Below are 70,751 nucleotides of genomic sequence, written 5' to 3'. Positions count from 1 at the left end.
CAAAACCTTGGTTTGGCCACAGCTGGAATACTGTGTGCAGTTCTGGTCACCGCAACATAAGAAGGATGTGATTGCACTGGAAGGGATGCAGAGGAGAGTCATCAGGATATTACATGAGATGGAGCATTTTAGCTACAGTGGGAGAATGGGTAATCTTGGGTTGTTTTCCTTCGAGAAGGCTAAGGGGGAGCTGATTGAAGTTTATCAGATTGAGTGGCCTGGATGGGGAAAGGAAATACCTGTTCCCTTTAGCTGAAGAGTCAGTAATGATGGGCATAATTTTCAAGTGCAGGGCAGGAAGTTCAGAGGGAATCTGATGAAATTTTTTTTTCACCCAGAGGGTGGTGGGAATCTGGAATGCAGTGCCTGGGAGGGTAGTTGAAGCAGAACACCTCACAACGTTTAAAGATCAGTTGGATGAGCACTTGAAATATCGTAACAGTCAAGGCTTTGGGCCAAATGCTGGAAAGTGGGATTAATCTTGGTACAGACTTGATGGGTCAAGTCTGTGACTCTGAGAGCCTGGGTGAGGACAATCTTTTGTTTTATGTTTTGGAAAATTATAGCTTATGAGCAATGTGTTAGTTTCAAAGAAATACTGAAATTTAATGTAGCTTCCTTCAGGAGCTGATGATACCCAAAACACTTTATAGTCAATGATTAAAACATTTCCAGATTGGTCATTCTTTTAATGTAGAAAACATGGCAGCCAGTTTGAGAATTTCAGAATCTGTATTTAACTAATGACGTTGAGTGAAAATCTGTTTTGTGCCATATTGGTTATTCGTAATTCAAAGGTTGATGATAGAACAGGTATCGTCCACAATTTTATCCATTCTGCCATCAAGTAAATTATGCTGGTTATAGAATAGATTCCCTTGTGAATAAGAGATTTATTATATACACTTTAGGTCTCTTGGGTCTTTGGTTTAATATTTCATTTCAAGGATGTACAGCTCCACCTTTTATTTAGTACAATACAAGAATTACTTACTTCAAGATTTTATTAATTTCCTTGACAAGATTCTTGTAAATACTGTTTGTGAGAAACTAACACGAATGGGAACATCAAAAACATAAGAAATGCTAAGCAGCCTCTTGAGCTTTTCTACTATCGTTTAAATAATGGTTGGTCTATTCTTCAGCTGCATTTCAGACCTGTGCCCCATATCTCTTCATGGTCTTAAATCTCTCTACTTCAGCCTTTAAAAATTTTACTTCACCCAGTATTTACAACCTTACTGTGTACTGATTTTCCTCTAATGTTAAGATTTGATCCCCTTATTAAATGGTGTGGAGAAAGATGGAGGAAATGAGATGAGTAGAAAGCTATGATCAAATGGTAGTCTTGTCTACTAAAACCTTTGTTCCTAAGTTTCACTGGTACTTGTTTTGAAGTATGAATTTTACGTAGCTGATGTTTTGTATGTTCTGCCAGTGAGAATGATGGTATGAACAAAGCTGAGGTGAAGAAGGCAGCTTTGGAAGAAAAGCGAAAGAAGCAACACGAGCAGAAGAAAGTGAAGGAGGAGGAAGAGAAGAAAGAGGATAAAAAGAGTGACAAACCAAAAAAAGAACTTGTTAAAAAGGAAGGAAAGAAGGACCTTGCAGAACCCAAGAGGAGGAGAAGCACCAAGACCAAGTCAACTTCAGAGTCTGAAGAGGAGGAACCAGAAGATGGAGTAAGCACTGTTTGACATCTAAAAGTACAGCCAACAGCATAGGATTTCATTTTCTTGAACCTGGTTTATGTTTGGCCGATTTCCCTCAGGTTAAACTGATGGGGTCTCTATTTACCGAATATTTCTTGTGGTCTGCTGGAGTATGTTTGAAAATCAAAGAACTATTACAGACTTCCAGTAGCTTGATTTGCCAACGTCTCTGTTCTCGATGAGTAGAGAAACCGATTTGGAATGGATCAATTATGCACAATTTGGAAGTTGTTTCTTTTGAAATGATTTGAGAATGGTGGATTTGTTAACGCACATTAATTCCTCTGCTAACTGGTGGGACAGTTTAGTTTAGCTTGCAGGAGGTTTTTTGCCAGGAATTAAATTTGAAAACAGTAGCTGGGATTCTTCTCCCAAAACAAACAAATGTACGAAACTGATCCGGGTTTTCTACTGTGGCCCTGGAACAGTTGCTACTGTTGCATATAGATACAATTATTATGGATTGTTACATTTGTGAAGGACTACCAAACGCATGTTGTAAAATGCCATGTTCTCTGTTTCCCCTGTAAAGCCTGTTGATATTGTTCTTGATGTCCCACTTACTGCCCCAAGAAAGCAATTGTCACCACGAAGCTTTCAGCCTGAAAGGGAGACCAAAATCATGCTAATCATTCATTTGTCTGCCAGCTTTATTGTAGAATCAGGATCTGGTCTTGCTTTTGAACATGACAGTTTATCTTTGTGGTTGTGCAGTTAACCAAGAGAAATTCCTGCTTTGTGAGACAACAGAATCCTGCTGTCGCTCACTCATTTTTTTTTTCAGATTAGCACCACAAGCCTAAGCCAACGTTATTAAACTTCTACATGCATTCCTCTAATACACCTTTACATTGTACTTCTTTATTTTTGCTCGTACATAACATTTTTTTTTTCACTGTCTATGTTCAAAGGAAGAGAAAAGCAAGAAAACGAAGTGGGATGCTGCTAATAGACGGAATCTAATGAAAAAGCAAAATGAAAGGGAGCAGGAAGAAAAACTGTGCAAAGTGGAGGAGAGCAAAAAAGATGAGCAGTAAGTACTGGTTTCTGATATTACATTCTCATGTATTGAACATAATGGATGTCGATTATTAAAATAATTTGGATCTATAATGTTGGTATTTACAAACCTAATGATAGGAGGCATACATAGCAGTAACCCATGATTTATCTTAGATTCCAGTCAAACCCACATTCAGGTTTTTTAAATCCTTTGTGAAATATTTATAATTCATCAATGTTGTGAAGTACATTCTGAAATAATATGTTTACATAAAACCTTTTGATGTCCCAGTTTCATGGAAGGAATCCCTTTTGACAGAAAGTTCTAAACTTGGGTGTGATGGTTGTTTTTCCTCTAGTCAGGCATAAATATAGTTCATCTGATAAATTCAATTAATCCTTCCACCCAGGCAAACCAAAGAGGACAAAGAAGGAAAGAAAGAAGAAAAACTCAACTTCAAGAAAATAGAGAAAAAGAGAGGTGTGGATCTGTCTGTTTAGATTCGTTACAGTATTATCAGAAAGGCTGACTGAAATTTTTTTCATAAAATACCTTTGCCTTGGTTCATAGAAATGTCAATGGAATTGAGACTTCAGAAGTTGCACAGTGAAATTAAATTATCCCTGAAGATCGACAAGCCTGTGAGTACTCGGTAGTTGAATACAAAATTGAGTCTGTTCCTAATTTGTATCACATGAGATGCAGGGACCTATTGTAAGTTCAGTTTCTGATTAATAGAACTGTGACGATTGCTATTTTTATATGTTTATATATATTTTAATATTTGACAATAGTTTCAAGTAAACACTTCAAAATTGTTCTGTAATCTCCCAGGATTGTTGCCTTTTATCTTGTAATTTTGTGAACGTACAAACCTATGTACAAAATTGGAACAAGAGTGGCCGCTGTGGCATTCAAGTAAGACCATAGCTGATCTGACTGATCCATATTCCTCAACGTTTCACTCCCTTTCTTATCAAGAATCTATCTACCTTTGCCTCAAATATATTCAAGGGTTCCACTGCCCTTTGAGGAAGAAGATTCAAAGACACCTTTGTCAGACAAAAGTTTTCTTTTATCACAGATTTAAATAGATGATCTCTTATTTTAAAATAGCAATGCTTAGTTCTAGGGCTCGCCAGAAGAGAATTTCCTTTCCATATGAAACCTATCAAGACCCCTTAAGAGCTTGTATGTTTCAATCAAATTGCATCTTGCCCTTCTCCACTCTAGTGGATAAATGTTTAGCTTGTCCAATCTTTCCTCACAAGACAACCTGCCCATTCCAGATATTGGCCTGGTAAACCTTCCCTAACTGCTTCCAATTCATTTACAACTTCCCCAGAGGAAACCAGAACTATGCATACTACTCCAGACGTCGATGCTGTGCACAACTGAAATAAACCTCAGGAGAGGTCCTTTGCAGGTCTGGGAGTGGGAGGCTCTGAGCTGGGGTAGGCTTGATTGTAGTGCCAGGAGATGCCCTTTCTGAAGAAGGGTCTAGGCCCGAAACGTCAGCCTTCCTGCTGCTCTGATGCTGCTTGGCCTGCTGTGTTCATCCAGCTGTACACCTTGTTATCTCAGATTCTCCAGCATCTGCAGTTCCTATTATCTCTGAAATAAACCTCACTACTTTTGTATTTAACTTGCTTTGTGATAAATTATAAACATTCAATTAGCTTTCCTAATTACTTTCTGTACTTGCACACGAGCTTTTTACAATTCAAACACTAGGACACCCAGATCCTGTACATTTCAGAATTCTACAATCTCTCACCATTTAGACAATGCTTTTTACATTCTTCCTGCCAAAATCGGAATCATTTTTTCCCACATTATCCTCCATTTGCCAGATCTTTGCCCACTCTTTTAACTGAGAAATTCACAATGTTTTCAAGATGGCATCTTAGAATAGCATGTTCTGGAGTTGACCAGAGCGTGGGCTGTATTAGATGTGATATAGTGCAATAAGCTGGTATTAATTAATCTCATAGTGAAGGGCCCCTTGGGTAGCAGCGACCATACTGTGACTGAATTTTCTGTTCAGTATGAGGGAGAGAAGAGCGGGTTTGAGACTATTTTTAAAACATTAAATGAAGGAAGTTATATGGCATGAAAGCAGAGCTGGCTGAAGTGAAGTGACTAATTAGGTTAAAGCACAGGTCAATAACAATGCAGTGGCAGCTATTTAATGGGATATTTCAGAATATACAGAACATGAATAAGAAAATGCCAAGGGATGTTGTTAACTAGAATGGTTAGATATTAATCAAATTAAAAGAAAAGGCATAGAATTATGCCAAAATTGGTAACAGGTCAGAAATTTGGACAGGATATTAAAAACAAAGCACAATAACTAAAATTTAATAAGGAAGGAAAAATAGGTTGCAAGAGAAAGCTGGTCAGAAACATAAAGTTATAATAAGAATTTCTATAAATATTTAAAGAGAGTTAACCAAGTGAGCATAGCAAATGAGACTTAATGAAGAGTTGAAGAATTAATACTGAAAAATAATGGCAGATGAATTGAACAGCTATTTTGCATTAGTCATCACTATGAAGGATATAAGTAGCATCTCAGGAACAATGATAAAGCAAGAAATGGAAAGGAGGGAGGAACTTTGGGATGGGGGTAGGGAAATCACAATTGCCAGAGAAGTGGTACTGAGTAAATTGTTTGAGCTGTGGACAGACAAGTGTCTGAGCCCTGATGGATATTTTCTCACAGTCTTAAAGGGCAGTAAGCTACTTGGTGCATTGGTTTAAATTTTCCAAAACTCCCTTGCCTCGGGGATGGTCCAATTCGACCGGAAAATACTGAAAATAACTCTTTTATTCAAAAAGGGAAGGAGAAAGAAAGCAAGAACCAAAAGCCAGTTAGCGTAACATCTGTTGTAGGAAAAATGTTAATTGCTATTGATTTTATAGCAAGGCATTTGGATAAGTTCAAGAATATCAGGCAAAGTCAACATTCTTTTGTGAAAAGGAAATCCTGCTTGACCAAACTATTGAAGGTCTTTGAAGAAGTTATAGGAAGGATTATTGAACTGGAGAGGGTTCAGAAAAGATTTACCAGGATGTTGCCAGGAATGGAAGTTTGAGATAGAAAAATAAACTGGAAAGATTGGGAGTTTTTTCACTGGAAGGTAGGAGATTGAAGGGTGACCTTATTGAGATTTATAAAATAATGAGGGACATAGATAAGGTGAATGACAGGGATCTTTTCCCTAGGATGGGGGAATTCAAGACTAGGAGGAATATTTTTAAGGTGAGAGGAGAAGGATTTAAAAAGGACATGAGGGGCAACTTCTTTTAAACACAGTGGTTTGTGTGTGGAATGAACTGCCAGAGAAACTGGTGGATGCAGGTACAGCTACAGTGTTTAAAAGACATTTGGATAAGTTCATGAAAGGGAAAGGTTTGGAGCAATATGGGCCACGCACAGGCAGGTGAGACTAGTCTAGTTTGGGAACATGGTCAGCTTGGACTGGTTGAACTTGATCTATGACTCTAAATAATATGTACTGTGAACAGAGGAGAACCACTGGCTGTATTATACTTAAATTTCAAGAAGGCAGAGTGATGAGGTGCTACATCAAAGGTTATTTTGGAAAATAAATGTTCATGGTTCAGGGATTAGCATATGTCATAGATAGGAGATTGACTAATGGGAGGCAGAGTGTAGGTGTAAATGGATCTTTTTCAATGCAATGATCTATGGAATTGCGTTGAGACTCCCCAAAGTTATAGAACTTGTCATGAATATCCATTGCTAACAGATGTCCCTATTAGATCATGAATGTGAAAATAAAAATGCTGGAGAAGGTCATCAGGTTTGGTAGTATCTGGGAAGAGAACAGGTTAATAGTCATTTTGGAGTCATATGGTTTCCCTCTGCACAAATGCTACCAAACCTGACCAGCTTCTCAAGCACTTCGTTTTTATTTCAGATATCCAGCAACTGCAGTATGTTGCTTTTATATACATCAATAAGGATAATTGCTGATTGCAAGACTAACAACCTATTGCAGCATGTTGTCCTTTCAATTCTGTCTTGCCATAGCTCCTTTTCAGTAAATTACCTATACATTTATGTTTATATTGGTGCATGATTTCCATTGATGCAATAAAGAAAAAAAAATCTATTTACTTAAGCACCTTTCACAATCTCAGAACGTTCCAAAGTGCTTTATTGTCTCTGGAGTGCTTTGAACTTCAGTCACGAGTGCAGTGTAGGTAACTTGTTTCAGTTTGATGTTTTGGTACGTTTGGATGTTTACTTTGCTCAAGGGGAAGGCAATTCTAATGTTGCTGGAAAAACTCCAGCAAAAAATCAAGTATTGTTTGCAGGAGCTGTCTACAACTCTAAAGTAGCTGAGTCACATTTCAGATTGCAGTGGAAGGTGGAAGAAACAGTTTAAACCCCAATGGGCAAGATGCCTAACACCACCTGTTCTTTCTTCTTTTCCTTGGTCACACTGGCACACGGAATACCAGCACAAAATGTCCAATATCGCCAGTCCATTGGTCACGGCTGATGCCTTAGCATCACTAGAGACTTAGTATCCGAGATCAATAAAATCCTGTCACCTTGTTCTCTGAAGCCACTTGTTTCAAAATATCTGGAGGACTTCTCACATTGATAAAGTTCAGAATTTCTCAAAATAGGACTTTGATGCCATTGAGAGAATATAAGGCTAGATCAGTGCTTCAGGCAGCCTTTAGTTGCTGCATTGTCAGGGATCACATTGTTTAGGTAGTACCATTACTAGATTTGCTAAAACTAAAACACTTCCAACTTGATGGTATCCATTTGGCATGTTGGATAATTAACTATGCGTTGAGTGACATTGTAGATAAGTGAGGGGAGATCATCTATTCAGAATCCATGCCATACGTCTCTTGATGACTGTTACTTAACTAGTCTCAAGTGGACTCCTTACTTTGGCACCTGGAAAGTCTAGAATTAACATAATTCCTTTAGGCACTTTTTGTTATCCTGGGCCCAAGCATCATTGAAAAATTACATTTATGTAACCTTCATAGTGCACCATTTGGAAAGAGGTGGGCAGGTGACCAAAATCTTTATTTCAAAAAGATTTTAAGGAGTGAAAAATAAAAGTAAAGAAGTTTTAGGGAGGAACTCTGGAATAATGTGTGCCTTTTTTCAGTTTTTCCTGTGGAGAATTGCCTGCATTGTTAGTGAAAATTACGAATGATTTAGTTTGGAAACTAAATGTAAAACTGCATAAAACAGAGAATGGGGATGAATTGCAGTGTGGTTCAAGTGCTATAAATTGAACATAAATCGTTAAACCTAAAGATGCCAAATTTAAACCTAACCATAAATCTAACTTTTTCTTTAAATGAAAGGATTAAAGATGCTGCATTTAGGAATTTTGTACTGTAGTAACTGCAAATACAAAACTGATGTGATGCCTCACCATAACTTCTGTTCCTTTTTAGGATGTGAAAAAATGTATTGAGACCTTGGATGAACTTGCGGCACTCCAGGTTACTCCACAGCATCTGCAGAAACATAGTGAACTGATTGCAACACTTAAGAAGGTTAGATGCGTTTGGAATTTAAGAGGTGATGTTCCTCATTCACCTTATTGTATGCCCTTTTTCCAACTGCCCCCTCCCCCCCACAACCTTTCTTTTGAAATTGCTGTGAAGCTTGGCCTAGAAGTCAGTTGGATTAGTTGAATGTGGAATCTTTATTTAACATCTGCATGTAAGCTTTTCAGTAGTGATCACTGGGTAACAAGTGAGAGAAGGAATTTGGGGCAAAATTATTGGATTGATCTGGGACATCCTTGGAGCGAATCATCAGAGGCAAATCTTTTGAAGCATTTAGAATAAGTGACTAATGGAATAGGTAGGGAATGTAGAGGATGCTGATTTGAACTGGAGACGAAATTCAATCAGGTGCCTCGTTCCTGTGTTAGAAAAGTGCAGGATTATGCTACAAGAGGAAAATGTCACCGGTTGGTTGGCTTAGTAGAAAAGAATTGTGATGAAATGTGAGGTTTGGTCTAGGGAAAGTCAGAAGGTGGGTGTCAAGTAACTTCTTGCTTCACTTGCTGAGGAATGCAATGAAGATCAGCAAATATACAGAGACCTTACAGGAAGATCATAGATCATAGAATCCCTACAGTGTGGAAACAGGCCCTTTGGCCCAACAAGATGAACAAGGGTGATTTTAGGGATGAGAAATTCATGGACAGTAGGAGCGATTTTTACCTGGACCACTTGGAAACTTTCAAAAAAAAAAGAAAATTGAAGAGTTTTGATAGATTGCTCATCAAGAAAGTTTGTAACAAATGATCAGTTTAAACTGGTCATTGAGCACTTAAGGGAAGATTGGATGAACACCTAGAAGCAGTGAAGGCTGCAGGGTTATTGAGAAAGAGCTGAGCAGTAAGGATTAGTTTAGTTCAGTTGGTTATAAAGATAAGAGGCAATCAAGAATAGCTGAGGGAACTGATCGCAAACAAGGGATTGGTGAATGGGGGAGTTTAGTGAAGGGTTGGAAGGAAATACTTGTTTGTTTTGCCTTGTTACCCTGTAGAAATTGGACCTTGCTTTACCACAGGGAAAGGAGTTATCGAGGTTTACTTCATCATTAAGGTTTAAAATAATAATCAAATTGGTGGTAAAATTAATGCACTATATAAAAAGCAATGTAATTGAATAATGTAGTGAAATAAAACTCATTAAGGATGGCAAGATAGGTGATGTGCCAAGACTGCAGCGTGTGGAAGCTTCTGGATGCCTCTGTGATCTATGATGAAGATGTGTGCAATAAATGTTTGTGTCTTGAGCTGCTTTGGCTCAGGTTTATTGAGCTGGAGGCTGAAGTGCAGACTCCACCACACGTCCATGAAGGGGAAAGTTAAACCTGGATGCTTTGTATCAGGAGACAGTCACACCACTTAAAATAGTGTCTTCTGGTTTGGTCAGGTACAGGAGTGTGCGCCTGAGTGAGGCAGGTAGGGGAATCCAGAGAGGAGTGTCAGCCATTGCACGTGTCTAATACATTTGAGGTTATCTCAACCTGTTTGAATGAGAGTATGGTCTACTGGGTGGATGAACAAACTGACCATGTACCGTTGTACAGTGAGCCAATCAGGTGGAGGGAACAACAAGGAATCTAGTGATAGTAAGGGAAAGTATAAAGAGAGGAACTCGCTGCATTCTGTGCAGCAAAAAGCATGAGTTCAGACAACTGTGCTGCCAGCACGTTGCCATGCTTTAGGACATATGCTTTAGGACATCTGCTCAGGGCTAGAGAGGAACTTGTAGTTTAGCAGGGAGCACAGACATCCAGTTATCACGGCCCGCGAATGGCAGAGATCAAGGAAGGAGGGTGATGTGTTAGGCACCAAATTGAAAAGCAACACCTCCAAAGTTATAATCTTTAGATTATTACCTGAACCAAGCACAAATTGGCATAGGATACATAAAATTAGAAACATGAACATGTGGCTGAAAGACTAGTGTTGAAAATGTGGGTTCTGGTTCATTGGCCACTGGTACCTGTAGAGGATAAAGTGGGGTCTGTACCTTTGGGACGATGCACCTGAAGCATTCTTTTATCTGCTCTTGAAGTTACGCTCGTTGAAACTGTTGATATACATGATTTTGGACTTTGATTTTGCTCTTCAGCCTTTCAGATGGAAGATTTCAAATGGTTGGACAAATGTAGGCTTTACATAACCATGAAGTAGCTGACTTTAAGCTTAAGGGGCACTCTGCTTAAAAGTGGTAGGATTAAGGCTCTTTCTGTAGGATTTGCAGAAATAAAATTGAGGTGTTTTGTGTGGTTTTATTTGCGACAAAGACTTGGGAATTGTCTATTCTTTTCCTTGTAGCTGAGGCACAAGCTTCCATGCTTTACAAAGAGTTTCTTGGGCTGTGATATATATCCTCAACTATGTCTGTATTCTGTGCAAATAAAAAAAGTCTAATCACTACCGTTACTCTTTATTTTACTTCAAATGATGGATTTTGTTTTTATTGGTTTTGTCTTGTGACAGATGCGAAATTACAAAGCTTGTCAAGACATCATGTTCAAGGCAGATATGATCTACAACAAATTCAAATCCATGTTCTTGGTTGGTGAAGGTGATTCTGTGATTGCACAAGTACTAAATAAATCTCTTGCTGACCAGCGGCAACATGAGGAAGCAGTTAAGGCACGAGAGCAAGAGAAGAAAAATGATCAAGTGGAAACTAACAAGAAAGCTGACAATACAGAGGAACAACTGACTGGTAAAGTCCATATTAACCTTTCCCACTCCTTGCCTACCTGTGAACTAACTGTACAAATGGTGTTCAGTTCTCTACTATCTAAAGCAGTAGGGTAAATTAGCTAAAGTCTCCTATCCTTTCTGGAGTATGGAAGAATTTATTATATCGAGTGCTGTCTGTCTAGAGCAAGACATATAGCTCTGACTGAAAACTTCTTGTTGCCCTAAGATCTCACTAATCTCAGCTCTTCGTGATTGATGTTGATAGTTGTAAGTCTGTTATGGTTTTCTTTTTGTCTCCAGTTTCTCTCTCTGCCAATTCGTATCGGTTTGTTTGCCTGACACACTATTAAGGAGATCCAGTGGGCTAGCTTCAGTCTCTCTTCTACCTTTTCAACCCCTTCAATTCGTGTAGCCTAATCAGAATTGTTGGTTTATGTCTCCAATTGCTGACAGTCCTCCCAACCCATATAAGTTGCTGAGGATGTGCTTCCAAGCATTCTGCTTCATGTTGAGTAGCAGGCTTTGCCCACTTTTTTCCCATTGTGTTCATTTACTACATGTTATTACAGGAAGATTTATCATAGAAGCATTGAATCCCTACGGTGAACTTAGAGGCCATTTGGCCCATTGAGTCTGCACCAATCGTCCGAAAAGCATCCCTTCCAGACCCCCCCCATCCCTATAACCCTGCATTTACCATGGTAAATCCACCTAACCGGAATATTTTTGTAGTTGGGTAGGTAGAGGAGACAGGAGGAAGAAAGGTAGTGTTTTGAGGTCAAAGCTTATGTCAAGCCAGCACAGTCTTTTCCAACTCTTGATGTTGGATATATAATTATGTTTGTTCAAAAGCAGCCAGCAGAGGAGGTTCTTCTGGAGGGTTGGCAACTGAATTCGCACACAGATCCAGAAGTTTGCAGTTTATCCATGTAGCTCTCTATTTTGAAATCTAAATCCTAAAATACATTACACAGCTTTCGGCACAAAAGTGCCAGCAGCTGAACTCGAGCAGGTGATGAGTCAAGGCTCTTATCCTTGGTGAGTATCCAGTAATTGAAAGTAGAACATGTGAACACTAAGTATGGAAACCATCTCAATTCTAGAGCCAAATTCTAAAAGACAGTTGCCACTTGTTGCCTTTGTTCATATGTAGCATATGACAGAGTAAGTACCTCCAGGAGAGGATAGAAAATTTGGGAGAGCCTTTTATGGTTTATTGCCGTATAAAATTTTGAGTCAGCTTTTCAATGTTTGCTTCAGTGTTTTGATCCCTGGAACTGCGAGCTGTGGTGTCATTTGTGCCACATAGTCGGCTCTTGTTAAGGAATTTGTGCAGCTTCTGTAATATAGCTAACGAGCCTTATCCCTGTTTGTTGTCAGCTGCTAAAACTTTGAATGGAGAAGTTGTACCACAGGATGCAGAGAATGACCACACCTTGAAACGAGCAGAAAACAAACCCAGTGATGAGAAGAAGAATAAATCTGATGCTGTGCAGCCACCACAGAACAGGTCAGTGTAATGAAGTTTAAAGCTTGGTGGGGATTAAAATTCATTGAGGACCGGGGTCTGAATGTGGTTAATTTGTTTTAGTTAGTTACTTTACCACCCTTGTAGAATGGTCCATGCTTCTGTACCTTCTGTGGTTGCCTCTGGACTGTCATTTGGCACGTGGGCTGGATTGTATTCTGAAATCTAAAAGATGTGACTAATTGGTTAAGCTGTTATGAAGAGATTCTGTTCAGAAGAGACTTTGGAACCTTGCACTCAGGAGGATGTGGCATGTTCGTGCTGAGGTAGTGTTAGGTACAGCTAAGATTCCTGGTGCTCCTTCTTTCTGTACTAACATAATCACCTCCACTACAGAGATTAGATATACAAAAGGATTTACTTTCATGGTAAAGTCCTTCATTAACACACATCTCACATTAGCTGGCTCAAAGGCATATTATTTCTAAAGAGGCTTGCTACAAAATGGCAGTGTATCTCCTAGTTCTGCCTCTCATATTCCAGTCTACAGCTGAGCCTACAAAGGAGCTGAGCACTACTCACCCATATATTTAACTATAGATTAACTGCCCAATCTGTATTGTTAACAACTTTTATTTAGGGGCTTTAGCATAATAAATTGTTTGGAATAAGGTGACTCAGCACAGTAGAGAGCAGGGATGGATTAGTCCTGGCTGTTTTTGTTCAGTGCCGTATTAATTGATGTTTCCACTAGCTCAGAATAGAACAGAAATTTATTGTCACGTGTACTTTTAAATGAAAAACAGTGAGAAGTTTTAGAAGTTGCCCCACCATGGTGCCCACATCAATGACAGAAGTCATACATAACTATTGGCTGGGAGGAAAGTAACAGTCATTCCTTTTGAGATTAAAATGATGATTTTAATCAAATAAAATGTCACCAAGTAACTTAATATTTTCTCTTTCTCTTCAGTGAACTGCATCAGTCTGATGCCTCGCAGTTGGCAAAACAACCGTCAGCCAATTCCGAGGCTGAGCAGATGGAGACCGGACCAGGAGCTGAAAGCTGAGTAGCTCCAACTTGCATACTGCCACCAAATTTAAAATGTAGTGCCTAGCACAAGGTGTTGTTAGTTGGGGGAGGGAGGGGGGAGAGAGGGTAGGGGGTGGGGTAGTGCTTTTGTTTCCTTTTTTTTGTAACTTCTGATCTGTAGACAACTTGCTATTTAATACTGGATATCCACAAGGAAACCCCCATAAAAACAACATAGCAACAAATAAGCATATGGCAGTCTTTTACCACATAGAACTGATGAAGCCTAGGTGTACATTTTTTATTTGGATCCTTTTCCTGCCTTTGTTGAAAAATGTTTTATACAATTGGAGGGTGGTGGGTTTTCCTTGTTTTTTGGATGTGTATAGTAAATCAGTGATGTTTTTATGTTGATATGGTGTATTTTTTTTGTGTATTAACCTGTTGAGGCCAAATCTGCTTTAACGCCAAATAATCGAAAGTAGTCTTTGTTCCTGCCTGTTGAATTGCAGGTTGTATCGTAAAGAAACTTCTGTGCATTTTTTAAAAATCTTTTTTTAAACATTTTGCTTTGGTCTAGTAAATCAAGTTTGTTGCAGAAGTATAGTTGAGCTTTCTTATAATAGCCTATAATGGTTCTATGTGAAGGTGTTGTAGAATGGTTATTGTATACCAATTACTTTTCTTTAAAAAATACTAGTGTCTTTGTACTGCCAAATGCTTCCACTTCAGATGAGCCATAGAAGCGCTTCTGATGTGTTGCATTTTGTTTTGTCCATTGGGGAAGGATTTAGGCCTTAAACTTTGCTGTAGACTTGCACCAAAATAAATGTTTGGTTCGTTAATACTAATTAACTCGTCTCTTTGAACTATCTATAGGTGTTAGATGACTGGTATGAATGTACAGGCTATATCGCATATTTTGTTAACGCAAATTGGCTGTAGCATGAATGATGAATCGATAATGTGAACTTTCTGCTGTAAGGTTTAGTGATTTCCCTATAGCGCGAGGTCACACAAAAATGCAACTATCACATTATAGGAGACTACCTGTACCTTTAAAAATTTAAGACCAATACAAAAGTACTGTTGTTGTTTTAATGCACATGTTGTGTGAAAATTCTCCTTCATGTTTACCTAGCTTTCACTAAATGCAGCCATACTATTTGCCTTAACTACTTTGTGACAGTGACTCCAGGGTTCGTTCATCTTCTAGTGCCATTTGTAACAATGGTCCGTTACAGGCTGGACAGGATTTATAGTTACAAGATTTATCGATATGTTGGAAATAAAGTGGAGCCTCTGCCATCACTTTCCAGAGCTTCAGGCTACACTGTTATAACAGCAGCTTCGACTCTGGGGTTGCAGGGTATGCTGGTGTGGATCAGATTCTTGCCAACAGCATGAGATTAGATCTCCATTCTGGCTAAAATGGAGGTCACTGCTGTGGGCTGGACCTACCTTTGGGCAGAAATCTCTTAAAGGTTTTGAGAAGATTTGTAGTTCGGATTGTGGCTGAAGCTTCACTGGAGGTGCACTGATGACGTTATATAGCAGGGTGACGAAACATCTGCACCCAAACCCACCAGCTCGGCGAGCAAGTCTACAACCTCAGGAAACTCTTCAAGCTCAACACAGAGATGAATGGTCCTTTTTTTCAGAGGAGGGGAAGTGTCAGTGTTGTTCCCAGGGGATAAATAGTTGGAGTACTGTATGAATGCAGGGCATGATATCAGAAAATTTGTTTCCTACACTTTCAAATTATGCCACCAACAATGCAAAGAATAATAATAGATTTCAGGAGGGCAGAAACTGAAACCATTTATTCCATGCATCTACCTATTAAGACAGGTGTGAAGTGATGCATTTTAGTAGGAAGAATGTAAACAAAATGATGTTTTGAAGACTGCAGTAACAGGAGTAGGGTTTAAATAAACAACCTGTGCATACACCAAGATTAGGTGAAGGTTATTGAAATGGCTGTGGGACCCTTGGTATTAATAGAAGCAAAGTCCATTTTTATGGCACTGACACAACCTTGGGCCATCATGTCATCAACTACCCATCATTCTCATCCCATTTTCCAGCACTTGGCCCATAGCCTTAAATGTTTCAAGTGATCGTCTGAATACTTCTTTTAAAGGTCTTGGGTTCCTGCCTCTACCACCCTTTCAGGCAGAGAGTTTCAACTACTTTCAACCTTCTGGGTAAAATATCTTTCCTCCCTTTAAACCTCCTATTCCCTACTTTAAAACTGTGACCCCTGGTTCTTGCCTACTCTATCTACCATGTCTATACACTTAGAGCATGGAAGGCTCAAGGAGGGAAACCTACGCTTTATGATACTACAACTGATTTGCTGAAGCCCAAGCAACATCCTGGTTAACCTCTTCTGCACCCTCTATAGTTCAGAACTTCAGCTATGGCCTAACTAATGTTACATGCAGTACCATCATAACCCCCTTGCTTTCAGATTCAATGCCTCAACTAAAGGCAAGTATCTTCTTATCCACTTTATCTATCTGCCCTGCTGCCTTCAAGAATCTGTGACCACGCATACAAGGTCCCTCTGATCCTCTGTACTTCCTACGGTCTTACATTTCAATGTGTACTCCCTCCCGCTATTTGCTATACCGCCACAATTTGTTATCTGTGAACTTACTGATCAGGTTTACATTCATGTCTCGATAATTAATGCATACAACAAACAAAGGAATACTGCACTGAACCCATAGTTTGCCACTGGACAGAAGCTTCCTGTTTACAAACCACCTTTTGACCATCACTCTGATTTCTGCCATTAAGCCAATTTGCCAAACTGCCCTGGATTTTTCAGGCTCTTACTTCTTAATCAGTCTGCCATGCAACGCCTTGCCGAAAGCACAGTACAAAACAAAGGGAGTTATATTAATCTTTAGGATAAGAGCTTAATTAAAATGCACTTATTTAGATAATGCTAAGACGACCAAAAATATACACACCCATTATCTTTGCATTAAGCTAATAGACTTGAACCTTGAGGGCACCCAAAACATTAGAAAACAAAAGAAAAAAAGACTTAGTATGGTTTATTAACAAAAGAACAGGAAGTAAAGCTAGTTCCCACAGGAACATTAAGGTACCTAAATTGGAATACAATGGGAGTAAAGGGAAGATATCTATCATTTGTTATGGCATCAAGGCTCACGTGAAGGATGCCTCTTTTATATGTTGCAGTTGCAATAATAATTGTAATACTTAGAAAACAAGTAATATCTAGGATCACTAACAAAACAAAGGCCTTTGTTGGACAATAAGGTAATGGCTGTGAGCAAAGGATTGGGCAAGTAAAAGTTAGTGGTTCGGAATTATAGGGTGTAAATGGTGGGGTTTGAGCAGACAGGTGCAATGAGGATGGACCAGGGTAACAGGCATTTTTTACCCAAGGCACAAATGGGGTATAATGCAATTACAAAGGCAAAATACTGATGCTGTAAATCTGAAATATTTTATTTTAGTCACCTGTACTGGAGTACAGCACTCTCTGGCACCACCGTAGAATTTTAAGTAAAAAGCAGAAAATAAACAAAAATGTTCAAATTCTGTCCAGTCACTCACTCCTGGCACTCCCACCCAATGCTGGAAATCAGCTGGGCCTGAAAACTGGGGGAACTGGCAGATCCTGGTTCAGGGCTACAACCCCATTGCCACTGCTATCTTCAGTCCTGCTCCAGGCCCACCAATGCCACCACCATGCATCTGTGCTGAGTCCAGCTCACCACCGCTGTAGGTCCACACTGGGTCTATCTCGCTGCTGCAACCAAGTTGATCAAAAGAAGGTTAAAAAGGGCAGAGAAGAAAAAAGTGGACAGAAGAAAGGAGATGAGCCCCAGACCCCAAGTACTGCTTACCCTGCTGCTGTCAACTTGCCTTATGCTAACCAGCTCAACACGCTGGAAGAACAGGTCAGGCAGCATGTATAGCATTCTGATGAAAGATTTGATATGTGGAAGTCAAACTTCAATTATCATAAAATCACAACTGGATTAATATCATAAGGAAGAAACCCCTTGCCCCTTTCTTGGTCTGCTGTGCATAGGACTCCAGTTCTACATCAACCAACCTCAGTTGTGGCCTGGCAAATCATACAGTTGAATCTGATAAGTCAATGCATGCTAGCTTCTCAGTAATTTTTAAATACTTACTCCAGACTCTTGTACAGAATACCACTTATTTAAATTCTTAAGAATCACTCTGCTAACCTCTGCTCATGACATTGTCACCAGTTCAGCCGTTCGATACCTAAAACATTGGAGAGAAATTGTGATTGTAATGTCATTGAAAGTCAGGTGACATTAGACTTATCATTGCATGACCCTGATGAGTCATCAGCCTCAGACTAGATGATTTTCATGGAGAGGAGATTCCTTCTGAAGTATTGCAAATGGACCTGAACTCTACAAATTTTTATATGGTACCCTGGATTACTAGACCACTGACCTAACCACTATCACCACATCTAAAATTTCCAACATTAAAAACATTTTGGTAGTAAAGAGTGTTTTCAAATCAAAATGTGGACATAATGTGATCAACAAATCCTCCATGAATGGCATGCATCCAAGTAAAGAGTCTGAAGTTGTTACCTCAAAATCCAAAAGTATGGACAAGTGCATTGAATACAGGAGTTGGGATGTCACATTGTAGGGTACAGGACATCGGTTAGGTCACTTTTGGAATTGTGTGTTCAATTCTGGTCTCCCTGCTATAGGAAAGTTGTTTTTAAACTTGAAAGGGTTCAGAAAAGATGGTACAAGGATGTTGCCAGGGTTTGAAGATTTGAGCTATAGGGAAGAGGCTGAATAGGCTGGGGCTATTTTCCCTCTAAAGTCAGAGGTGCCCTTAAAGGTTTATAAACTCATGAGGGGAGTCTAAAACTAGAGGGCAGAGGTTTAAGGTGAGAGGGGAAAGACATGAAAGAGACCTGAAGGGCAACTTTTTCACTCTATGCTTTTAAGAGCTGTATTGCATGAATGAGCTGCCAGACAAAGTAGTAGAGGCTGGTATAATTACAACATTTAAAAGGCATCTGCATGGATATATGAAAAGGTGTTCACAGGGATATGGGCCAAGGGCTGGCAAATGAGACTAGGTTAATTTAGGATATCTGGTGGGCATGAACAAGTTGGACCATTCTGTTCAATTCTATGACTCTTAAGAAAATTGTCCTCCATGAAGGATTTCCTAAAACTGTAAAAACATATTGCAGTACTTGTGTTCTACCACTAGGTAGAGCAAACATCTGTATTATAACTACCAGATACTGGTAATGTAGAAATTGAAGAACACCACAACATAAATACAAAATTAAAATAAACAACTTCAAAATCCACTTTATTTGTAGAAATAAAAATTGGAAATAATGTCACTAGATTCACAATTTATACACGTCAAGAGTTCAGGTTTACATAAATGAAATAAACAAGAAGGCAAAGCAATGACAGAAAAACAAGTTGTAAACATATCATCAGGACTAATCAGTCCAGTTGTGCAATATAATATCACTCCAGGCACCTCAATATCTAGCCCCTATAACAGGGCTTCCTAAGGTGTGAGTGGGGACCCCTAAGTTGGGTCACAAGCTCCAATGCAGGTATAACCACCACGGAAGTCTGACTTGAGTTAGTGACAGACACAGTTGTTCTTACAGAGAAGCCCCCATTTACAAAGGATCCCCACCCCTCTTGTTCTCAGGTCTCCTCTCTCCTCCACCACAACTGTCAATTCTCAAACAGGGGTTGAGAATTTTTCAAGCTTAAACTGGGAACATGGTGGGAAGATAGTGTCTAGGGCTTTCTTCAAATACAATTTGGTAAAAGCCTGCCTCCAACCACCACCCTGCTACCCAAAAAAATTCCTTCATGAAAGTAGGAAAACATAGCTAAGTAATCTAAATATTCTGCCCCCAAAAGGCCAATAATAGAGTATCTACCTTCACCATTAACATGAGGAAGAAAACACACTGCAAATACAATAACCATGACAGGCAAATCATTCATCAATAAATGTTATTTCACAGAATTATGCAATCTGCCCATTGGGGTGTGTGAAAATAGCAGAAGACTTAGCTATGTACAAAGTTATTTTACTTCAGTGATGAACATAAAGTTTTAAATTGTATCTATTGGATTACTTTGTCAATAATAAAGGGTCACAATTCCTTGAGAGAGAGAGAGAAAAACATTTAAATTAACATATTACAAAACATTTTAAAATTTGGTGATTGAGGTTAGAGATGGAACTTTTTGCATCAACACAGTACACCACCTTCAGAGAGGGACATCCAACACTATCAGTATAACAATTATCTTTTAATCTCTAATTAAGTTTAGCAAGTGGTGCCAAATTGAGATTTTACACCAACGGACACTATTTGCCAGAAACAGAACAAAGACTCCCCAAAATTCATCTCAAATAAGCCCCTTTACAGCCAGCAAGCAGCGACTTCCATTCATATAATTCTGTGTTAGGTTTGAATCCAAATTTCAGAAATACAGACGTGTCTAACCCGTTAATTTCCACAATAGACAACCTTGAGAATAGAACAAAATCCTTTAGAAGAATGAGTGACAATGAATCAGAGTGTAACTAACATATGAAATCACCAAAAGGGTATAACTCCAGCATTGTTCCATAAGCTACCATCTTTGTTGGTCAACGTCATGAATCTGTTCAGCTTATTGTTTAAAACAAGATACCTTGAAATTTAATTCAACAGATTTTAAAGCAACTTTGACAGTATGGAAGTGGATGCTTGCACACAATTATTCTTGAGAATATCTAAGTATGTAAGCCTTGTTAAAATGTTGGTGCCATACACAATTGTGCAAGTCCAGTTCAAATTTTCCACCAATTTCAGTTAAACCTCAAGAAAATATTAGTAGTCAACCAGGCTACTTTGACATAGCATTTAATTAAATATTCCCGGATCAACATAGGGATATGCAAGAAATTCTCCCAATTTATTGCCATCAGCATCATAGTGAAGCATCCTGAAACACGTGTCACAGAAGAAGGCTGGGTCCTCAGGGGCAAAATTATCATTGTTGGTCACCCACCTAGAGAAAAAAAAAGTGACAATTTTATAAAATTATACTTAAATGGAAATTGACATTTTCAATATCCTACGCTCCAGGATTTTTAATATCCTACATTAGCTGGAACAAATCATCTCATCAACTTTATTACATGTATTCAATAGTGGATGCTGTACATATTTTTGTGGGAACAACCTATTTGTTCCAAACTGATTCTATCTGAACAAAACTTTCTGCTGGATATAGGGTCACTATAGTTTGGTAAACAGGCAATCTGACCAGCAAAGAGGGAGAACAATTGATATTAGCATGAAAGAAAAACACAGGTACAAGTTAACTCCCGTGCACTTGTGACAATACTATGCTTTTAAGAGGAGTATTTTTTCATGATTTTTTTTAAAATGCAGAGGTGATGAGCAGCCTGTTCCAAGCCAATTAAGTAAACAGCTTGTGAGGCTTGGTGTTTTTTTTTTAAAAAAAGCATTGGAACAAAAGAAGCAGTGTGAAAGCGTGGGGTCAAACTCCCAGAAACAGGATTTTAGTTCAACTTTCAGTAGCTACCGGGGTTTAGAAGCTGCAAGACGCCTCTCTCTGCTACAACAAAACACTCGAGTTCTCTTTCTCAGAGTTTTCTCTTGACTTTCTTTTCTCCTTGATTGGAGAAACATTGCATGTGAAACAGTTTAGTTTGCCAAATTTGCCTTTGCCAAGGGTTGTTTATGGGATGTTACTATCTTGGAACAGCTAATCAGTGGTAGCTAACATATATATTATCTTATTAAGTATTTTGATAAAGTTACAGTCAAACTTTGTTTTCTTACTTTGTCTGTATTTTAACAGGAGTGTAATGATAAAGTGCGTTTTGCTTCAAGCCTGTTGGTTTGACCAAACTGCATCCGGAGCACAACACATTATGCTTGCCTTTTAAAATAAGCTGGGGTCTAGGCTATCTTAATATTTTGAGGGGGTTTCGTCTGGTCCATAACAAATTGGGGGCTCTTCTCAGGATCAAAATTTCTAATTCCAGGTTGGGTTTAGAGTTATTGGACTCAAAGACAGAATGGTGAGTGTTGGTGTTCTCTTTTCAGCTGTTGCATTTGGTTGGTTTAAATAGGGTGTGTCTTGTGTAATAATGGCTGTTTCAGAGGCTGAGAGTTTCCTGAGTGTGGAAGAAGTCACTTGGGAAGAAGTCACTTGGGTGGTTTACAGGTGGTGAGTACGGGAAGACTTCTGGAATTAGCAGACAAGCTGATGTTGGGGTTGCTTTTGTCTGTGTGAAAAGGGGAGATAATTTCAGCAATAGCTTGACACATTATTTATAAAGTATGTCAAATAATGCAGCATCATGCAGCTTTTCCAACTGTATCTATGATTTATGATTAAGAACTGCTATGCTTTTGAAAGTTCAATTGCAGAAAATAGTTTTTAGAACCTTCTGCCTTTGTGATACAGCTGCATGTAGGTTTATACACTAAGTACCAATAACAGTACTTCTACCACATAAATGGAATTTAACTAGTAGGTTGACGTGGGTTGCAAACAATATAAAAGTTTTTAACAGGACATTACAAACAAATGCTATCAACATGACTTTAACCCCATTTGTTATTCAATAACAAACCCAAAGCTTAGCACATTTTTACATGCAACTTTCCATACTGATCATTTAAATGAGATAAGATTAACCAGATCATGTAAATAAAATTACAAAATCATCTCCTTCAACTGAATCATGCAAACTAAACTGGCATTATTTGATTCACACTATAGGTTTACATTTGTAAAAAGTTCAGGAATATCATAAATAATATCTTGTCTGACAGAGACCTGCACACAAAGTTGAAACTAGAGTGAACACATCTGTGATGGTATTACTAATGTTTGGTGATTTCATATTCAATTTCTTAACCTTTGAAAATATTTTTACTTTGCAGATGTGAAAAATCTCATTTTAGGTTCTTCCTACTGCTACAGTTGCAGGTGGATTTTTTTTTTTTTTTTACAAAATGTATAGAAAGATGGCTTCTGCCCACTTTTTCATGTATTCCAGTTTGGTGATAAGCAACCCAAAGTAACTTCAATGAGCAATGTATTGGCTGTGCCACTATGTGGATCACTGTTATCAGCTGTCCCTCAATTTGAGGAGGACTTTTACTCAGGTGGGCAAAGTTTCTGCATTAGGTCCTTGTTTGCCAAATACCAGCAAGAGTAGAAATAGGATAAAGGAAGGTTAAATTTGTAGCTGGATGCGTGGTGCAACAGGCAGGGCTTCAGATTCTGGGGACATTGGATATGTATCCCTTAGCTGGTGCCATAAAGAAATGGGTTGCACTTCAACAGAATGGGATTAATATTCTCATAGAGAGGTTCACTACTATGGTTGGCAGGGCAAGAGGGGAACGGTTACATTAATTGGCAGAAGGATGGACACTAGCACAAAGAAGTAGAAAAGAATGTGGTGCATAAAGTGAGAGCATCAGTCAGTACTGCATAAGATAGCGGCAGACTAAGAAGGACTACAAAGAATACAAAAACAGAATGCATGTTACAGAAAGGATGAGGACAGGCAATAAGACATAATGGTGTAATGTGTAAGAACAGAAAGGGACATGCATCAATTTTTGAAGGTGACATGACATCTTGAGAGTGGCTAGCAAAGCATATGGGATCCTATGCTTCACAAATAAAAGCATTTAGTATGAAAGCAATAAATCATGAAACTCTAGTTAGGTCCCAAGGAATCTGGTGCTTCCTGGAAAACAGATGCAGGGGTCTGAGAACAATCATTTTTACGCAGCAAGTGGTAATAACCACTTCACTACCCACAAGAATGGTGGAGAAACAGTGATGATCAATGACTTCAAAATAAAATCAGATGAGGATTTAAAGGAAATAAATTTGCTGGGGACATGGCACCACGTTGGGAATTGGGACTGACTGGACTGTCCTGCAGGGAGCCAGGATAGACCCAAATGGTGTCTTTCTGAATTGTATACGACATCAAGTTTCTTGGGCATGCACATGTTTGGAGCACAATTCAGTGTCTTGATTTAGAGAGTCAAATGGTTTTGTCAGGTTGATGAACGCAATGAAGAGTTTGAGGTATTGTTCTTTACATTTTTCTTAGATTTGCTGGGCAGCAAAGATTATGTCAGCGGTTCGTCTGGAAAGTCTAAAGTGACGTTTGATTCACAACGTGTGGAGTGTTTTTAAGACCTTATAACGCAGTGCACTACCTACCGAACTATGTATAATTTGCAAACAGAACACTTCCGGGTCCACATCCAGTGCTTTTTGATCACACATGGGTACAGGGTTTTATCTAAGCAATCATCATGATGGACAATTCTGTGACAGCAAATAAATAGGCATTAGTGCTAACATCAATTTTATACTTCACATAAGCACAAAGCATACTGCGTTTGGAGGGCAAGTACTACTTTGGTGTACAGTTACGTTCTGCTTTGAATGATTAAAGATGCTTACAATTCTGGCATTTTAAAAAAATTCCTTTCTTTAGCACTTTGGTATTGCACCATTTCAGATCTATGTGACAGTGCAGAAGATTGCAAACTCATCAAGAATATCTTACTTCAGTTATAAGTATACAGACTGTTCCAGATTCGGGAATGGCAACAAGTTGAGGGAGAAACAAACAATAGAAAAGTTACATTGCCCAATTCTCACTTCTTATTCCCGCTTATTTAAGGCAGGGGATGCTGGCAGAATTGTAATAGAGTTTTTTTGATAAAACAAATTGCAGCACCAAAACACTCAAAAGAAGCAAAAGCGAGAGCAAAGAAATCTTACACACAAATAATATTGTGATTGCTGTATCCACACATTTTTAAACAGGAGAAACATTTTCATACAAAAACTGGTCTCCCATGCCTAATGGAAGAAATCAAATGAGTTGACTCATTTATATGCAAAACAATTTGGACAATATCAGTATTCCCATGGAAGTTGGATTGCCAATGTTTAATTGTATAAGTGAGAGCTAATAGCAATAACTTCCACCTCTGCATATGGCTCGCTGCTACAGAAGGTTTCCTTGCATGAGACCCAAATACTATGGTCAATGCCTGTGGTCCATTAGTATTGCATATTCACAGCCATACAGGTCTTGGTGGAATCATCTAATGCTAAAAATGATTCCTAGAGCTTCTGTGCATTGTTAGTTTCTTTTCTTAGTTTGTTTAAATGATCTTGATGCTAAAGCTTCTCTTCACCATTGGGTAACGTGGGAGAAACAACTACAATAATAAATTGCACAATGGCTGGACAACGGTTGTAAGATTTGGGACACACCTGCTTCTGGTAATTTAGCAAGACCAAAAATGAACATAGCAAATTTGTGTGGTTTAGGTTCTGGTGCCTCTATTATGGATTTTATTTTGAAGGTGCCGTGTACAGTCATTTATGCAAAGGGACATAGCCTAAATATTAAATGGAAAATTTAAAAAATTCACGTCTTTCCTCACTCATAAGCCATAATATTTAAGTCTCTTCAGAATAGCATCTAAATTGCAGAGATGGTCTTTTTAGTTTCTCTCAGTGACTGAAATATCATCCAGGTAACACTGGTATCCTTCCAACTGACTTAAAATCTGATCCAGAATAACATGTGATTTCAAATGGAATTGTATTTGAATTATTCTTTATGTTACAATAATCAATTTTACTGACCAATAAACCTTTATAGAAGAATTTACGAGTTATAGGAACATAGCAAGAGGAATAGGCCACTGAGCCTATCAACCCTGCTCTGCCATTCGATAACAGCATGGCTGATCTGATTATGCCCTTAACTGCACTTTCCCACCTGCTCCTATCACCTTCAACTCCATGGTCAATCCGATATTTGACCAATTCAGCTCTGAATATATTCAAGAAAATTTCAAACACTAACCACCCTCAAAATACATTTCTTCTCATCCCGGTCTTAAATGGGAGGTCCCTTATTTTTAAATTGTGCTCCCTAGTTCTAGATTCCCTACTGAGGAGCCGATCTTCTCAGCATTCACCTATTTCAATAAGGTCCCTTGGTCAGTTTTACTAAATGATAAAATTATATTCAAGACTTTTAAATTGTGGCTCTTGGTGTTCTTGTGCCTAAGAAGGAATCAATTTTAAAAACACCTGTGTTCCGCAAATAGATGCAACATGTCACAGCAATAAGTTCAAGCAGAGGACACAGCCAGTTTTGTGCTGATGGCATTTTTCAATTGTATTTTTTTATATATTAGTGTGACAACCTGATTTGCACTGGACAAAAACCACTAAAAAGGTCTGACCAATTTTTGGACGAATTGTGCAGAAGTCCACTTTGGAGAAACTCCATGTTGAAAAATCAAACAGCCACACCTACACAACAGAAGGGTTATATCAAGCTTGTGAGCTATGCACTGGTCACCACTGAATTGATTGGCCATTGCTTTTTTTTTGGAATATTGTTATCATCAAAATAGTTTTTGGATGCGCCTAAATAACAGTGTCTGTACTTCAACATAATTGATTGTCTTTGAAGTGTTTCCAATGCATTTCTCAGAGCAAAACACAAGCCTCTTCTTCCTAATTGCTAGATCAACCACGGAGCGATACTAATGGCTTAGATGGAGAAACAGAGTCCTAATTGTCACTCTTTAGGATACAACAGGATACATGATTCAAGTGATAGGAAATAGCGAATTGGAGAAACAAAGAAGGCATTACAGACTGAAAAGCACAAATAGTTTTCTTTCCAAAGAACTGAGTGCTATTGACAATTTTTGTCAAATTTCATGATAAACAAGAAGAAATATTTTTTAAAATATCAAAAAGTCTTCCTTTTGTCCTGACGGTTTAGAGTTTACCCAATGACCAGACTGATGAGGAAAGTTCCAAGCTGAATTCTCCTAGGCCTATGCAGAAAATCCGGATATGACCTCCGCAAAGCCATCAGAGATGCTAACAGAGGGCTAAGTTAGAGGCTCAAACCAACCATACAAACATCTTCCGCCTGTGGAGAGGCCTAAAAAAAGGGATAAAAAATGAAGCAGAGCAAGATAGCGGGGAAAAAAAAACATCCCTCCCTGATGTGCTCAATGCTTTCTATGCTTGGTTCAAGCAGAATGTCAATGGCGCGGTGTCACCTGCCCCGACAGCTCTGAACACACCTGTTCCCTCCATCGCCACTGAAGACATCAGATCAGTCTTCCTGAAAGTCAACCCAAGGAAAATGATGGGCCTGGATACAATCCCCGGCTGTGCACTTAGATCTTGTGCAGACCAGCTGGCGGAGGTATTCACTGACGCCTTCAACCACTCCCTCCTACATGCCGAAGTGCCTACCTGTTTCAAGAAGACCACCATCATCCCAGTACCTAAGAAAGCACGTGCAACATGCCTTAATGACTACCGCCCAGTGGCTCTGACCTCCATAATCATGAAGTGCTTTCAAAAGTCTGGTCACGGCCCACATCAACTCAAGCCTCCCAGCTTGTCTCAATCTCCTGCAATTTGCTTACCGATGTAACAGGTCCACAGTGGACGCCATTTCCCTAGAACATCTGGACAACAAGGACACCTATGCCAGACTCCTACTCGTCGACTACAGCTCCGTCTTTAACACCATAATCGTCTCCAGACTGATCTCAAAACTCAGACCTAGGTCTTGGCTCTGCCTTCTGCAACTGGACCCTCAGCTTTCTGACCCACAGACTGCAATCAATGAAGATAGATGACTACACCTCCTCCACGATAACCCTGAACACTGGAGCTCCCCAAGGATGCATTCTTAGCCCCCTACTGTACTCCCTGTACACCCATGACTGTGAACACCATCTACAAGTTTGCTGATGACACAACTGTGGTAGGATAGATATCAATCAACGATGAGTCAGAATACAGAAAGGAGACAGAGGTCTTGCTGTCATGGTGCATTGATAACAACCTCTCTCTCAATGTCGGCAAAACAAAAGAACTCATCATTGACTTGAGAAAGGAGGAGGAGAACACCCTCCCATCTACACTAATGGGGCAGAGTTTGACAAGGTTGACAGCATTAAGTTCCTAGAAGTGACGCTAACCAATGAGAATTGTCCTGGACTTCCCAAGTAGATACAACGGTCAAGGTGGCACAACAATGCCTCTTCTTCCTCAGGCGGCTTAGGAAATTCGACATGTCCATAAGGACCCTCACCAACTTTTACAGATGCACCAGAGAAACTACCTCTTCCATGAAGCAGAAGGTACAGAAGCTTGAACATACACCAACAGTGTCAAAATCAGCTTCTTCCCTGCCGTGATTAGACTGATGAATGGACTCTCTAACTTTAAATAATGTTGATCTTGCTTCGCGCATCTCTTGTGCAATGTAACCTGTATGCCTCACTCTGTCTAAACACCCTATGATCTGTATGTCCTTGCTTGCTATGATCTGCCTGTACTGCTTGCAAAACAAAGCTTTTCACTGCACTTAGGTACTCGTGACAACAATAAATCAAACCAAATCAAATCAGTGCATACTGGGATAATTTGATTGGATTCAACGCCCTTAAATGCAAGAGAGGAACAGACATATTCCTGCTCATGACAGCTATCCAATTACCCCTGCTGGAAGGTGAACAAGTATGGATAAACACAGGATCAAGCTCAGTTGCATCCTTCTGTTTATTCTTTTAAGAGATGTGAGCCAGCATTTACTGTCCATCCCTAGTTGCCCTTGAGAAGATGATGAGCTACCCTCTTGAACTGCTGCAGTCCACTTAGTTGAAGTAGTCACACAGGCCAGGATTATGACCCAGCAACACTGAAGAAATGGTAATATATTCTCAAGTCAGAATAGTAAATGGCTTTTAAGGGAACATGCAGTTGGTGGCATTCCCATGGGGAGGCTCCACAAACCTTCCAAAGCCTTTCCTGCAGGTGAATACACAAATCAATGCCCAAATATAAAATTGATGAATTTTTAGGGCACTGGAGGGTAGATAGATGTCCTTGAATCAAGATGATTCTATTTCAGGTTTGGAGAGAAAAGACGAGGGGGAAAGAGTGAAAATTAAAATAGTTCTCTAAATACAAATATATCTTTTTCAAATCCAGTAACTGAATTTCAGAAAATGTCCAGTCTTTGAGGATACAGAAGAATTTTCAAAAGTAACATTTGGCTTTACAATATTAATTTTCCCTAAAGGTTAATAAAGCTAGAGAAATGTCAGTTGTCAGAAAATTAACAATGTTCAATTCACAAACGAGCTGCTGCAATAATCAATTTTATCCAAGTTAATATAATAGTTTATCTATGCATGACCATTAGCAAGACATTCCTGTAGCTCAAAAATGTATTGTAACTAGTGTATTTCATTCAGTGTTTCTCTGGCCATTCATACAAACTAAGGGTGTTTTATTACAAGATTTAAGGGAGCAATTTGCCCTTTTTCTGCCAACATAATAATCAAACTGAATTTAGAACAGTTCATAACTGATGTCCAGATCAGTAGCCTACATTTGAATTGGTGCAACCACAATATAACCAGTCAAGAGGGAAAACACTCAGCCAGACTAAATGGTACCATTCGTTTTGTCTTATTTCCAATAAACTAAATCAAAATTCATAAATATGAAGACACTATACAAAGATTACCAGAATAAAAAGAGAAAAGGATGGTAGTCTTGGGGTAGCGATAAGGGTTTAATGATTTGGCTCTTTCACTGCTTAATAATTACTCATTCATAAAGACTACCCTGGATTGAGTAATTATGTAACTCACTTCATGAATTTCATTGATCCTTAATTTCTTATTTTAATATAATAATGTAGACAGAGTATGAATATCTTTTGCACTGTGAAGATATTGGTACTTTCCCAAAATCCATGGCTGTACCTGACATCTGTGATTATGATGAGATGTTCGCAGTCGCCCTGGTGACAATACAAGTAAGGATAGCCAACCTTAATGCACATATCATTGAATGTATAGTCCTCCATTTTAGCTGTTCGAAATTTCCCACAGCCTCGGTCATGGGACTCTGCCCATTCAATAATGGTCCTAAAAGAGGGTAGAGAGAACTAGTCTAATAAAGCAAAACTGATTGTGAAAGTACAAAAATGCAAGCAAAGTAGATTCTATTAAATGAAACAAGCAGTGTTTGGCTGATTAAGTACTTCTGATGTAAAAGCTAATTGGCAATGGCAACTATCAAGCAACACATACAGATCCAGTATATTAGCAGGGAGGATCCAAAATTGGATAGTGGTACTTTCCTGATATCCTAGTCAAGTTATTACTTCACCCAACTCCAATTTTAAAAACAAAATCTAAGTTGACATTCAGAGCACTGGTGGGACATTGCTGTGTCAAAATGCTAAACATGAGTTAGTTCGTATACTGGAAGTTTTTTTTACCCTGGAAGCAGTGCCAAACAAAAATGGTGTTTGATAGCAAAAGTTACAACTCACTTGAATGATAACAAATTGGTGGCTGTCTCAAGCTTTAGTCATTGCTAAATTTCATTTTTTATTCTTTCCCCTTTCACAGCTGGGACCTTTAGTTCAATATTAAAAAAAAAAAACTTTCTTCAATGACTATCTGCCACATTTAACCAATGAGTTATGAACCTTGCTGAAAATTACCCGATTTAATGCTCATTGTAGAGTTGAATGACACCTACCACATTTTTGCAGCTACTGCGAAGAATAGACTGTAGGAGATAGAGGAAATAACTGGTTCAGCAATTCACTGCCAGACCTAGCTGGCTCCTTAGGGTTCGACATTCCTCTGCCTAAAACGATCATTACAACAGGATCATCCCTGGCAACAAAAAAATTCTGGTTTCTTTTCACTACTGCAGTCTGTCCTTTTTAACTTGTCACTTTCACAATCACCGATAAGTGACAGGAGCTCATGGACTGCGCTAAGACTATGACTGAAACCATTCTATTAAAGCTTACCTTGCTTCCCCTAACCAAACGGACACTTACAATCCCCCCTCTTGCCTTGAGCTCAAGTCCTCCTCCATCTTTTCTTGTATTCCGCCAAATATCTGCAACATTACAACATTCATCTTTGTAGAGACACCCAACCTTAGGTCATAGACTGTTGAAATCCTCGTAACCTTAAGACAATTCCAGCTGGTGTCTCACACTCTACCCTCTGGTCAACCAAAACTCTAAAAACCAAAAGTCCCAACATGCACCAATCCTTATTCACTCAAGCCCCCTACACTTGCTTACTTATATGGCTCCACCTCTTCATGTTTCTGTAATCTCCTCCAGTCTGACAACTGAGTTTTGCACCCCAATCCTAGTCTTTGAGCACCCTTGATTTTTTGATCTCAAACTCAGAATAGCATTCCCCAAACCTCCATCTCACGATTTTTCTCTCCCTCTGTAAAATACTCATTTAACCCTACATTTCTGATCATATTTTTGGTAATTTGTTTAATAGCTCCTGATGTGGCTAGGTATCAAATTTTGTTTGATAAATCTATTGAGATACCTTGGGCTGTTTTACTATTTTGAAGGCTACAAGATCTTATTATAGCAGAGACAAATTGTTATATTCCCAATCCATTTGATACTCTAAAAATATTTTATGAGAGCTACTGTACCTGCTCAAATCTCTGCACTCAGAATATCTCATGTCGTTATAGAAAGTTCCTTCAAAGTAGAAAAAGGCTGACTTGTACAAGTCCTATTTTTTAAAAAAAGTTAATTTTTATTAATTACATATTAATTCTTAACATAAAAAAGCAATTAAATGAAACAACAACTATTTGCAATAGACTGGAAAAATGATTTGAAGAGGACGAGAATGAGCATTGAACTAAAAAGTAAGCAAACAACTTCTAGACGAACACATTAATAAAGCAGCAGTGGAAACATTTAAAATTGTGGGTAACAGAATCTTGGAAATTTCCCAGTAAGTAGCACGAATAAACAAGCTAGCAATGAAAAAGGAAAGTACTGTGGGTGCTGGGGGTCTGAAATAAAAACAAATTACTGGTCAAACTCAGGAGGTCTAGCAGTCCCTGTACAGAGAACATTTTCAGTCCAATACGAACTGGATGGGGGAGTGGTTTTTGGAAAAGTGACGGGTGCTATGCTGTAGGAAAAAAAGGGGAGAGATGACTAGAACAAATGGTAAAGTTAGTCCAGAGCAAAAGACCATGGTAGCAGAGGGGTGAAATAGATGAACAGGTGGTGTTAATGTTGGGTGTTATTAACAGAAAACTAGTCAGTTCTACTGTCTAGGGATGGAAGAAGAGGAGAGAAATGAGAGGTGTGTGCCTTTAATCAAAATTGAGTACAGAGTTTATTGCCTGAAGTTGTTGAACTTAATGTTGAGTTCTGTACACTATAAAGTGCTTAAGGGGAAATGAGGTGCTATCCCTGCACCTAGTGTTGGGATTCACTGCGACAACGCAGTGGTCTAGGACAGAAATAATTTTTAAAAATGCAAAAATGAAATTAAAGGTACAAACTAAAGTAATAAACAACAAAGCTGAGAATAAGGAAAAGGAATACCAAAAGTTCAGAAAATAAATGTAAAATTAATTAGGAAGATGAAAATGAAACAAAATTTAGTGATAAAGATACATAAAAAGAAATAGCAAGACTTTCTACAGGCAGAAATAAAATCAAGGTAGGGACAGAGCCACCAAGGAATCCATATAAAAAATGACAGTGAAATGGCAGAAATATTACATACTTTGCTGGAAAGATTAAAATAGTTGACAGAGCATTAAAAGAGACTTACAATACTTTCACAATATTGGTATCCAATAATGCAACAAAGATGATCAAAATTCAAATTCATTAAAACAATCACACAAGATTCTTCAAATCATCAATAACAGGAGACAGCAAAAAGATATTTTTTCAATGGCAAATTTTCAGAAATTGCATTGTTGACCAGGATAGCAACATAGTAACTTGGGACATGCAACAGTGTCAATTTAAGTACTATTCCTAAGGGAAGGGGTGTACAGTTTGGTGCTTTTGGACATACTGTCAAAGCTATCTAGCAGGAAGACCTCTACCAACTGGGCTATGTTTCACTGGATCGATTGGGTCTTAATAGTGAATAATGTGTATTACTTATGAGCACTTTCATTTATGTAGCATCGCCAAACAACACAAAATGCTTTCCAGTCATTTGAATATTTCTGAATTGGATCTACTGCTACAATGTAGGAAACGTGACCACCAATTTATGTATAGCTATGTCCCACAGCAGTAATAATCTATCCGATTATTACTGTGTTTGTATGAATGTTATCTAAGAGTTGAATAGGGCCAGGAGATTAGTGAGAACTCCCCTTGTCTTCTTCAAAGTTGCAAAGGATAATTGTGTTACCCAAGGGGGTATAGGGGATCTCAGCTTAACAGTTCATTGAAAAGGTATCAATCCCAGCAGTACTACACTGTTTTTTAAAATTCATTCATGGGATGAGGGCATTGCTGGCTAGGCAGCATTTATTGCCCATCCCTAATTGCCCAGAGGGCAGTTAAGAGTCAACCACATTGCTGTGGGTCTGGAGTCACATGTAGGCCAGACCAGGTAAGGATGGCAGTTTCCTTCACTCAAGGACTTTAGTGAACCAGATGGGCTTTTCCCCAACAATCAGTCATCGCTAGATTCTTAATTCTAGATATTTATGGAATTCAAATTCCACAATCTGCCGTGGTGTGATTCGAACCTGGGTCCCCAGAGAGTTTTCTGGGTCTCTGGATTAACCGTCTAGCAATAATACCACTAGGCCATTGCCTCCCCTTGCTGGAATGTCAAAGGAGGTCATCTGCTCAAATTTCTGGATTGGGGCCTGAATTCTGATGAATAGGATTTCTGAATACAACAGATTTGTTGGAGTCTACCAAAAGTTGTCTGTTGGTGCCCTTCTTGTAGCATCTTCATCTGTATTGCTATCCCTTTGTTTCGATTCACATTAACAGGCACATCCATGATTCACAGATGGCATTTTCTACTTCTCTGCCAATCAAATGTTTAGTAAATGGAGACTGCAATATTAGCTTTGCTCCAGTTAAGTGGCATTTAAAATATTATCTGTAAATTTGCATTTTATTTGAGACTCAAACAAAGTTAGGATCAGGAAGAATGCTATTTATGATGGAATTACATATTGACACTCACTATCTGTGCATGTGCTTGACAAATGGTCACTTGTGAAGGCTGTGCATGCCTGAAAATGAATTACAAAACTCAAAGATGCCAAGTTTGTCCTTGAAAAATAACTTAACAGAACATGCACAGCAACCTTGTTCGAAAGGTGACCATATTTGACAGGTGGAAATACCCAAAGTCTAAATGGACTGAAAGGATCAAAAATGAATACCTTGCTAATATGTTCTGGAGCCAAGTCTGGAGTATTGCTGAATTCTCCACCAATCTGAAGGTCACTGACACAAGAGATGGCATCTCTTAGCTCAGTTAATCTCTGACTACCCAACACAAGTAGGGTGTGGTGGGGTTTGTTCTCCCTGTGCTGTGGGAAAATAATTGAAATCGTTCTGTGGCATTAAAATGTCTTTGAACTAAAAAGCAGTGTAATTTTATTAAAGAAAGACAACAACAAACAAGCACGTAAGTTGTGTAACCATCAGTAAAACAAAACTCTTTCAACATTGGTGTATGTTAACGTGCCTCAGAGTTCATTTGCAAACTGGTGACTTTTTAATATAGTGAATAGCTAAGATAAAGAGCAAAATATTTTACGTTCAATCTGTAAATAAGATGTATAGTGAATGGAAAGCAGTTACAATCAGGCTCAGCAATCAACATGAGAAAATCCAATCAGGCACATAACCCTTGTCATTATATACCAACCACTGCTGGAAGAGTTAATTCAATGTAAAACACAAACAGGATTGAGATTGGCAGCAATGGCACATGGGAAATAGCTTGCAGGTGTTAAAGTCGGTCAGCAGAATATTATAGTTTTGGCAATTAACATGTTAAACTTAAAAAGATACTGAATTATTTAAACTGTGGAGGTCCAAATAAACACAGGGCTCATCATCGTCAAATTTTCGGCCCAACAAGTCCACACCGACCCTCGGAGCATCCCACCCAGACCCATCCCCCTCTCACCTACCTAATCTACACATCCCTGAACACTATGGGCAATTTAGCATGGCTAATCCACCTAACATGCACATCTTTGCACAGTGGGAGGAAACCGGAGCACCTGGAGGAAACCCACGCAGACAGGGAGAGAATGTGCAAACTCCACACAGGCAATCGCCCGACAGTGGAATTGAACCTGGGTCCCTGGCGCTGTGAGGCAGCAGTGCTAACCACTGAGCCACTGTGGTCATACTTAAAGCTGTTAAGTCTCCAGGATAGGATGCTTCTGGAAGTTGCTGAGGGAAGTAAGGGTAGAAAGTTACTTACCACAAGCAATTCTCCTCTGAAATGGAAGTTGTAGCAAAGAATTAGAGAATTGCAAACATTACTTGTTCAAAAAAAGAAGGGATGAACTAAGCAACTATAGGCCAGTCAATTTAAACTCAATGGCAGGAAAGCTTGTGGAAAACAATAATCCTAGTCAAATTAAGTTACTTGGTCAAGGTTGCATTAATTGTGCAAAGCCAACATGGATTTGTTAAAGTCAAATCGTATTTAATAGGGATAGTAGGAACTACAGATGCTGGAGAATCCGAGACAACAAGGTGCAGAGCTGGATGAACACAGCAGGCCAAGCAGCATCATAGGAGCAGAAAGGCTGACGTTTCGGGCCTAGATCCTTCATCAGATTTCTGATGAAGGGTCTAGGCCCGAAACGTCAGCCTTTCTGCTCCTATGATGCTGCTTGGCCTGCTGTGTTCATCCAGCTCTGCACCTTGTTGTCTCGGATTTAATAGCTTGAGTTTTAGATGAGCAAATGAGGGAATTGGTGAGGGTAATGGTTTTATCTTGTAGATATGGATCTCCAAAAGATGTTTGATAAAGTGCCACATAATAAGCTTGCCAAAAAACTTGAAACTCATGGAATAAAACAGCATGGCAGAATTAATGCAAAGTTTATAGTAAAGATAATGAGAAAATACAAAAAAGCTAAGAATGGTACCAGACACAGATTTCACTTTCAAGGCTGAATGGGCTGGACCTTTATCTTGAGAAAAGAGAAGATTTAGAGAAGATAAATGAACATAAGATTATTAATAAGATAGCAAAGATTGGTGTAGACAGAATACTTCCACTTGTGGAAGAATCTAAACCAGACTCAAATTGAAGACAACCACTAATAATCTCAATAGATAAATAAGGAAGACATTATTTTCTTAGAGAGGAATTAGAATGTAGAACACCCAGCTACAGGAAGCAGGTAAAGCAATAGCCTTAATCCTTTTAAAAGGAAAGTATTCAAATGCATGAGAAAACTGGGAATGAGAAGATATGATGAAAGGATGAAAGGATGAACTGATGCCATGACTTTTTTTTTGGGGTGGTGGTGGTGGTGGTGGTTGGGGGGGGGTGGTGGGGTAGAGGTTGCGGTGGTGTCAATAAATGCCAAAACACCATAGCTGGGCAGAGTGACCAATTGCAATACATTCTATGAAACTGGCAACACCTACTACAGTTTGTTTTACCATTTTACCAAGGTGCTTTCAACTAGCTTCAAGTTAACACACAACTGCATTCTGAGGAAGGGTCACCGGACCTGAAACGTTAACTTTGCTTTCTCCTCCACAGATGCTGCCAGACCTGCTGAGCTTTTCCAGCAACTTTGTTTTTGTTCCTGATTTACAGCATCTGCAGTTCTTTTGGTTTTTAGTTTAAAGTTAACATGCATGTATTGTGTGAATGAGTACTGAGATCACATGCTGAATAGTGGTGTTTATTACTAACCTCTTTTAACAAAGAGAACTGGTATGTGTGACATCTGGATCCTCAAAATAGCCACCTGTGACTGGTGGCGAGCAAAATGGAACCTAATACGTACCTTAACAAATATAATAGGGGAGTAGACATTAACAGTTAGAATTACTTCTCCGGCTGCAATGGAATCTTCTGGATTACCGGGCTTTCTTCCTACTGTTTGCATTTCCTGAATTGCACAAAATAAGAATAAAAACCGTAAGATACAAACACTGTAGTTGACTACAGCAGCATCATTCTTCCAAAGTAGAATTTTGAAATTCAGTTTCATTCAAGTTGATTCTTAAATCAATCTTCTAACCTGCTCCACCTACAACATGGAAGGTTTAGAATCTAATTCCAATCAAAATCTCAAATATTTTATGGATTTAATGAGTAATTATGACAATCCTCTCACTTATTTTCTATGGAATAACAAAGAGCAAAGCTACAGTAGCACTAGAGAAGTTAGCTTAATGGCTACTACTGGAAAAAAATGTTTGTGTCTACAATAACAGGGTAATAGCACAACATTTAGAAATACATAATATTATCAAGCTGAGGCAGCATGGCTTCATGAAAGAAAATCATGCCTGACAAGCTTATTCAAAATTCGTTGAAGAGGTAACGATCAGAATGGATAAATGGGAAGAAGCGGATGCAATATATTTGGATTTGCCTGAAAGTCAACATCTCACCAATTCTGCAAACTAATCTAGCCCTTGCTTCACATGGCACTTGACTGCATCCCCAACATTACAAACTTAGTGCATCATGGCACGTTTACACACTTCAGAATTCAACTGTACAGAACAGAATCACAGCATTCCAGGCCCTGACAATTTTCCATATGGGGATAGAATGAAGTGAATGCCCAAGGATTTAAATATTTTGTCTATATCTTAGAACTCTACACTTAATTCTTAATTTTTATTCCTTTATGGGAGCAGTACGTCAGTTAATCAGAAATCCAAACAGAATTTGATTGCAGATAACAAGGTGTAGAGCTGGATGAACAGAGCAGGCCAAGCAGCATCAGTGGAGCAGGAAGGCTGACGTTTCGGGCCTAGACCCTTCTTCAGAAAATTATATTTGTTCCCGTATTGTATTTGTTAAGGTATGTATTAGGTTCCATTTTGCTCGCCACCAGTCACAGATGGCTATTTTCAGATTTTTTGAAGAAGGGTCTAGGCCCGAAACATCAGCCTTCCTGCTCCTCTGATGCTGCTTGGCCTGCTGTGTTCATCCAACTCTACACCTTGTTATCTCAGATTCTCAGCATCTGCAGTTCCTACTATCTCTGAAAGAATTTGATTGAAAATGCTTCTAAAATTAAAACATTAGAATTATGATTAAGGCAGATATACTTACATATTCATGTGCATAAATTTCTTGCCTACAGGCACGATCATGTGTCAAACGCTCTTTTCTCTTTTTAATAACTTTTCTTCGTATTCTGTATAAGGGAAGAATTTCTGGGTAAGAAGTTAAGTTTAAAAATAAAATGGCTATAGCCATTTTATCGGAACAGCTGGACACTAGGTTTCAACTTTCTGCCTAGAGGTCCATTCCAAATGTTGACCACTCATTAGATGAGAAAATTTGACAATGCTCTGAAATTTGTTTTTTCTTCCAAACTGATATTTTTCTGCTTGGAAGTATTATTTAAAAACTATGTTTACTCCAATTTTTTTCTTCCAGTCATGCACATATAATCTGTGCAGTTTTGCTTGAATGATAATAAGCAGGACAGACATTAACACTTCAAAAAAATCATGTAACCACAAGAAATTCTACTTATTCGTGGTAAAAGGGGCTAACATTCCCTATGGGAAATAATTTCTTATAGATTTCTATATCTATTAACAACCTTACAGTATTAAAATACTACCTGCAAAATACTGCAATACTATTAGGAACATTCATGCAGAGGTAATGCTATTAAACTGGGGGGCATGACCCTGTGGTCTGTCTTCTGAGGCTAGACTGCTGCTGCAAAAACAAAAGCAAATAAACGGATAGAGTTTGTTTACAGAAATCCAGCCAGTCAACACCCTACAAGTCCAACACCCATTCTCCTTCCAATGCTGTGCAGTCAGGTGAAACCAAAAACTTGGGCACACTAAGAAAAGATCTGGGAAGTTTACTCCATGTAAATTGCCTTATGGTTCTCCTGCCCTCTATTCTGTTCTCCCTTATACGTTCACCTCGTATTACCTTAAATGTATTTACATTGTTCAGACAACAACTTCCAAGTTCCATGTTCAAACCACTGATTTGTAAAGAAGCTTCCTTTGATTTCCCTATCTGAATTCCTGATTCTTTTCTATCTCGGGCCATTTCACAATCAGATCCCTCTAGAAATTAGCCCTAGTTAATTCCTGGTTTGCTTTTATGGTCTTATTCATTTGTCACTTCTTTCATACCTGTGTTTCACTGCTCTAAAATTATATTCTTCTACTCCATTTAAATTCTTAAATTCTCCTTACCGAATATAATACCTCACTAGCATCAAAATTCGTTTGCTAGCTAGTTATATACTCACTCGGCATGTTTATCATCTCTTCTTGTAACTCCTAACTGTACCCCCAATTTGGTGTCATTCACAAGTTTGAATATTGCATGATTCCAAAGTTAGAATCATTAGTACAAATTGTGAACAACAGGTGACATAAGGATCGATCATTGTGAGACCCAAATTTCTACCAGTCCTTTTGCCACTTTGCTTTTTATCTTTTACATATGGGGTCTGCTGCCTGGAGACCGATTCCTGATTCCAAAGAGCTTCACATGTCCTTTAAAAACCTTTACTGCTCAATAGTAAATCACAGGGTTGTAATAATCAAGCTTCTTGCATGCGAACTGGCTACTGTGATCTTGCATGTATTTTTCTTGCCTTTTAGAAAACTGCACTCTTTGAAATTAAGGGGAAAGTAACCAGCTGATATTCTTAACTAAACGTGTAAATGAGCAAATAAAAATTATACCAAAACTGCCCTTGCAATAGATTGCAGCAAAGAATGCCACATTGCTAGTGAGAAACGTTTCTGACCCACTAATATTTAAAAAAAAGACATTAAACTTCAGAGCTGCATTTCAGACATCTTGGCTGCCATCTTGACCCACCTAGGGGAAAAAAACAAATGTGTTCAATTCAAATCCTTTCCAACTTTGTCTGGTGATCACCAAATTTAGTTGATCATGAAAACGGCTTCTGTTTTTCTGGATGACAGCCTCTCCAACATTAATATTCCACAATTCACAAATTTACTCTTACATAGTTCAGGAGGAAAATATATTGAAGGACTCCTTATCTCAAACAGAAGGAGAAAGACTTTTTATAAACAACAACAAAAACAGAAGTTGCTGGAGATGCTCAGCAGGTCTGACAGCATCTGTGAAGAAAAAAAAAATCAGAGTTAATGTTTCAGGTCCAAATTGCGTTCTGAGGAAGGGTCACTGGACCCGAAACATTAACGCTGACTTTTTCTTCACAGATGCTGCCAGACCTGCTGTGCTTTTCCAGCAATGTGTGTTTTTGGTCCTGAGTTACAACATCCGCAGTTCTTTCAGTTTTTACTTTTTATAAACATATTAACTGGCTCTAATTCATTTTATAGAAATGTGATCACTGAGGAGGTGATTGCTGATATTCCAGAATTAACTTAACAGTATCTTATATAAATTATCCCAAATGCCTCAAGAATTCCAAAAACGTGACAAAAGAATATTAAAATCCCTAACATGGTCACTCACAGGGATCTCTAAATGAATCCTATTAAGCACTCAAGAGGTAACATTGATTATTCAAAAAGCATAACTTTATCCATCTAGTCTGCTCATTCAGTTAGCTATTGTGCCTATACTCTCCACACAGGAGGTTGCAAAACGTTTATTAATATATAACTTCTAACCCCCCAAAAATAACAGCAATGAAGCAGCGACAAAAATAATTATTCTTTTTAAGGCTGTGGGATTTTCTGGAAGTTTTCAAGGGCTCCTTTTGTCCTTCTCATCGCCTCCCTCATTAGGTGATACAAACGCATCATACCATTACCTTGTATGCATGTTGAATTGTGTGTTTAGGTTTGCTTTTTTACATGTAAAAGACAACAAAGTATCAAATATTGTATGTATTTTTTTAAAAAAGTTCATCCATTCATGGGATGTGGGCCTTTTTGCTTGAGAAAGTGACGGTGGACTGCCTTCATGAACTGCCATAATCCATGCACTTGGGATGCTAGGTAGGGAGTTCCAGGATCTTGACCCAGCAATACTGAAGGAACAGCCATATATTCCCAAATCAGGATGGTGAGTGGCTTGGAGAAGAACTCATGGGTGGTGGTGTTCCCATGTATCTGCCGTCTTTGTACTGCTAGATGGCAGTAATCAGGGGTTTGGAAGGTGCCATATAAGCCAGGGTGAATTTCTGCAGTGCATCTTGTAGATGGTACACACTGTTGCTACTGAGCATCAGTGATAGATTAAGTAAATGTTTTTGGATGTGGTGCTAATCAAACGGGCTTTGTCCAGGGTGGTGTCAAGTTTGTGTGCCATTAAAGTTGCACTTATCCAGACAGGTAAACAGTATTCCATCACACTCTTGACTTGTGCCTTGAAGACAGTGGACAGGTGGCAAGTTACTTGCTGCAGGATTCCTAGCATCTCACCTGCTCTTGTAGCTGCTGTACATATGTGGTCAGTCCAGTTTATGGTCAATAATAACCTGCAGGATGCTTATAGTGGGGGAATTCAGAGACGGCAATGCCATTGAACGTCAAGGGACAACAATTAGGTTCACTCATTAGAGTGAGTCATTGCCTGGCATTTTGCAGCACGTCACTCTGGGCAAGTCCCACACCTCCTCTGAAGCTGGGCAATCATCAGCAAATATCCCCAACTTCTGAGCTTATATTTCAGGGAAAGTTATTGATGAAGCCGCTGAAGCTGGTTGGGCGTTGGACACTTTCCCGAGGAACAGCTGCAAACATGACTGACTAATAACCACAGATAGTAGGAACTGCAGATGCTGGAGAATCCGAGACAACAAGGTGCAGGGCTGGTTGAACACAGCAGGCCAAGCAGCATCATAGGAGCAGAGAGGCTGACGTTTCCGGCCTAGACCCTTCATCAGAAAAGGGGGAGGGGAAGGGGGTTCCGAAATAAATAGGGAAAGAGTGGGAGGCGGATAGAAGAGGGATAGAGGAGAGGATAGGTGGAGAGGAAACAAACAGAGAGGCGGGGATGGAGCCAGTAAAGGTGAGTGTAGGTAGGGAGTTAGGAAGGGGATAGGTCAGTCCAGGGAGGACGGACAGGTCAAGGGGGCGGGATGAGGTTGGTCGGTAGGAGATGGAGGTGCGGCTTGAGGTGGGAGGAGGGGATAGGTGGGAGGAAGAACAGGTTAGGGAGGCAGGGACGAGCTGGACTGGTTTTGGGATGCGGTAGGGGGAGGGGAGATTTTGAAACTTGTGAAATCCACATTGATACCATTGGGCTGCAGGGTTCCCAAGCGGAATATGAGTTGCTGTTCCTGCAACCTTCGGGTGGCATCGTTGTGGCCTCCGCTTCTTCCTGTCCCGCAGGCCCGATCAGTCCCCCTCCACTGATACCCTCATCCGCTTAGCCAAATTCGTCCTCACACTCAACAACTTCTCTTTCAATTCCTCCCACTTCCTACAGACAAAGGGGGTAGCCATGGGTACCCGCATGGGCCCAAGCTACGCCTGCCTCTTTGTAGGTTACATGGAACAATCCCTCTTCCGTACCTACACCGGCCCTAAACCCCACCTCTTCCTCCGTTACATTGATGACTGTATCGGCGCCGCCTCGTGCTCCCACGAGGAGCTCGAACAGTTCATACACTTCACTAACACCTTCCACCCCAACCTTAAGTTTACCTGGACCATCTCTAACACCTCTCTCCCCTTCCTGGACCCCTCTGTCTCCATATCGGGCAACCACCTAGAAACCGATATTCATTTCAAGTCCACCGACTCCCACAGCTACCTAGAATACTCCTCCTCCCACCCACCTTCCTGCAAAAATGCTATCCCCTATTCCCAATTCCTTCGCCTCCGCCGCATCTGCTCCCAGGATGAGGCATTCCACTCCCGTACATCTCAGTTGTCCTCGTTTTTCAAGGACCGTAACTTCCCCTCCTCGGTGGTCGAGAACGCCCTCAACCGTGTCTCCCGCACCTCATCCCTCACACCCCGTCCACGCAATAAGAACCAAAAAAGAATCCCCCTCGTCCTCACGTACCACCCCACCAACCTCTGGATCCAACGCATCATCCTCCAACACCAAAGACATCTTTTCCTCCCCACCCTTATCTGCTTTCCGGAGGGACAACTCTCTCCGTGACTCCCTTGTCCGCTCCACACTCCCCTCCAGCTCCACCACACCTGGCACTTTTCCCTGCAACCGCAGGAAGTGCTACACCTGGCCCCATACCTCCTCCCTCTCCCTCACCCCCATCCCAGGCCCCAAGAAGACTTTCCACATCAAGCAGATGTTCACCTGCACATCTGCCAATGTGGTATACTGCATCCGCTGTACCCGATGTGGCTTCCTCTACATCGGGGAAACCAAGCGGAGGCTCGGGGACCGCTTTGCAGAACACCTACGCTCGGTTGGCAATAAACAACTGCACCTCCCAGTCGCGAACCATTTCAACTCCCCCTCCCATTCCTCAGACGACATGTCCATCCTGGGCCTCCTGCAGTGCCACAACGATGCCACCCGAAGGTTGCAGGAACAGCAACTCATATTCCGCTTGGGAACCCTGCAGCCCAATGGTATCAATGTGGATTTCACAAGTTTCAAAATCTCCCCTCCCCCTACCGCATCCCAAAACCAGTCCAGCTCGTCCCTGCCTCCCTAACCTGTTCTTCCTCCCACCTATCCCCTCCTCCCACCTCAAGCCGCACCTCCATCTCCTACCGACCAACCTCATCCCGCCCCCTTGACCTGTCCGTCCTCCCTGGACTGACCTATCCCCTTCCTAACTCCCCACCTACACTCACCTTTACTGGCTCCATCCCTGCCTCTTCGACCTGTTTGTTTCCTCTCCACCTATCCTCTCCTCTATCCCTCTTCTATCCGCCTCCCACTCTCTCCCTATTTATTGCGGAACCCCCTGCCCCTCCCCCTTTTCTGATGAAGGGTCTAGGCCCGAAACGTCAGCCTCTCTGCTCCTATGATGCTGCTTGGCCTGCTGTGTTCATCCAGCCCTGCACCTTGTTGTCTGGAATTCAGCTCTTTTGTTTGAACAAAGGCAACTGAGGTCAGGTCTGAGTGGTCCTGGCAAATCTCAAACTGGGTTTCAGTGAGCAGGCAAGAGCAAAGCAAGTGCTGCTTGATCACACTGTTCACGAAACCTTCCACCACTTTACTGATGATTGAGAGTGGACTGATAAGACAGTAACTAGCCAGGTTGGATTTGTTGATTGCTTTGTGTTTACAGGACATACCCAGACAATTTTCCACATTGTCGGATAGATGCTAGTGTTGTAGCTGTGCTGGGACACCTTGGCTAAGGGTGCGACACATTCGGGAACAGAAGTCTTCAATATTACTGCAATGTTGTCAGGGCCCATAGCCTTTCCACTGTCCAGTGCCTCCAACCATTTTTTGATACCATTTGGAGTGAATTGAATTAGGTGGGGTCTAGGCCCGAAACGTCAGCCCCTCTGCTCCTATGATGCTGCTTGGCCTGCTGTGTTCATCCAGCCCTGCACCTTGTTGTCTTGAATTAGGTGAAGACTGGCACCTCAGAAGCTAGGGATCTCTGGAAGTATGTATTATTTAAAAGTTTTATTCCTTATGCACTTGAAAGCAAACTTCGACAGTTTTTGTCGAGTATGGGTAAATATTTGAAGGGGAAAAACAGACAAGGAACCAATAAAAGTACATAATTTTGAGGAGGAGGACCCTCAGATCTGCATGAGAAATGAACTAACCACATAACTTATTCACAAAGTTAGCACAGATGAAATGGGCTGTTGAATTTTATTAAGGAGTTATACTTGCTTTAGATTTTTTTAAAAAATTCAACTTGCAACATTTAATCAGTTTGAAGGCCTTTCTCAGCCATGCAACATCACCTCATATCAACTTTAACCTTGGACTTTGTAAGTGAGATTCAGACTAGAGATAGAGTCATGCATTTACAGGTTAAGCTCAATTGCAAGACATCAGTCTTTGATAAAATCAATAGCCTTCCAAATAAGCTTACTCATAACAGGCGGTGACTCAGATCATGTCTCAACAGGAAGACAGTTCTGTAAGCACCTTCAATGTCTCCATAGAGCTGAACATTTTGTCTTTATTTTAACTTGTAGTTTGTGTGCAGATTGGGAATACGAGACCAATCGCAGTGATGGATCTGGGCATCTTTTAATCTATAAAGTTCTGACACAGTCCCTCAATACTCCGGGAAAACTCATGGGACTTATGTATTCTTTCTGGTAGTTGCCTTTGAAGACATATTTGCTCAATTTGGCTCCCCCCACCCCACTCCTGGCCTTATTTTCAGCCACCTCTTCAATTTACGATTTCTTCTCCTAGGCCTCCTGGACGGTGTTGAAATTCTACAATCAAATGTGTCAGACTCATTTTCCAGGACAATTGTTCCAGCTCCTCCAATCACAGGTTTCCTTTTCCCAGTCCTGCTGATTCTCCAATCATGGATTTGGTCTCTGGAGGAGTAAGAGGAAGGAAATGGAGGGAACCCGCAGCAGTAAATTACCGCAGATGCCAGAATCTGTACTGAAGACAAAAAATGCTGGCAATCACAGCAGGTCAGGCAGCATCTGTAGAGACGGCAAGCTAACATTGAGTCTAGATGACTCTTCAACACAGCTGGCATTAAGTAAGGAGGGGGCACCACTTATGCAATAGTGGAGGGGTGGAGTGCTGAGGCAGCAAGACTGCTGATAGTGCAGACTAAGTGATCAGAATGTGAGAATGGCAGAGCAATGGTGTGGCTAACTGCCAAACTGAAAAGAACAGATGGTCCTACTGGAGTGAGGGGTGGGGAGAGAGGATTTGGTGACAGAGAATGCAGCAAGTAAAGCTAAAGGGAAAGAAAAGGGGAAACCTGTAATCGGAAAAAGGTGAAAAAACCAAGCATGGGATGGACAGAATCTACGATTGGAAGACCAGCTACTCAAATTCTACTCAAAGATGCCAGAAATTATTCAGCCCCATTTGGGCCATGGAGGAGACAATAATATGAGGTAGTACTGGATGGGGTAACCTTTCTTGAACTTTTCACTCCAGATTTTCTTTGGGGATTACTTGTGACATTAAGGACAAATTCACCTGCCAGACTCAAGCATTTTGAATCCTCCAATAAAACACAGTATACAGCATTTTTTAAAAAGAAGATTTCAGTATTAATTCCTTACGTATGTGCAGCACTCATCAAAAACCATCACTGGCCTTATGGCATACAAACATCTTCAATCTCTACACCCTGGTCTGATAACTTTTACCACTGGTTTTTCTTCTTCAGCTATCCTAGTTTCCTGTTCTTTACGCCTCCCTCTGTAGAGCTCACTTCAGACATCTTCTATGAGCCTGCATGCAACTGTCAGCACTTTCTACAAATTATCACATGCAAGTTTCAATTAGATCAGAGAGAGAAACCCTGATAATCGAAGATTGAACAGGGAAAGCCTTCAAATCTGAGGCGTAGAGAGGTGCTGGAACAAAAACAGAAGTTGCCGGAAAAGCTCAGCAGGTCTGGCAGCATCTGTGAAGAAAAATTCAGGATTAACGTTTCAGGTCCAGTGACCCTTCCTCAGAACTTGAGTTCAGAGGTGCTGGATCTGACTACAGTAAAATCCACATGAATGTGACCTTCAAAGAGAAAAAGCTTACTTATGTTTTATTATAATAAATAATAGATACTAACCCCACAGTGAAGCAATAAACACTCAATATTGAATGACAGCTTTCAGTGCAGCAAGTACATTTGTAACTTAAACATCTAAATGTACAAGTAAATACCATCTGACAGTAGAATGAAAAATACTGCTTATCCTTAACAGCAATCTCTTAGCTCATCGTACACAGTTGTATAGCAAAAGATACCTTCTTTCTTTAAGACCAAATTCCAGAATGGCAAGATCTCAGGGCCAGAGTTTGTTAGATCAGTTGCTGGATAGCTCGCGTACAGCGCATGATGACAATAAAAATGGTGACCCATCTCCATGCCTTGCTCCCCAAACTATATAATTACTTGTCTCTAACTGAAATACTTGCCTATGGTCCCTTGTGAGCTATGATTAATTATCTATTGGAGGACTTTCCTTGTTATGAATTCGGGCAAAGATATCCCACTTGTACAAAAACTGGGATGTGTTAACTCGGGGCCATGAAATGCTGGCAGTGGAGTCAGAGTGGTGAAGGCCAGCTGGGCAATGACATAGCAATAGCAAACATGGATGAAGAGGTGAATAAATATAATAAAAATACATACTGTAATGTGACGAGGTCTGTATCTTCAGGGATGACATCTGTACTGGTGTCCTGTTCAGTGCATTTCAATGTATCAACACTACAAAACAAAGAAAAAGTTTTCAATAGTCATTAGGTGAAACGGTGATGTAGATATAGCTGCCTGTACTTCACAAATTGGAAAACAAAAGCATCAAAAGTTTATCTGGAATTATTAAGCCTGTCACGTAGAACACACCCTCTTTTAATCAGTTTGTATAAAGTGATTGGTTCAGCCTCAGACTGGGTTAATACCCTCAATTCTGACAGTTTAGGGGGCGTCAAGCCTTGAGGAGATTTACTAAAATAATACCAAGAATCAAGATCTTCATTTATGTTGTGAGACTTAAGGCATGAGAATTGTTCTCTTTGGAGCAGTGATCTAATTTGATTTAAAATTGAAAGGCTTCAATGGAATGAATAATGAGAAATGAGCCTCCTTTTGAGTTGTAAAATTATATATTTGCCAGTTAATATTCTTCAGTTAACGCAATGGAGGCAACATTGGATTACACTTGCATGAAGCCACCCTAAATAGAGTGATCCCTCTTCAAACCAGTTGAGTCTTACAACTCAGTCATACAGCACGGAACACATCATTCCATCCAATTCATCCGTGCCAACCAGACATCATAAATTAATCTAGTCCCATTTGCCAGTATTTGGCCCATATCCCTCTAAACCCTTCCTATTCATGTACCCATCCAGCTGCCTTTTAAATGTTGTAATTGTACCAACCTCCACCACTTCCTCTGATAGTTGATTCCATACATGCACAACCCCCTGCATGAAAAAGTTGCACCTTTGGTCCCTTTTAAATATTTCCCCTCTCATTCCTAAACCTATGCCCTCTGGTTTTGGACCACCCCCTATACTGGGGAAAAGACCTGACTATTCACCCTATGTATACCCCCCATGATTTTACAAACCTCTATAAAAGAACATAAGAGCTAGAGCAGGAGTAGGCCGTCTGGCCCTTCGAGCCTGCTCTGCCATTCAATAAGATCATGGCTGATCCTTTCGTGGACTCGGATCCACTTACCCGCGTTCTCACCGTATCCCTTAATTCCTTTATTGTTCAAAAAAGGAAAAACTACCTTTTTTTAGAAACATTTACTGAAGTAGCTTCAAATACTTCACTGGGCAAGGAATTCCATAGATTAACAACCCTCTGGGTGAAGAAATTCCTTCTCAGTTCAGTCCTAAATCTGCTCCCTCTAATCTTGAGGCTATGCCCTCTTGTCCTAGCTTCACCTGCCAGTGGAAACATCCTCTCTACTTCTATCTTATCTATTCCCTTCATAATTTTATATGTTTCTATAAGATCCCCCCTCAATCTTCTGAATTCTAATGAATATAATCCCAATCTACTCAGTCTCTCCTCATAAGCCAACCCCCTCAACTCCGGAATCAACCTAGTGAACCTCCTTTGCACCCCCTCCAGTGCCAATACATCCTTTCTCAAGTAAGGAGAGCAAAACTGCACACAGTACTCCAGGTGTGGCCTCACCAGCACCTTGTACAGCTGCAACATAACCTCTCTGCTTTTTATTTCAATCCCTTTAGCAATGAAGGACAAAATTCCATTTGCCTTCCTAATTACTTCTTGTACCTGCAGACCTACCTTCTGTGATTCATGCACAAGGACACCCAGGTCCCTCTGCATAGCAGCATGCTGCAACTTTTTACCATTCAAGTAATAATCCTTTTTACTATTACTCCTACCAAAATGTATGACTTCACATTTATTTACATTGTATTCCATCTGCCAGACCTTTGCCCACTCACTCAATGTATCTATGTTCCTCTGCAAAGTTTTACAGTCCTCCGCACACTTTGCTCTGCCACTCATCTTAGTGTCATCTGCAAACTTTGACACCCTACACGTGGTCCCCAACTCCAAATCATCTATATAAATTGTAAATAATTGCGGTCCCAACACCGATCCCTGAGGCACACAACTAGTCACTGACTGCCAGCTAGAATAGCACACATTTATCCCCACTCTTTGCTTCCTGTTAGTCAACCAATCCTCTATCCATGCTAATAATTTACCCTTAATGCCATCCTTATCTTATGCAGTAGCCTCTTGTGCGGCACCTTGTCAAAGGCCTTTTGGAAGTCTATGTACACCACATCCACTGGGTTCCCATTGTCCACCTCGCTCGTAATGTCTTCATAGAATTCCAAAAGATTTGTCAAGCATGACCTGCCCTTCATGAACGCATGCTGCATCTGCCCAACGGGACAATTTCTATCAAGACTCCTTGCTATTTCTTCCTTGATAATAGACTCAAGCATCTTCCCCACTACAGAGGTTAAGCTAACCGGTCTATAATTCCCCATCTTTTGTCTACTTCCCTTTTTAAATTGTGGCGTCACATTTGCTGTTTTCCAATCTGCTGGGACTGCCCCAGAGTCCAGCGAATTTTGGAAAATTACCACCAGAGCACCTGCTATTTCTCCCGCCATCTCTTTTAGTACCCTGGGATGCATTCCATCAGGGCCAGGAGACTTATCAATCCTTAGCTCCATTAGCTTGCCCAACACTGCGTCTTCCGTAATTATGATTGTTTCCAGGTCCTCACCTACCTTCGTCTCTTTGTCAATTACTGGCATGTTATTAGTGTCCTCCACTGTGAAGACCGATACAAAATACCTGTTCAACGCCTCGGCCATTTCATCATATCCCATAACTAAATTCCCCTTCTCATGCTCTAAAGGGCCAACGTTTACTTTAGCCACTCTTTTTCGTTTTATATATTTATAGAAACTTTTCCTATCTGTCTTTATATTCTGTGCTAGTTTTTTCTCATGTTCTGTCTTACTTTTCCTTATAGCTCTTTTTGTGGCTTTCTGTTGACCTTTAAAGTTTTCCCAATCTTCTAGTTTCATGCTGTTTTTGGCCACTTTGTACGCCTTCTCTTTCAATTTGATAGCCTCCCTTATTTCTTTAGACACCCATGGCAGATTACCCCTTTTCTTACAGTCCTTCCTTTTCATTGGAATATACTTTTGCTGAGCACTTTGAAAGATTGCTTTGAACCTCTCAATCTTTGATGCCCCAGGGAAAACATCGCCAGCCTTTTCAGCCTCACCATATAAGTCAAACCCTCCTACCCCAGCAACATCCTTGTAAATCTTTTCTTTACCCTTTCAAGTTTAACAACATTTTTACTATAGCAGGCAGACCAGAATTGTATGCAGTATTCTAGAAGTGGTCTCACCAAAGTCCTGCACAGCTGCAATATGACATCCCAACTCCTGAACTCAATACTCTGACCAATGAAAGCAAGCGTGCCAAACACCACCTTCACCACCTCTCAACCTGTGACTCCACCTTCAAGGAACCATGCACCTGCACTCATTGGTATTTGTTTGGCAACACTGCCCAGGGCCCTACCAGTAATAGTACAATTCCTGTCCTGGTTTACCTTACTAAAACGCAACATCTCACATTTATCTAAATTAAACTCCATGTGCTACTCCTCAGCCCACTGGCCCATTTGATCAAGGTTCTGTTGTATTCTGAGATAATCTTCTTCACTGTCCACTACAACACCAATTTTGGTGTCATTTGCAAACTCAACAAATTCCAAACTACATCTATGTTGAGGCAGTGACATGTTCTGTAAATGTTCAATGTAACTAACAATAAAAAGCAAAAAAAGGGCCAGACTTTAAGAAAAGCTGCAGACCCAACTTTGAAATGGAGCTAGGCTATTTGCTGCTAGTATTCATGAGACTAACAAGATACTGTTCCAGCTGTAGGAATTGGCAGTGATGTCTTGATCTACATAGTGTGTGGCAGATCCAGAAGCAACCATTTTAGAAGACTGAGCAGTTCTGAGGAAGGGTCACTCAACCCAAAATGTTACCTCTGATTTTTCTGCACAAATGCTGCCAGACCTGCTGAGCTTTTCCAACAATTTCTGTTTTTGTTACTGCTGGATAATCTTTAGTAGGCAAAGAATTACACTGAAAACTAATTTAAGATTGTCAGTCTGGTTTGCAGAGTGGCACATAGCTCGCATTAAAAGCTACATATATTAATACATGGGGGCTGTTCCGTGCATACAGAAAGGACCTGCAAGCATACTGCACTTGCTTCAACCCAAAAAATAACCGATAGCCATTCACTGGTTCATGTTTCATGGCAAAGCCCTGACCATTATCAACCTGCCTGGTTTAATGTTTAAACAAAGCTTGGCAGTTAACTGAATTATTATTAATTGGTAGATTCTCCATGATAAGGCCTCTACAATCAGCACACTCCTCCCATGCAGGATAAATGTTCATTCTCCCCTTGAATTGGTATGATTGCAAATTGTCCTGATGAACGCAAGATGATAAAAAGTTTCAACAAAGTACATCTCTTTTCAGCAGTGACAACTTAAGGTGGTTGGCTAAATAAGCAACAGCAAAGAGGAAATGCTTCTATTCAGCAAAGGATCGGAATTTCAATGTGTATGCCTCTTATGGGAGAATGGCGTTGGGAAACATAGCAGAGCAGATGCAATAGGCCAAACAGTCCAATTATGCTGCTTTAACCTACCATCTTTTAACTGAATAAAAATTGGATAATTCTCTTAAAGGTTTGTACAAGGGTAAAAATATGGTGGATTAAAATTAGGCAATTTGCTCTTGCAAGTAGACATGGCACAACTGACTAAAAGCTTCTGTGCTGTAACCATTCTAAGGTGCCAAGTTTAATACAAGTTCTAAACCCCATTTATCATGAAATTTCTTTTTTAACCCTACAGCATTTTCTAGCATTACTAAAATCCACATTCTGAGGACTGAACATGTAATTCCTTGCACTACAAGATCCTAAATGCAGCATTCGTGTGACCTGTCTGTAAATGGATGAGAAGGAGATAGCATACGCACCAAGCTTTCAGAAGGTCTCCAGCTTCACCTACCCCAGTCCCCTCCATATCCTTGAAAGGCATTATGTTAAAAAAAAAAGTTCTCCTCCAATTTGGGCTTGACTCTTTATAATGAAGTAGATTATACTTCACCACCAATCAGGCAGAGAAACAGCCCAGAAATGCAACTAAATGGCATACCTGGGGCTTCCAACAATAAAACAATCAATAACTGATGACACAGTGTAGAGCTGGAGGAGCACAGCAGGCCAGGCAGCATCAGAGGAGCAGGAAAGTTGACGGTTCAGGTCAGGACTCTTCTTCTGAATATTAAATCAAATTTCTGAAGAAGGTTCCTGACCCGAAACGTCAACTTTCCTGCTCCTCTGATGCTGCCTGGCCGGCTGTGCTCTTCCAGCTCCACACTGTTATCTCTGACTCCAGCATTGGCAGTTCTTACTATCTCTCAATAACGGGCAATCTCAATTTTGTTATAGCAATCTGTTGCATTCAGGTTTTCTTACATGTCAGAGTACCAATGTCATTGCAAAGTTGCAACCTCAACACATGCCACAAAATCTGAAATAAAAACACAGTCGTGAAGAAACTCAGGTCTAGTAGTATTAGTGGAATGAGAAACAGATTTAATGACTTAAAACCAAGAGGTGCGTCACAGTGCCACAGACCCGGGTTTGATTCCATCCTTGGGTGACTGTCTGTGTGGAGTTGGCACATTCTCCCTGTGTCTGCCTCTGAGTGATCCAGATTCCTCCCACAGTCTAAAGATGTGCAAGTTAGGTAGATTGACCATACTAAATAGCCCAAAGTGTCCAGGGATGTGCAGGCTAGGTGGATTAGCCATGGGAAATGCAAGGTTACAGAGATAGGGTTGGGACAGGTAAGTCTGGTGGGATGCTCTTCGGAGCATCAGTAAGCCTCAATGGGCTGAACGGCCTACTTCCACACTGCAGTGATTCTATTTTTGTTTCAGTCGTACTGGACTTAAATTGTTAATTCATTTCTCTTTCCACCGATGCTGCCAGACCTGCAAAGTTTCACTTTACTTTGACTTGACTTTAGTTTGAATTTAAGCCCTGGCCCAGCTTATGCCTGCTTAAAAAAAACTGACGGCAGACAATTTTCTGCATCATACAGGTTTAAGTCATCATTGTGACACTGGAGGCGACCCAGGATGCACATGTCGTCCAGGGAGTGGGAGTGGGAGGGGAAGTTGAAATGGTTCGCGACTGGTGTTGTCGCTTGTCGCGAACAGAGCACAGGTGCTCTACAAAGCGGTCTCCAAGCCTCCGCTTGGTCTCACCGATGTAGAGGAGGCCACATCGGGAGCAGTGAATGTGCAGGTGAACATCTGTCTGATGTGGAAGGTTTTTTTGGTTCCTTGGATGGAGGCGAGGGGGTAGGTGTAGGGGCAGGTGTAGCACTTCCTGCGGTTGCAGGGAAAGGTGCCGGGGGTGGTGGGGCTAGTGGGGACTATGGAGCAAATGAGGGAGTCGCGGAGAGAGCAGTCCCTGCAGATGCCAGACAGGGGTGGGGAGGGAAATATATCCTTGGTTGTGGGGTCGATTGCAGGCGGCGGAAGTGTCGGCGAATGATATGTTGAATATGGAGGTTAGTGGGGTGATACATGAGGACAAGGGGGATTCTGTCTTTGTTTTTGTTGCGGGGAGGGGATGTGAGGACAGAGGTGTGGGAAATGCAAGAGATGCGGTCGAGAGCATTTTTGACCACTGAGGCGGGGGGGGGGCGTGTTGCTGTCCTTGAAATAAGAGGATATCTAGAATGTTCAGGAATGGAACACCCCATCTTGGCAGCAGAGGTGGAGGAATTGGGGGTAGGGGATCGCATTCTTGCAGGAAGGTGGGTGAGAGGAGGTGTAGTCCAGGTTGCTGTGGGAGTTAGTGGGCTTCAAATAGATATCAGTTTCGAGGTGGTCACCAGAGATGGAGACAGATAGGTCCACGAAGGGGAGAGAGGTATCAGAGATGGTCCAGGTGAACTTGAGGTTAGGGTGAAAGGTGTTAGTGAAAGCTGGCGAACTGTTCAAGCTCCTCGTGGGAGCACGAGGCAGTGGCGATACAGTCATCGATGTAGCAGAGGAAAAGGTGGGAGAATAGTGTCAGTGTAGCTGCGGAAGAGTGACTGCTCACACTTGGACATCGAACAGTTTTTCTGCTGCCTCCGCGCCTAATTCTTTAACCGCAGTCTAACCCACCCTCTACAGACTCCCTCTCCGGCTTCCAACACACCCCATCCTCCTGGACACCACCCCAAGGCCTCCTACCCTCCCTCAACCTCTTCATTTCCAACTGCCGTTGCGACATTGATCGCCTCAACCTCTCCAGCCCTCTCTCTCACTCCAAACCTCTCCCCCACAGAACGTGCAGTCCTCTGCTCCAACCCTAACCTCACCATCAGAGCCGTGGACATGGGAGGCACAGTTGTGGTATGGCGCACTGACCGTCGGCAGTCATTAGACCATAAGAGCATCGGCAGTTCTTACTATCTCAGAAGTTTTAGGTTGTGGAGACAGAACGGACTGCAGATGTTGGAAGCTACAGTCAAAAAATATGGAGCTGGAAAAGCACAGCACGTCAGACAGCATCCGAGTAGCAGGGAAGTCAACGTTTTCGGGTCAGAATCCTTCTTTTAGGTTGTATTGTTTCAGACTCCAATCGTACATTCGCACATGTTAATGCCAGTCACTGAATGAGTGGAGAGAAACACAGTCACTTTCATTCCCCGTCCCCCGTCCCCCGTCCCCTGCTCCGTCAGCGAGCCGCACATAGCTCTCTCACCCGCACACCAGCTGCAGCTCCTCCACCATGTCCGAAGGGAGACCCAACTGCGTTACCAGTTGCTGCCCGACCACCGCCTCCTCGCTCTCCTCCTCCAACCCCTGGTACGCTTTATCCAGCTGCTTCCGCCACAGGCTGCCGAAAGAGCCGACGTGGAAAACCTTCGAGTTCACGCCAGCCAGTTCATACTCCGGAGCGCGGCAAAGGCTGGAAACGGCCAAAGCGCCTTCGCCACCGGCCGCCTCCGCCATCTTTGTTTCTTTTGGATCAACATCCGGTGGAACCGCGGGGCACTGTGGGAGCTGTAGTTCAGGGTGTCGGAAGTGACGTCTCTGAAGCGGCATGAACAACAAGACGGGTCTCTTGAACATCCCCATAAGGAGGCAGATGTTGGCTGGTAACAACTTCAGTGTACGGTCTGGTCTACTGGGCAGGTTGAAAAGAGGGCAGCTGATTCAACCCTCCTCATCTGGTTGCCTCACATAGGTGAGGAGAAAGTGCCTGCTTGTCTTTGACATCAAGAAGACATTTGGCCTACTTTGGCATCAAGTACCTCCAGTAATATTGAAAATGATAGGCATTTGTGGTTGGGAATCTCTCCAGTGGTTACAGTGCAAAAGGTTTTTTTTATTTATTCATTTATTCTTTCATGGTCTGTGAATATGGTTGACAAGGCAACCATTTGTGGCTCATCCCACATTGACCTTGAGAAGATAGCAGTGAGCTATCAGTGCAGTCAATCTGCTATACATCTCCAGTACTGTTTCACGTGTTCAACACAAGGGCTTTATTTAAGTGAAGTCAAGATGAGTGCCTCAAGGCAGAGATCACGTGAATACAGCAAACAAGGAACAACATTTGTACTTCTAAAAATCAGAATATCCTTTATTGATGCATTTCAATCCAAACATCCTATTTTTTTTTAAAAAAAAGGATTGTTTGCATTGTCATGGACATTTTGATTCACCCAAGTTATCAAATATGTACACGACTGTTCTCATGATTTAGTTCCAGCTCGTCCCACTTCTGTCCATTTATTTACACAAATGGCACAAGACAGAGGGAGCGCGGAGGAAATCCACCAGGATGTTACCGGGCTGCAGCATTTCAACTACGAAGGGAGATTAGATAGGCGACACCCACATCCCACAAATGAATAAATTTTAAAAATCTGGTTGTCAGTACTGCAGAAGGCTTGTATCACACTACAGGGTGACTTTAACTTTGTAGTAATAGTGTTGTTGTCACTGATTGTTTGTCTGCACCAGAAGCTGCTCCTTGTTCTGCACCTCATGCTCAGAATTCCCTCCAACAACATTATCAAAATGAAAAAGAACCTCGAAATCCATGGACACAGTACAGCAAATAAAGGTTTAATTCGGCCATGAAGTAAAAGACAGTGGTTCAGCATGAGGGGTTCAGCATGAGGGATTCAACATCATCTGACTGTTATTGACTATCACAAGACCATGGTATAGGGAAATCCCTGCTACTACCTGATGTAATCAAGAGATTGATCGCTTAATACAATAGTATTGGAACTTGGCCATTGTCACTATGATCAGTTCCCATTGAGAAGGGAAATAGTCCATTCAAATCTTTTCCATCTGGCATCAGGTGCTGTTGTTGTGTTATTTCTATACAGCAGGAGAAATGTTTAGAACAATTTTGAACTGATCATATTGTCCAGATTGTTTTTTTTTCATGGAAAAGGGCTGTATTGCTTCACTGATCATACTGAGTTGGACTGTGTGTAAAGTACATCAAGGAAGATTGGTTCTTAGGCATCCTGAATAATAGGTGGATGTGAGATGACTATAAAATGACTGTAAAAGGATGTGAGATTGAAGGAACTTGGCTGCAGTTGGAAGAAGAGTCAGGACTGGTCAGTTTGACTCAGGCCTACAATCAACTCTGGGTTTACCAGCCATGCTAGGGATTGTAAGTGTTCCAGCAAAATCACAGTGACTTTGTCTGGAGGGCTGTGTAGTCAGGAGGAGGATCATGTAAAGTCAATCTGGTTCATGGGGCTACAGTATTGGAGGGGTATTGAAGTTGAGAGGCTAAGATAATCTGAAGTTAACAATCAAATCCAGGGGCTTTGGGTCTCAATTAATAAGTTTGGTTAGAAACGAGGGGTTTTGCCTTTGGTTTTCAGTAAAGGCTATTTTTCTGAAAAGTCACGGTGACTTTATGTTGAATCGTGGAGGGATTTAAGCCTGGTGAACAAACTGAGGTGTTGTATCGATCAAACCAGTTTATAGTACTTTTTATATCAGGGTGTCAGGAGGTTTTTGTATAAATAAACCATAATTTGTGCTTGAACCAAAACCTGTGTCTGTATAGTTTTGTTTTCTGTAAAATTCTAAAGTCCTGGAACCATTGTAAATGGGGAACAGTAATGGAAACTGCTTACAATCCCTAACAGTGAGCTTACATAGAGGTTCAGACTCTGATAAAAAATTAGGCAAAAACTTTGCTAAATTCTTCACAAATTCAACAAACCATTGCACTGTTTTCACACTTGTTGGTTGCTCTATCACCTTGTCAAGTTTGGACGAAGTCCTTTCACAGTCAGTACAAGATCTGCATACTCAACTTCAGGCATCTTCAACTGCATCGTTTTCTTTTTCAGCTCCAAGTTCATTGGCTATCTCCCTCTAGAAGTCATAATAGATTCCGATTGTGATATGTAATGGCTTCTTTTGGTGTCTCCATATCTATAGATTAGCAATCCATCCACAATGGCTCCCACTCTAGAAAGTTCACTGATTATCTTGTGCCATCTGTGTTAACACTCATCCAGCATAGTGGAAGTACCAAAATGTATGCAAAAACATCTGTACCTCCTGAATGGTGCCTAAAATGCAGTTGGAAAACTGCTGCTTTCATCGCGCATCACTTGTCAGTAACTATTCTTTGTGTCAAGAACAGTAAAGACATTTGCCTTGGCAAATTAGATTTTTTCAAAGCAAAATTGAGGTCCACTGGATCAATGCATACTCTTCATTTTCCAGGCTCTTTTTTATTCTTATTATACTGTACTGCTAACAGAATGTGTAGAAATTGTCACTTTCTTTATTATTCCCTTCTGTTCCAGCTCTTCTGTCTTACATTTCAGAAAGGACTTGACAGCAATTGGAACTCTGCTCAGCAGAGGCTGCATTGGTCTCTCACACTAATCCACTTCAAGGTGATATTCATCTGGAAGACATCCAAGATCTGTAAAAACATTTTTGTAATCTTCTAGGATCTGATCACAGCCAGTGGTTTAGTGCACTGTGAAATGCTGCAAATTATTTCTGGAAGATTTACGATTACTCATCTGAGCTTTAGAATTGCTTCAGCTGATATGAGTGGATTTTGCTTCATGTCCACTATTGAAAGTTGAATTGTTAATTTTTCCCATTTCATTCAGTTTCTGTTGTCCTCTTGGCATGAGTGTTGTTCTAACATATAGCTTCAAACTTACATTTGAGGGCTTCCTTTTAGCATCATCATTTTGAGCTGTTTTGCACAGGTCTGTGAAACACATGATGTTGCATAAAGCACCAGTGGGTATCTGACACTTCACATTCACTTGATGTTCTCCTTCTGCAGTCAGCATTCTGATGGTTACAAACCATTTATCACCTTTAAACCTGACAGTGCCATACTAGTGAATAGTGTACAGAGGTTCATCAGAAACATTGGCTGACATCACTCTAACAGCCATCTCTGTAAGCTCGTTATGCTTCTTTCTAGCTAAACACTTAAGTGCAAATGTTTTGCTTATTCATTCAGAGGATGTGGGTATCACTGGCTGGTCCAGCATTTATTGCCCATCCCGAATTGGCTGTGACCCGAGTCGCATTAGGCCATTTCAAAGAGTGGTTAAGATTCAGCCACATTGCTGTAGATCTGGAGAGACATGTAGGCCAGATCAGGTAAGGATGGCAGATTTGCTTCCCTAAAGGGCATTGGTGAACCAAATAGTTTTTGGCAATAATCAATAGTGGTTACATGTGCCAGTCGTCTAACTTTTAATTCTAGATTTTATTGATTTCAAATTTCACCGTCTACCATTGTGGGATTCAAAGTTCCCTCCCCAGAACATGATACTAGGGCTCTTAGATTAGTGAAATTACCACTATGCTGCTGTCACCCCATGATTAAGAATTTTGTAGTTAGTGTATGGTTTCTCTCACACTCGGCATACTCCCTTTTCTTCTGCGTGATGTCCCTCAAAATATTTACAACTGTTCTCTGCCCTTGACCTTACTCCTGTTTTTTGTTTATTTTTCTAATCAACGTGTTCAGAGACATCATTCCACACCTCTGGAGCAGGTGGGACTTGAACCCAGGCCTCCTGGTCCAGGGGTAGCAACACTACCACTGTGCTACAAGAAACTCTGGCTTTTTGTTGTGCAAATATTTATTCATTTTTCTCAATCCATTATTCTATTTCAGTCTGAAATGTCTCTCAGCATAATACAAAGTCTCATCTGTTTTCCCTTTAATTCCTTCTAGACAACCTTGAGTTCTTCATGTCGATAAGATTTTAGGAATAAATTCTGTGGCTGTTTCGTACTTTAGCTATTGAAAGTGGGAAAAAATTCCAATTCTGTCTCATATATCCTTTCTACAGCAAGGGAATGCAAGCTATTTTTATGACCCAGTATTTCAGTTAGAAAATGTTCTTTTCATTTTACTTCTGCCTTGCTGTTTCTTTCCTCTTACCTCTTACAGCTCTGAAAATCCATGTTTTCAGCTGCATTGCCCTAACACCATATTCAAGTGATGTGTGTTTAATGACTGCCACAGAATGCACAGAAAGGCACTTAACAGCAGAAGTAGAGGTTGCATAACAATAACAAACTAGCCAGACATGGTACAATTGCATTTCTCCAATGAATGGAAGAATGGAACAGCAAGACAGAAGTGTGTGGACTATATCAAGGCATATAAGATTGGAAATGCATCATAGACATATGCCACAAAGGAAAAAAGGGATGCTGAAGTAAACTTTTGTCTACAGGGCAATATGATTGCTCACAAGTTAGGTAATCTGCCCAATCCTTTGACATAAGAATGCAAAAGTCCCCGTCGTTCTAACCTTGCTTCAAAGTTGGGGCTCAACTTAATGGCTTTGTTCTGCAGCTGTTTCAGGGCTTGAAATTCTCCTGTGATTTGTTAACGGACAGGTTTCAACAGAATTGTATTCTGTTTTGGCATTACTTGTTGTGATTAATATTCAAATTTTGTACTTCTTTTGCTTTGTTGATTACAGTTCTACAGTGATAAAGAGAACTTACATTTATATAGTGCATTTGCAGAATTCAGGATCACAAAACCTTTTACAGCCAATTTAGTGTTAGTTCTGTCATAGAAGAAAATGGAGCAGGTAGTTTACATACAGCATCAGTAAGTTCAATGATCAAATAAAGTGTTTTTCGTGATGTTGGTTGAGAGATAAAATTGGCCTAGATACCAAAATTGAATTTCAAATAGTGCAGGGAGATCTTTTACATTCACCCAAAAAAGAAGATATCTGATTTAATGTCTCAGCTGAATACGGCACCTTCGTATTAAATTATGTGCCAGTCTAGATGATGTTATGAAATACCTAAAGTGGGACTTGAATTTACAATTTAATAAGTTAGAGGATAAAAGTGTTTATCATTATGTTGAGAGTGACATTGAGTTGACATGTTAAGTGCAACGTTTACTAGTAGTTGCGTATCTCTTTCAAACTTTCCTTACTTATTTCTGTGAATTGTATGAACCTCTACTTCTGCTGTTAAGTGCCTTGTGTGAATTCCATACAATTAATTTTGTTACCCAAATCTATATTAAGTTTTATCTGTTCACATCCTGCCCGTTGATAAATTTAGATTTTTTTTTCTCGACTTTGATGAATGTTTGTATGGTTAAGTTTAAAATGATTAAAGATGAAAGACCGTCATTCAATTTTCATAAAACAGTCTGACTGAACACAGTAGGGTTGAAAGCTTTAGGAGTGTTGTGGTCCCACTTATGAAATGTAGGAGTCACACTGCATTTTATAGTGAAAAGCAGCCATTTACAAAAGCAGTTGGAACCAAGAACCATTGGAAAAAAATGAACGAGACTTTTTCATGCATACTGTTACAATTAATGCTGTTAAGTTGGAAGACAGATAACTCTGAGTCTTGATGTTACAACTTTTACCAGGTTTTAGGAGAGTAACACCATATCTAGAGCTGAGCAACATGCTCCCATGTTCTCAATATGGGTGGTTGTATTCAGAGAGTGGACGTGGTTCAGTGTAAACACTCTTGCCTTTGAGTCTTGAAAAATGTGTGCTCAAATCAGAGACCTGTGAACAATAATTTAGTTTGACACTTCAGTATGGTACTGAGGAGCCATACTGTTTGAGGAATTGTCTTTTGGATAACATGTTAAACTGTGTTTCTGTCTGTGCCCTCAGATAGATTAGATAATCTACTGGCAGAGAAAATGAACAAAGGAGCTTTTCCCTGTGTTCTGACCAATACTTTTTCCTCATCTACATCACTAAGAACAGATAAGTTGGTCATTACTACATTGCTTTTTGTGGGACCTTCCTGCACATAAATTAGTTGCCATGTAACTTCACACTTCAGAAGTTTACACTGTATTCCACTGTTTTGCCATACACTTTAGAAGTACATCATTACTTATAAAGGTCCAAAGGTTGAGAAAAATGTTAATTAAATGCAAGTTCTATCTTTCTGTTATCCAGGACATCTGCTGTGTTATACATCTGTTAAACTGACAATTGATACTCTGGTATCTCAACTTCTGCCAAACCTTTGCCATAGTTTTGATTGGAAAGTTTGACAGGGTGCCGCACAGGAGGCTGCCAAATTAGATAAGAGCCCATGAAGTTAGGGGCAAGATACTGGCATGGATGGAGGATTCCTGACTGGCAGAATGCAGAGAGTGGATATGAAGGGGTCTTTTTCAGGACAACAGCTGGTGACTAGTGGAGTTCCTCAGGGATCAGTGTTGAGACCACAACAATTTACGTTTTAAATTAACGATCTGGACAAAGGAATTGAGGGTATTGTTGCTAAGTTTGCAGATCACACAAACATACGTGGAGGGACCATAGTTTAGATGAAGCGGTGAGGTTGCAGAAAGACTTGGACAGGCTCAGAGAGTGGGCAAAGAAGTGGCAGATGGAATACAATGCAATTTCTGAAGTGTGAGGTTATGCACTTTGGTAGGAAGAATAGAGGAGAATGGAGAAAGGATTCTGAAATCTGAAGAGTCTGGGAGTCCTAGTTCAGGGTTCTTTTAAGGTTGACATGCAGGTACAGTTGGCAGTTAGGAAGGCAAATTCCGTATTAGCATTGATTGCAAGAGGACTAGAATACAAGAGCAGAGATGTACTACTGAGGCTGTATAAAGCTCTGGTCAGGTCACATTTGGAATATTGTGAGCAGTTTTGGTCCCCCTATCTAAGGAAGGATGTTCTGCCATTGAAGGAGTTCTAGAGGAGATTTTGGAGAACGATTGCAGGAATGAAGGGCTTGTCATATGAGGAGCAGTGGAGGACTCTGGGTCTGTACTCGATGGAGTTTAGAACGATGAAGGGGGGGATCTCATTGAAACAGACTACTGATAGACATGGACAGAGTGTATGTGGAGAAGTTGTTTCCACTAGTAGAAGTGACTAGGACTGGAGGGCACAGCCTCAGAGTGGAGGCACAATCTTTACTTAGAACTGAGTTGAGGAAGATTTCTTCAGCCAGACGGTGGTTAATCTGCAGAACTTGTTGCCACAGAAGGCTGTGAAGGCCAGATCATTGAGTGCATTTAAGACAGAGATGGATAAGATCTTGACTGGTAAGGGGATGAAAGGTTACAGGGAGAAGGCGGGAGAATGGGTTGAGAAACATATCAGCCATGATTGAATGGGCAGAGCAGACTCAATGGATGGAATGGCCTAATTCTGCACCTGTATCTAATGGTCTTATGGAAATCAGTGGTCTCCTGTATTTGAAATTTCAAGTTAACCTTTTCAAAATAGCATAGAGAAGAACAATATCTTTCACTCCTCCTAAATGAGTAATAAATGCTTAAATTTAATTTTAAAAAATATTTTACAAATCTCACCTGCTTGAGCCATGGTTTCACATTGTGGGATTAGCACATGTTGAAAAGGCCTAACTTTTGAGGTTGTCCCAAATACTAAGCTTGGGGTATCACAAAAACAGTAAAGTCTTGATATCTGTTTCAATGACTGATGCATAGTGCCAGGTTTATGCTTGATATTGCAATTGTATCCAATAGTTTTGGTTTTGCAATCACTGACATTTCATTGGTGTTAATGTACTTTCCTGCTAGCATCTGCAATTCAATACATCAACACATCCACTTTATCAATATATGTATTGATCATTGAAGTTCCACCTAATTAAGAACAGAGTGATGGTTCTGGCATTCATTTAGTTACAGTTCTCAAATTCTAATGTTATGGACCTGATGCATTAGATACTTAATGGTTAATGTGATTTCTGTGTCACTTGGGAAAATACTGACCTCAATTTTCCATCCCTCCTATTCTCTTTCTCCATGTTTGCATTTAATGTTTTTAGTCTGGTAGTGCCCATCATGCACTTGTCACACCTTTGAGGTCCAACGATCAATAGAACTGGGTCCTCAGGCTTCATCATGATACTAAGTGCCGTCAATCTTCAACAGGCAGCTTGTCCAAGCAAAGGTATCAGTGTTAGTTACCTGCTTTGCCAGCAGCAGACATCAGCAAAGTTGTTCTGGACTAGGAGAGATGGGACGGATCACTCCACAGATCTGTAGCCAGAATGTTATGTCCAACTTCTAATCTCAGTCGTGCTTTCTTCCGGCTGGATATGTAAAAACGAGTACCATCAGACATAATCTTCTGGTCCTGGTGGTGGCGAACTCAGAATTGAGTTCAAACCGAGGCATATAAATAATGAGCGGGACAGAACACCAACGCTTCACCGGAGGCGCATCGATGATGTTACCTAGCAGGGTGACTAAATGTCTGCAATCAAACACACCGGCTCGACGAGCAAGTCTACAACCTCAAAGGTAGTTAGTGCCTGACTGAAGGACCAGACATTGGACAGGGGCTACCTGCTGGGAGATAACCCCTCCTCCCCACTTTTGCGATTTACCCCCTTCCCCTGCAAACTACAACCTGTGAAACCCCTCCCACATTACTTAACTTTGTCCTGGGTCCTCTGAGATGCTGGTACTCTGGGGTGATCTTCCATCAGCAGCCACAGCCTCCGCTGATTCCATCAAATGACTCGCCTCTGTCTGACTGACATGTGCTTCACTGAGTCTTCACTCTCTCATCAGTCAGCAAGCAAGACTCGTAACACTTCAGCAAGATTCTGCCTGTCATACCTGACCCCTTACATACCTGTATCCCCAAACTTCTAGTTACCATGCTTAAAATGTGCTTTGGCTCTATGAGTTCCTGTGTAGTTACTCCTTCTGTGAAGCAGTTCAGTTTGTTTTTCTACACTAAAACCATTACTTCTTCTGCCAAAACAGTTCACTGTGTATATTGTAACCTCGGACACTTATTTTCTGTATGAGTAACCATCTATTTAAACCCTTTCCTATGCTATCTCTAACCTCAATTCCAATAAGAAGTGTGAGGATCATGTGGACTTCTTTGTCAGTAAGATTGAGACCATCTAATGAGCTACCTCTGCCATTTCCCTCTCTTTGCCTAACCCAGGAAGCCAAGCTTCCTTAAAGACGACTAAACTCTCAACTTTGGATATGGAAGAAACAGATAGATACTTATAGATGTGATAGAGAAGCAAACATTCTCTGGTATTTGAATACTACAGAGTAATGGTATTGGAATAGATGAGATTGTAATTTTACTATATTCCGAAATCTTTCAAAATAGAATAAACCCAAGCTATTTACATTATACACAATTTACCTTTTTTCTTTTGCATAATAAACTTCTGCTTTATTGTTAAAACAAGATCTGCAACATACCTAGTTAGATTAAAAAAAAACATATAATCTATCAAGCCGATTTCATTATTGGATCTGACTTGTTGGCTAGTACATCAGCTGTGATCGTAACACAGTTCTCCAATCCTCCGAGCTATCTGTGTACTCTATTTCTGGCCTCTTGAGCATCCCCATCTATCATCACGATGGCGGTGTTTTCAGTTGCCTAGGCCCTCAACTTTGGAATTCCCTTCCTAAACTCTAGAATACCTTCTCTACATCTTTCTGCCTCTTGCTCTCACCTTCCTCCTTTAAGACACTCCTTAAAACCTACCTCTTTGTCTAGTCCTTTGGTTGCATTCACTAATAGCACCTTATGTGGCTTGCTGTGTACTTTGTTTATAAAAACCTAAATTGTTATTGTTCTTTCTAGCTTGAAAATCTTACTCGTTGAGGTTGGGAACTGCCTTTCCTCATACTGTTCAGTATAGAATGGATCGGGCAGTACCTTTAATTTCCAATTACATCTGTGAACATAGACTAAAATGCATCAATGCATGAAAAAAGCCATCTTTTCCATTGCAGCTGTGAAAATCTCCATACCAAAAGTATAAATTTATAAAACTACTCTTTTATAAAAAAAAAAGTTCGTTATTGATTTTACCAAATAACGGTCGTTTTGAAGTAAGAACAGAAGTAGAGCTGGAGATGTTCACAGCCTAGTAGGAATGTAGAATTAACATTTCAGGCCAGTGGCACTTCATTAGAACCAGCAGACATTATAGACTAACATACAAAGTGAAACAGACCCAAGATAAAAGAGACTGGGACAGAAAAATGTTTGTGAACAGGTCAAATAAAATGAAATGACAATAGTGATAAAGATGCAAAATAAGGGAAGCAGTGAGAGAAATTCAAGAAGCAAATCAAAATCAAAATAATGCATATGCTGGAAATCCAAAATAAGTACATAAAATGCTGGAAAATATTCAGTAAGTGTGGCAGCATGCATGGAGTGACACAGAGAAATAAAATCTATATCCAATGCCCAGAGAGCAGGGAGGGAGAAGCATCAGAAATCAGGCAAGGTCTTGATGGCTTCAGTGAATCTAGAGGCTGATAAAAGACGACGCACACCAGATATGCATGCATATTACTAGCCTTCAATGCACTTGTTTTTGAATACCTAATCTCCCTTCCCCTTTTTCCCTTGGTTTCGTTCCCCTTAATTTTTTCTTCGTTGTCGTAGTTGGCAATCACTCACTAATGAGTAAGAATCCACATGGGAAATTCCATGTCACTGGTCCTGGGTTCTGTGAGTCCTTGTTTGGCTGATGAGCCCAAACCTAGAGCCACATCTCCAATCACACACTATTTCCGTGAGGTGGAATTGGTACTCGGTCTTGAGATTGTTGGCATTCCTTTCTCTGGTTCCTTTTCCATACTTTCTCTAACTGACAGGTGTTCTCAAAGAATTGTGTCCCTTCAGACTCAAGCTTCCTCCAATTTGGTTTCTTCTGAATGAGGGTCTCCCAAATGTTGTCATCTATGTTGCATTTCTTGAGGGAAGCCTTCAGAGAGTCTTTGAACTGTTTCCATTGTCCTCAACTCATTTGGGTGCCTTCCTCGAGCTGGCTGAAGATGATATGCTTTGCCATTTGGAACTCAGCAATTCTAAGCATGTAGCCAGCACAGCAGGGAAGGTTGGTTTCGGATGATCATAGCCTTGATGCTGGTCCTAATGCCTGATTCAAGGACTCTGTTTTCTTATAACACTTGCTGAATCTGACAAAAGGGCATTGTTAACCTACTTTTCTCATTCTGCAATGTTTCCAGCGTTTTCGGTTTCTATTTCACCTTTCATGTATTGGAGGTATTTTTCTCATTCATGTTACATAAAATATCAATTTCAAGATCTGCTTTTTAAAAAGTAGGAAGAAATATTCTTCTCAACCATCAACTTTGACTTTCTACAATCTGATTTTGAACTGAAATTGTGACATCATGCAACTTTGAAAGAACTAACCAAATTGTCCACTCATCTGTTTCCTTGTAGCTCTGTAATTCCTTCCTTTTCAACTATGTATGTGTGCTTGTGCGCATGTGTGTGTGCATGTGTGTATGAAATTCCTTTTTGAAAGTTACTACTGGATCTGCTTCCACCACACTTTTAGGCAGTACATTCCAGATTGTAACTTGTTGCATAATAACCATTCTTTTGCCCTTGGTCCACTGATCTTTCCATTCTTTTTGCCAATAATAAAATTTGCAGTTAAAAATATCACCATTTTATAATGCCCTTGCAGGTATCAACACCACACTGCATTCACTTACTCAGCTTTCAGATGCTAACAGTCCACATAGAATGACATTGAATTTACAGTATAGATTGCATGGCACAAGTCCCTGTCAATGTTCTACAGGAAACTCGTCCCATCTTAGTTCATATTATTGTATCATTATATCCTTCCTCACATATTTTGTTTTTAATGTGACATTTGCCCCAGTTTTGAAAATTTGAAATTCTCTGATCAAGTAATCTCTAGTTGTTAAAAATAAACTATTATTATCTGGTCTAGTCATTGAAATTAAGCAGAAGTCAAGTTGTCTGGTGACTTATAACAGGATGTGTAGAAGGGGATACCAGTTGTGAAACTGTTTTCTTTCATCTATGATGCCCGGTTTGAATTCTAGCGTACTGGAGTGCCAACTGCAATGACTGTACATCAATTTCTTCACAAAGCACCTCTCAACCAAGAGAAGTATGATTTTGAAATGTAATTAGTTATCATGTCAAACATGTGACAGCCGACTTCTGCAAAGAAAGGTTTGAGACAGCAATAGGTCAGATTTTTCTGTCTGAAATTCTGAAAGATGTACACTATTAGTACACAAATCAGCAAAAAAACATTTGTTGATTAAACGGTATCCTGTAAATTCTGAGTCAGCGCAGGATTTGTGTTGACGTAGTGTGCTGTTAAGTTCATGGAAATGACATCTGATGCACTTTCATATTGCATTTTTCCATTAATTATCTATTAACCTTCCTACAGAAAGTTAGTTGTAGGAACTTTTAATTTATTCATTCACCAGATGTGAATGTTAATGGCACGACTAGCATTTATTAACCATCCCTAATTGCCCTGGATGAAATGATGTTGATCAGTTTTCTTGAACTGCTGCAGTTGATATGGTGTAGGCACTGCCACACTGCTGCAATGATAGGAGTTCTGGTATTTTGAACCAGCAGGAAGGAAGATGCATTAATTTATTTCCAGATCATGATGGTGTCTGACTTGGAGGAAATTTTGAGCTCTACGTGTTCCCACGTGCCTGCTGCCCTTGACTTTTTAGATGATAGAAACAATATTTTGGAACGTACTGACAAAGAAGATATGATGAGTTGTTGCAATTCATTTATGCATTGCATGCATCGTAAATACAGTATCCCAGTGGTGGAGGGCAAGAATGTTTAAGGTGGGGTGTCAATCAAGTGGGTGGTTTTGTTCTACAAAGTGTAGATCTTTCTGAATGTTTTTGGAGTTGCAGTCATCTTTCACATCTCTGATCTGTGTTTTGTACCACAGGCTTTGGGAATTCAGAAGGTGATTCACTCAGCACAGAACTCTTGCCTTGTGACCTGTTCTTGTAGTTACAGTATTTATGGACCCAGATCAGTTAACTTCTTGATTAATGATAACCTCAAAATGTGATACTGCCTGACCTGTTGCATTTTTCTCGTATTTTTTGATTTTTGTTACAAAACAGCACACACTCCAATACACTCAGCACATTGCATATTTTTTGCATTGAAATCAGTTTCTATCCACACCAGATCCTGAGCATAACAAACAGGGGTATAGAATACAAAAGCAAAGAAGAGAACATTAAGAAGAAGTTTGATACAGGTTTTCAAATGGTGAAGTGTCTCGGCTAAAAGGAAGAAATCTCTCTGTTGCAGGACAGACTGAGACAAGAGGACACTGATTTACGATGATTTGGAAAAAGAAACAGTGGCAATAGAAGGGAAAGCTTGTTTTACACAGTGAATAATTTGGATCTGGAATGCCCCGCCTTGGCAAATGGTGGAAGAAGATTTAGCTGTGGTTTTCGAAAGGGAATTGGATAGTATACTGAGAGAAGCAAAGTGTATGTGGAAAAAGACACAGACGCAGGACTAAGCGGATAGCACATGCAGAGATCTGATAGAGTTATACAGTTGTACAACATGGAAACAGATCCTTCAGTCCAACTTGTCCATGCCGACCAGATATCCTAAATAAATCTAGTACCATTTGCCAGCATTTGGCCCATATCACTCTAAACCCTTCCTATTCGTCTACTCATCCTGATGTCTTCTAAATGTTGTAATTGTACCAGCCTCCACCCATTCCTTTAAAAGCTCATTCCATATATGCACCATCCCCTGCATGAAAATGTTGCTCCTTAGGTCTCTTTTATATCTTTCCCCTCTCACCTTGACCTATGGCCTCTAGGTTTGGACTCCCCTACCCTGGAAAAAAGACCTTGGCTATTCACTCTAAAAATTTATTAATTCACCAGAAACAAATGTTAATAGCAAGACAAACATTTATTGCCCATCCCTGTAGGCACAACACAATAGATAGCCTGTCTTTCTGTTGCAATAATTCCATGCTTCTACGGTTCTAAATATGTTAATTTTTGTTTTCAAACAGGCTTGAGTCATAGGATCAGATTCAAAATAAAATTTAACATCAACTGTGCTTTTGTACTGTTGTAAGTCAGTATATTTCCAGATCACCATTAAAACCCTTCATGGTTTTCAAATTTGACATTTTCATAAATGCAAGCATTATAGGATTAATTTGCCAAACAAAAATTACATTCCAATTAGAGATGCCTAGCAGCTGATGTTTTCTTCAAAGTAGATCACAGACATCTCTGATGCACTACCCAATGCAATGTTAAGAAGTACAGAACAGAGAATTAATTGTTAATCTGGGGTCAAGGTAACATGAATCTATAGCTTTGTGATATTATACAAAGTTATAAAGCTCAGAAGATCAAAAGTTCAGTTCCTGATCTATACTGACTTAGCTGGTTATGGAAAAAGCAGCAAATGAGATACTACATTTGGTTTCAAAACTAAATGGTTATAAGGTGGGCCAAATAGGCAGCATTTGTGTTATTGACTGCTAACCAATGACCACAGTTGGACAGTTTGCATGTATGAAGCAGAGATCATGACATAGCAATTTGATTGTAAATGGATAGACCTGAGGTGCACCTAATACTGGTCCTGAGGTCTCATTGAACCGAGTTGATAAGAAATGTTTGTTAGGTGTCTAGAATTGGTTGCAGTTCTCAAAGTGTGGTCAGAAAAAGCTTGGTCATAAATTAGAAACAGAGAGTGCTGGAGAATATTCAACAGGTCAAGCACAGCATCTATGGAAAGAGAAACAGAATAACCAATTTCAGGTCAGTAATCATTCATCAGAATTGGTTTAAAGCCAGCAAAAGAAAACAAAAAAGAAAATCTGGTAGGGCAGGAGAAGAGAGATTACACAACAAGAGTTGTAATAAAGAACAAAGGAAGCAGCAATTGACGAGTTAAAAAAATTTCTAGAGGGTGAGTTAATGTTAGAGTGATGAACAACTGCCACCCACACAATAGCAACAAAAAAAAATCGAGACATAAATTAAAATCTGCAAAGAAAGGGAAACAAAATAGGGGCAGAGATTATGATCTGAAATTATTGTTGAGTCTGAAAGACCTTATTAAGACCTGAATTTTAAAGGAATTAGCTGAGATAAGTCTTTGACATTGGGTTGAATTCACGAATCTGTTTGAGCAAAACACACAGGGCTGAATTTGACTATAAATCAGCTAAGTGGCAATTTTGTCAACTACCATGGAGATTTCTCTCTCCGAGGCTGAACGAGATTTCTCACGTTATTTTCTGAAACTGACCTCATTACCTACTCAACATATCCCTATGGCACCCCTTTCATTATGTCTTTCCTCTTATCATAGATCTCCTGGCATTCCTGACACCAAAACCTTATTCAGAAAGCAGTTGTGCAGCAGACCGGCACTACCAGTCTGGATAACACAGTGTGGAGCTGGATGAGCACAGCAGGCCAGGCAGCATCAGAGGAGCAGGAAAGTTCACGTTTCGGGTCGGGACCCTTCTTCA

At 40.3% G+C, this 70,751-nt stretch overlaps 2 protein-coding genes across 2 annotated transcripts in view; one reads left to right on the top strand and one right to left on the bottom strand.

Annotated features, from left to right (window-relative positions):
* psip1a (PC4 and SFRS1 interacting protein 1a) overlaps positions 1–14,325 on the top strand; it is a 56,037-nt gene extending 41,712 nt beyond the window's left edge. The window contains exons 8-15 of the mRNA XM_020517055.2: positions 1,439–1,682; positions 2,624–2,745; positions 3,125–3,195; positions 3,286–3,356; positions 8,182–8,283; positions 10,758–10,992; positions 12,354–12,483; positions 13,415–14,325. Of these exons, the coding sequence (XP_020372644.1) occupies positions 1,439–1,682; positions 2,624–2,745; positions 3,125–3,195; positions 3,286–3,356; positions 8,182–8,283; positions 10,758–10,992; positions 12,354–12,483; positions 13,415–13,511 (1,072 nt within the window). The 3' untranslated portion in view covers positions 13,512–14,325. The remainder of the gene's footprint in view (positions 1–1,438; positions 1,683–2,623; positions 2,746–3,124; positions 3,196–3,285; positions 3,357–8,181; positions 8,284–10,757; positions 10,993–12,353; positions 12,484–13,414) is intronic.
* Positions 14,326–18,820: 4,495 nt separating this feature from the next.
* On the bottom strand, positions 18,821–54,911 carry snapc3 (small nuclear RNA activating complex, polypeptide 3). Its single transcript, XM_048594465.1, has 9 exons — positions 54,601–54,911; positions 46,900–46,977; positions 37,785–37,869; positions 36,499–36,603; positions 33,889–34,038; positions 31,144–31,226; positions 29,418–29,582; positions 23,791–23,898; positions 18,821–20,571 (listed from the first exon to the last, which is right to left on the bottom strand). The coding sequence occupies exons 1-9, from the start codon at positions 54,849–54,851 to the stop codon at positions 20,424–20,426; spliced, it is 1,173 nt and encodes a 390-aa protein (XP_048450422.1). The 5' UTR covers positions 54,852–54,911; the 3' UTR covers positions 18,821–20,423.
* Between the last annotated feature and the right edge of the window lie 15,840 nt (positions 54,912–70,751).

Source organism: Rhincodon typus, chromosome 3 (assembly GCF_021869965.1).
Source record: "Rhincodon typus isolate 14 chromosome 3, sRhiTyp1.1, whole genome shotgun sequence".
Classification (NCBI taxonomy): Eukaryota; Metazoa; Chordata; class Chondrichthyes; order Orectolobiformes; family Rhincodontidae; genus Rhincodon; species Rhincodon typus.
Note: the sequence above shows the minus strand (reverse complement) of the source record. Positions and strands in the feature narration are given on the sequence as shown.

Excerpts from the sequence above, each read along its gene's own strand:
- snapc3 (XM_048594465.1), bottom strand. The coding sequence starts at position 54,851 with ATGGCGGAGGCGGCCGGTGGCGAAGGCGCTTTGGCCGTTTCCAGCCTT. Across the intron at positions 46,978-54,600 it reads GAGCTGCAGCTGGTGTGCGG|TGTTGATACATTGAAATGCA; the intron begins GTGAGAGAGCTA and ends TTTGTTTTGTAG. Across the intron at positions 36,604-37,784 it reads AAATTTATGCACATGAATAT|GAAATGCAAACAGTAGGAAG; the intron begins GTAAGTATATCT and ends TGTGCAATTCAG.